At 38.9% G+C, this 71,570-nt stretch overlaps 5 protein-coding genes across 7 annotated transcripts in view; 3 read left to right on the plus strand and 2 right to left on the minus strand.

Annotated features, from left to right (window-relative positions):
• Positions 1-846: 846 nt before the first annotated feature.
• Positions 847-7,869, minus strand: LOC134501055 (uncharacterized). The gene is made up of 3 exons (XM_063308615.1): positions 7,632-7,869; positions 3,749-3,940; positions 847-2,120 (listed from the first exon to the last, which is right to left on the minus strand). The coding sequence occupies exons 1-3, from the start codon at positions 7,759-7,761 to the stop codon at positions 1,804-1,806; spliced, it is 639 nt and encodes a 212-aa protein (XP_063164685.1). The 5' UTR covers positions 7,762-7,869; the 3' UTR covers positions 847-1,803.
• Positions 7,870-27,820: 19,951 nt separating this feature from the next.
• On the minus strand, positions 27,821-32,835 carry CENPM (centromere protein M). Of its 2 annotated transcripts, XM_063308596.1 has the most exons (6): positions 32,693-32,835; positions 31,895-31,974; positions 31,119-31,217; positions 30,531-30,610; positions 30,054-30,145; positions 27,821-28,924 (listed from the first exon to the last, which is right to left on the minus strand). In XM_063308596.1, exons 1-6 carry the CDS (start codon positions 32,747-32,749, stop codon positions 28,784-28,786), a joined length of 549 nt encoding a protein of 182 aa, XP_063164666.1. In that variant the 5' UTR covers positions 32,750-32,835; the 3' UTR covers positions 27,821-28,783. The 2 variants fall into 2 exon arrangements, with proteins under 2 accessions (XP_063164666.1, XP_063164667.1); XM_063308597.1 differs by lacking the exon at positions 31,119-31,217.
• Positions 32,836-43,288: 10,453 nt separating this feature from the next.
• On the plus strand, positions 43,289-43,645 carry SMIM45 (small integral membrane protein 45). The gene has a single exon (XM_063309568.1). It carries the CDS (start codon positions 43,290-43,292, stop codon positions 43,494-43,496), a length of 207 nt encoding a protein of 68 aa, XP_063165638.1. The 5' UTR covers position 43,289; the 3' UTR covers positions 43,497-43,645.
• A 9,337-nt stretch (positions 43,646-52,982) lies between these two features.
• On the plus strand, positions 52,983-58,135 carry LOC134501483 (uncharacterized). Its single transcript, XM_063309325.1, has 3 exons — positions 52,983-53,135; positions 55,441-56,368; positions 57,996-58,135. Exons 2-3 carry the CDS (start codon positions 55,465-55,467, stop codon positions 58,133-58,135), a joined length of 1,044 nt encoding a protein of 347 aa, XP_063165395.1. The 5' UTR covers positions 52,983-53,135; positions 55,441-55,464.
• Positions 58,136-59,358: 1,223 nt separating this feature from the next.
• The window catches only part of SEPTIN3 (septin 3), a 15,630-nt gene continuing 3,418 nt past the window's right edge, over positions 59,359-71,570 (plus strand). For both annotated transcript variants that reach the window (XM_063308652.1, XM_063308653.1), the window contains exons 1-5: positions 59,359-59,606; positions 64,951-65,142; positions 67,657-67,785; positions 69,503-69,584; positions 70,724-70,861. In XM_063308652.1, the coding sequence (XP_063164722.1) occupies positions 59,597-59,606; positions 64,951-65,142; positions 67,657-67,785; positions 69,503-69,584; positions 70,724-70,861 (551 nt within the window). In that variant the 5' untranslated portion in view covers positions 59,359-59,596. The remainder of the gene's footprint in view (positions 59,607-64,950; positions 65,143-67,656; positions 67,786-69,502; positions 69,585-70,723; positions 70,862-71,570) is intronic.

Genomic DNA, 71,570 nt, shown 5'->3' on the forward strand with positions numbered 1-71,570 from the left:
TCCAGGTACTTTAAGTACACACCAACAACTATATATCTGCACACCTGGAATTTCACTGTCTGTAGTTCTTTTCCAGATTCATTTAGAGATGGGAAGAAAACTATTACAAGAGATGAGAGAATATATTTGATAATGCACACCTATGGGGCTGATACTGGCTGATTCCTGGTCAGAGTTGTACAAGATTTTTAAAGACAAATTAAAGGTAAGTTTATTAAAGTTAAAGGTAAGTTTAAAAAATTATTAAAGTTAAAAGTAAGTTTATTGTCTTAAAAAAAATTTTTGCATATCTTGTAATAAACTTCCCCTTTGGGGGTACCATGTTTTCTCACAGGATATGTATTTATACATTTTTTTAAAGAAGCGCAATGCAACTCTCTCCTGTATCTGATCACGTCATCTGCTTCCTGTTAAATTTTGCTGTGAAAAACACTCGTTTCACTTGGTAAAATAACAGCTTTGCACTGCAGATACAATTATAAACCATTGGTCCTGATGACTATAATTCCAGGTGATCAAGCCTAATGATTTTCATCCCCATACTCTGAATTCTACCTATCGTGTGCCTCCCACTCTGTTGGTGTTCCAGAAGGCCTCAAGGACCTGGTTGTTCTCCCAGCACTTGGGTTAGGGTTGATGGAGCCCCTTGTTGGATGTGTTCTTGCATATGCTTTTGTATTGAGCAACCAGATCCCATCTTGTTTATTTGTTTTGTACAATATTATGTTTTATTGTTCACTATATTGTGAGCTGCTCAAGAGTTGGTTTGGAATCAGGCAGATCTTAAATTGAGTAAAATAAATAATACTTATCAATAGTTCCATGAACAGCGAGATCCAAAATACATTGAAAATTACAGGACATCTATTTATTGGTCTGCACACTTGGCCAGGTGAATACATTATTTAATTGGTAAGAATACATTATTACAATATGAGGGACACCTTAGAATAATTTAAAAACATAATCACAATGAGATACGATGGTTTAGACAGTAGTTTTAAAAGAGGTTCATCCTGACCAATTTATCAAGTGCTTCAGAACAAGTTTACTTACCACTTGCCATTAACATTGTTTGTTTGGTTGTGTTGTGCCTTTAAGTCAGTTTGACTCCTGGTGACTGCCTGGACTGGTTCTGCAGTTTTCTTGGCAAGGTTTTTCAGAGGTGGTTTGCCATTGCCTCCTTTCTAGGGCTGAGAGAAAGTGACTAGCCCAAAGTCACTCAGCTGGCTTTGTGCCTAAAGCCGGAGTAGAACTCACAATCTTCCAGGTTCTAGCCTGATCCCTTAACCACCACACCAAACTGGCTTTCTCATATGTTACACCTAAAAAATGCAATAACTTAAATGTGTCTCTTAGTGATTAAAATTGTTTCACTTAAACTTTTACTCTATTTTTTTTCTTATTTCATTTATAAGTTTTCATTCTTAACTATAGCACATATAGTAGCTTATAAGCATCTTACTGGGTGCATTTCAGGATGCAGAAATTAAGGCAAGATTATTCTACTCCCTTGAAAGTAACTGAAGTTAAGAAAATAACTGAACCTCTTTCGTAGGTTCTCTGATCTGGATGTATTGGATGTGATATGCCCTAATATGTCCTCTTGTTTCACCATAGTCATAGCTGGACTTTTTGGAAACTGAAATGATGACTTCATTAGAAGTAAAGCTTGTTATTTTCCAAACTATAGTTACAATAAAACAAACTTCTACACCAAGGTGAATTGGCCTGCCTCCAATCATGAGCCATATAATGATTGAGAGATAGCATCTACTAGCCCAAGCCCCTTTAAAGCAATTATTATGGCAGCTCCTCACTGAGGATGTTCTCCTGGATTGTCTTAGTAGTCACCAGCACAGTTGCTCCAAGTTCAGTTGCTGGCAGTGGAAATGGGGAGTTGCGTTTTTCATCATGGGGACACAAGGGAATCACTTCAAAGTCCTGACTTCTTGTGAAAGCAACGCAGGGCATATTCTCCTTTAAGACATCATCTTGGGGAGTCTTTGTAACGCCATTTAAATGTGGGCATCGAAGCTGTCCAGGGTCATAGTCTTCTGGTCTGCAGTCGTGGCTTGTATGAGCTTCATTGGCAAGAAGACTAGTGCAGTTCCCATTTTCTAATAATAATAACAAAATATAATATTAAAGGAAAATCAAATTAAAATTTGCTGGAAAACTGAAATTCTTAAAAACAAACTGAAGGAATAATGATAGCACAAGAACAGCTATGCAAATGAACATAATCAAAACCAAAACCAAACATATTTCAAATGATAACAAATGCTGATTTATGTAAGATCAAAAATGAAACTGTTGATCACCTTATTACTGGCTGTAGCAAAATTGCCCAACTGAATTTAAGCAATGCCATGTTAGGAATTTATGTAAAAAATTTGGCTTTACTCTTAACAAAAAATACTGAGACCACATGCTTGAAAAAGTCTTTAAAAATGAGGTCAAGATCATGTGAGATTTTAAAATTTAAACCAACAGACACAGCACATCAGAATTACTATTATTGAAAATAAAAAAGTGTGGTTCATAGATGTAGAAATGCCAGGAGATAGTAGCATTGATGAAAAACAAAGAGAAAAAGTAACAAAACATTGAGATTTGCACATTGAAGTTCAAAGATCTGGAAGACTCTAATACCAATAGTAATTGGAGCACTTGGAGCCATACCAAAGGAATTCACCAAATATTTGGAAGTTTTAAATTCCCTGGACTTGACACCACCAACCAGCTTGCTTGGAACTTCCTACATACCACAATGACACCTCCATAATTCCTAGATGAGATTAGAACCCAAACAATAAAAAATGCCTAATCTAAAGATTGATACTTGTTGGATGAATAGACAATAATAATATTAATTAGTAAATCGCAAACATGAATATAAATTTTAAAAAGAGATGTAAGACAGAAACAGGCAGAAAAAAACCCCATAATCTTCTGCTAATTTGGTAGATAACTTGTAGTAGATCAATAAGGGTTTTTATTTCCCACTGTTTACAGTGATAACATTTTTATGGTCCCTGTGGCAATAGCTAAAACATCCCCAATATAACTGTTAAACAAGAATGCAGGGGAAAAGAAGAGTAGATTTTATATAAAAAGGCATATAATCTTAGTTCTGTACCTGAACATATATGTGAGGATGTGCTGAAGTTCACCTTAGCCCCTCTTTTGAAGTTGGCTCCAACGGGTGGATTGTAGGCTTCCCCAGGAAGGGGACAAAAGGGGGAAAGTGATGAAGCATACATTGTGATGTGTGACACAATGCCTGCCCTTTACATACTTGTGTGTAATATAATGACAGAAGTACGAAAGGGTGGAGCTTGCATCATGATGTCATGACTCATATTTCATCATATTGGTGTAAGTGTGGTTAGGAAAAGATTCCTGTATAGTGAATCTCAGCAGTCTACTTAAAAAAAATTCTTGCAGACCTGAAATTTACCAATGTAGTTCAGCATCTCCAGAGAGGGATCTCTCTGGATCCCTCTTCTTTTTCATTTAGAACATGTGTAAAGCAAGAGCAAGAAAACAGTCATTTGGTTCACACGTTGCTTAATTGTGTATGAGACTAGACTAGATCAACCTTTCTCAACATGGTGCATTTAAGATGTGATAGACTGAAGTTCCCATAATCCAACCGATCTGGAGTATACCAGCTTGGAAAGAGTTCGGCTAGATGAGATTAAGTGGATTCAAACCTATTATCTGAAGTGTTGTTAATACCTACCTTTGGAATTTTTGATTCCAGTTTTTCTCATTCTCTTCCTTCTTTGTTTCAAGATTACAAGCCATAACATTGCCATGATGATTACAAGCCCCACAAAAGCACAGAAACCAAATATTAAAGCTGAACAATTCTGGTTTGCAATATGAAATTGCGTTGGTTGGGTTGGAATGGAGGTTGTTCCAAGCATAGTAGCTGTGGAGGGAAACAACAGCTGTAAATGGGTCATCTTAACAGAGATGTTTCTTCTTTTGAAGTGAAGAAAATGGTTCCATTTTGGTTGGTGGCATGCCAAGCTCAGTAAAAGGGGCAATGAAGTAAGACATGTGCTAATGATTCAATTGTGCTATCAAAACAGAGCTGAAATGTTTCGTATCTCCCCTCTGTTAAAGCATTAAACCTCAAAAACAGTACTTTTCTATGTGCAGCAGATGTAATCCTTCAAAGATGGTGGTCATGGAAGGGCTATAAAGGAGGTCCTGGAAACAATGTGATGGAATGTTAAACCTGTTGTTCTGTATATCCAGATCAAGGATTCTCTACTTAACTATTTCCATGGATTTATCAATTCCAAGAGATATTAGGAATGAAAGATGCAGAAGGACAAATCATTGGCTGTGGTTTTCTTCCAGTTAAAAATAAACTTATCAGCAAAAGTGAACTAGGCCAGTGATTCACCCCAGAAAGCCTGTTTTAGTTAATATATCATGCCATAGATTTGCATTTTGGCTGCTACAGAGGAGTATTTGGAGTTGAGTAGGACACTCATAATGTTTCTGATGAACTTAGACTGATTTACTTAAAAACACAATAGATTGAATAAGGTCATAAATAAACAAATAAATCAAAAAGCAAGCTCAGCACCTTAAGATTAAAGATGTGGGTGGCTGCAAGTAGTCATACAGTATGTTCTTGTTGCAGCTAGCAAATCTTACAATTGCACTCATAACTTTTTGAGCTCAGGCTGTGACCCCTCAAATTTGCTGTCCAGGAAATAGAAGACTAAAAATAAATGCCTAAATATTTAAATACCATTACTTGCTAGATAGAAAAACTATTAATTTTCCACTTATACAGGGAATGTCACCTGGTGAAAATTAAAACCTTTGTTTTAGAACATTTTATTCCCAGCCCTTCTATCTGGCAGTATTCAACAAATGCCCAACACCCATGCAGCACATCAAAAAGCAGGTAGAGCTTCAATCGCACCCTCGTGGACGCTATCTTGATTTTTTTTTAAACCACATCCTGCCGACTGCCTGTCTGGAGGGCAAGACTCCAAAAGCAGCTTCCTTGGAAATAAATGTGAAAGCCTAGGCCTAACTACTGCAAAATCTTTTGTGATTAATGTGTGGTACAATGTATAGTGTGAACCTAGGCAACTCACTGAACTACAGTTTAAGCAACTTAGGCCATATTGCATTTATGTATTAATTTTAATTGGAAGCACTGTGTTTTAGGTGAAGAAAGTGATAGGGGGGAAAAAAGAAAGATGGCCCTTTGTTTCAAAGAGATAAAACATTAAGGGCTATGTATAGAATATATATTTTACTACTAAAATTATAATTCTGAACAAGAAGAGAGTTAAATTAGATATATTTGCATGATTTCTTCCTCTTTATTGAAGGGAAGAGGAACGAACTAAAAGGATGCTAAAACTCTGCTCTGTTAGCATCAGCTGCCTTCTAAAATTAACCTGAGAGTTCATTACAAATACTTGCACACATATCTTCACTAATGAAAGAGGGATAAACTGCCTTTGCTAAAAATGAAAGAGGAAGTTGTCAACTTGCTGAATTTTGTACCACCCCAAATTATTTTCTGCACTCCCAGAGAGTGACCATAAACCAAACTCCTGAAATGGAAGCCTATAAAATGCAGCAAACACATGACAGCTAGGGTGAGAGGGAAACACATGTTTGCCCTTTTATGTACAATTCAAAATGGAAGGAAACCCACACACTGTAGAAGGGAAACAGATTTTAAACAAATCTGAACCGGGATTTGCACCATTTGCATCTATTCTAGTAAAACAGCAAGCAGATGCTGCAAACCTGAAGTCTACCCACCATTGCTTATAGATTCTTTTACTGGAGTTACATAATATGTTTAAGCCTAATCCCAGGTTAACCAAACACAACTTCTGCATTCCTCTAACAGTTTGCATCCCCTCCCCCCCCCAAGATAAACCATATTATGATTTCATATTATGGCCTAAGTCACACAATACACTAGGACAATGACTGAGTTTTCTACAACCTGCTAATTCACAACTGCACAATTCTATTCTAGCTTAGTCAGGCCTGTGGTGAGAATCCAACATATGAGTCTCAAGTGCATTCACTAATAATCCACTATCACACCCTTGACTCTTGCAGAACTTTCCCCACTAACTGTTTCCATTTCATGGGGTTGCTGGGGATTAGGCTCTGCCACTACATGATGGTACTCTTCTTGGAATGCTGGAAACCAGAGCACATAAAGGAATGGGCTCCTGTACAATCCCAGCTGAAGACTCCTCCAGCAACTCCCTTCCATCCTGCCTCAAGGAGGAGTCTGCTGTAGAGCAAGATAGACTAGCCAGCTCAGTATTATCTATACCCCAGTCTGCTTTTTCTCGTGTTGGCCAGTAGATGATGTGCCAATTGGGGAAGGCTGCTTTTTGCTGCTGGCATTAGATTACAGGAGGGGTCTTTGACAACCCTACCTTGAGGTATTGGAGCCTGGGGCCATAACAGGATATGCCCAATGATACTGATGTTATTTTTAGGTCTTTTAAACAAAATCATCCTCATCCTTATCATCTAAACACTGGCCATAAATATTATCTATGCTTCAATGTTTCTGGGCACTACATAAATCCCAGAGGCATTCTTAAGCAAGCAGGAGGGGGCAAAGAGACACAAAAAAGACCTGAGGTGGTAGCTTCCTAAGAGGCTAAGAAGGCAATGAAGCATAACTTCAGTATGTCTTCTAGTAAATCGATATGTTATGATTGGCCATGTCCACGTTCAATAACCATCTTTTGTGAAAGTGCCCATGATATTCTCCCAAATTTCAAATGCATCCTCCCGCCCAAGAAGTAGAGGCCTTAAAAAAAGAACATGTCATTAACCCATTCAGCTTATATAAGACTTGGAAGAAGCAGTATACCTATTTATTGCAATTCTGATCTCTTAAACAATGCATGGTGCTGGCCTGAGAACCTCCATAGCATATAATTCCTCTAAGACAGAGTCCATGTTCAGGAGCTATACATTTTTATGAATCCTTGTAGATGAGTTATACATGTAAAGCAAATCATGTCGAGTAAATATCCATGTGCATCTGACCCTATTACTCTCATAGCTTTTGAACAATAACCTCAGGCTGTAAACCTTCACTTGACTGTTTTACTAGAAGAGGTGGCACCTGCCCTACGAAAATACCTCTCCTCTGAGGTATGCAGTGCCCCACTGCTGACATGTTTTAGGCATATTTCAAAAATTCATCTCTTTTTGTCAGCTTTCCCCAGCCATTAATTCCTCCTCCTGTTTAACTTTTCATGGATTGTTTTTATCCTGACATTTATACCTCCATTTTTTAATTCCATTTTTATTTTAAAATATTTTCAGAGTTTGTAAACTATCTGAGGATTCTTTGTAACAAGAAGTTCAATCAATCAAATACTTCTCTGTTTTGCAAATGAGTTTATACTTAATAGACTAATAAGGTGAGAATTGCCTTCTTAGGAGCAGAACTGGGCTCTTGCCTTTTTTTCCCATCCTCGTACATCATTCTCTACCAGTGGACTCTCTTCTTGCTGACACAGAATCCAATCCAGCCGACCTTCAGACCCCCACTTCCACCCCGCACTTTCAAGCCTGGGGTTTTATATTTTCCTTACTTGTCTCCTTCCTGGTGCCTCTTTTCATGTGTTTGCAGCTCAAGCATTGTTTGATCAGCCGGTCGTAGCAGAGGCTGGGATGATGGCAGGTGGTGTTGGGATGGGGGCGCCTGCTTTGGTCCATTAACATTGGTGAATTGGACGATCCTAGTAGAGGCCTGGGTGAGAACTGGCAGTGTCGTAACAGCTTCTGTTCTTCATCACAGTTGAGCAACAAAAGGAAGAGAGAGGCAGTGGGTGTTTAACCAGAGAATAGTGATTCAAATGCTGCTTCAGTGAGAAATCAGTGAACCATGGAGCTCAGTAGTTTTTTTTCAGTGCTCCCTAGAGCTTTCATTTCCTTCAGGAAGTCTTGCCCAAGAATATTTTTAAGAAATGTATGCATCATTATGGTATAGGACAGCCTTTCTCAAACTTTTGACTCTGGAGGAACCTTTGAAATATTTTTCAGGCCTTGGGGAACTCCTGCACATTCAGGCTCAAATATAGGCCACAAGTTACAAAAGTATTATATTTGTTCCGTGTGTAGGCCTGTCTATATGCATTAACAGTGTTCTTAAAGTAAAAATAAAGAATGAAACTTACCTCTTTAATGTCAACTTGCCTGAATTTGAAATAATTTTTAAAATAAATCGTGATCTCCCAGGGAACCCCTAGTGACCTCTCATGGAAACCTAGGGTTCCATGGAACCCTGCTAGAGAAACCCTGGTAGAGAAAGAGACAAAATAAATAAATTCAATTAAACCATGTTGATTCCACCATTTGGCCCCAATGCATTAGCAGCATCTAAAACTCCCGAATTGTTAGCAGTATTAAAAGGTGTTTTTGGATTATTCCAAATCTATAGAGCTTTTAATAGATGATTAAAGATTATTGTTGGAGGTCCCAATCAATGGCACTGACTCTGCAGCACATCATGAGCAACTGACTACAAAAGTTTTTTTTTCTTTCACACAACATGGTTTGCCAGAGAAGGAGAGAGGAAATTGAAATGGGCTGGCAGGAGGAGAGTTGTTGAGCTCAGAGAAGGAGGGACGATGGTTAGCAAGCAAAAATAGGATTAAGCAACTTCAGGTTACTGAAGAAATGCAGGTTCCTGGGTGATTCAAGATCACCCATGTTTAGTCAGCATAGAGGTTGCTATGTGGAGAGGAAGACAATGTAATATGGGATTTGCCTATCTGGCATAGATATCCAGAGAGGAAGAAGGGGATCCAAAGGCCCAACAAGATGATTGAAGTTCCCTAGCTAGCCATGAGAGGTTGTCAGCTAATTTTTAATTAAAGCCCTTGATTAACTCTTGGGGCAATTTAATAATAATCACAACACTAAAAATAGGCATACTAATATAGTAGCAGAAACATTATATCAGGCAGGGAGATAGTTAGTCTCCAAATGGTAAAGCAAATAGGCTGAAACTCAGTTGGCTTCATTCCATCCTCTTTTGAAGTCAGAAGCAGGAAGCTGGAAGGATTAGTCAGTATGTTTTAGCTCAGAGGATTTCAAACTTTTTCAAGCTGCAGAATCTGTCAGGTTAAAACTTAAATTCCCCCAGAGCCCCTGATCCACAAAATGGGGTGTGTCATGTTTTTGTGGGAGAACGAACTCTGCCCTTTCTGCTGTACCTTAGAAAAATCGTGACAGGTGACCCTGGCGTCTGCATTCAAGGGATTTTTTTTTTATCCTTAGCCTCTTGTGGAACCCTAGAGTTCCACTGAAGACAGGTTGAAAAACCCTGCTTTAGCTGAATCCTGTTTGCGTAGTTAGTCTCGCATGGCTGAAAGAAAACTAAACCTTTTCTATCATTGAGATGTTACAAATAAAGAAAAACTTCGAACTGATTCACAAGATCATTGTGTGCTGTCTTTTATCTGTTCCATCCTTAGAATCCATGACATTTCCTCTCTTTAAAAATTATTTTTATTTATGCATTTTATTTAATCTATTTATACTGTTTGTCACATTTAAAAATAGCTTGAAGCCGTTTATGAAAGAGCTCTTTGTCTTTGGTTTTAGGAAAAAAATGTATATTAAGTGTACTCTTAACTATTTATGCATTGTTCTTCAGAGTACTAAGAAGTTCCAGTGTCGTTAAAGTCATGTGACATATATCTCAGAGCTCTCTGCTCTGAGCAGATCATTCTCTCTGGGGTTCCTAAGATACCCCAGGAAGCAATAGAAACATCTGAACACTCTGTGGGAACATGATTAGAGTAGCAGTGTTCTCACCGTCTTACTAAAATTCCCATTTAATTTTTGGATGGCGCATGAATGAAGTTTTTCCCACAGAGAGTAGCCAATTGCACATAGATGGGAAACAAACAACTGGACATGGCTACATTGTCCCATTTGAATAAATAGGTTCAAGTTAAGAGACAAAGGCTTCTGCTGGATCTGTATTTCAGAATACTGCTAATAACAGCCCAGCTTTGGTTACTTGCTGTTCCAGATTACTGAGCCAACCTGATTAGCTACCCTCCATCTTCTCTCTAGTCATATCCTTTAACCTATGCAACACAGTCCTGTTAACTGTATTATCTTACATTATTTCTTTATATAGCTCCATCTCTGCACATAATTTTTACAGGTAAAGACAGGTCCCCACTTACAATTTAAAAGAGGCCAAAACAATCTAAGAGGAAAGGGAGAAATGGCACAATGGGGAAATGGGGGGAAAGTGTGTAATTTCTTCAATTACACGTAGCTTTCATTACAAGAGCAGATGCCAAGGCAGTGTGTTGGCCTAGGCCATCATAATGATTACTATTTTTGAGGTGATGCTGTTCACTATAGAACATGCTAGTCCTTCGTTATTGTGCTCCTAAAGAACTTGCTGTTTGGAAGGGCACAATAAGTCAGATCAGCTGGCAGTGCCATCCTATAATGATAAACCTTTCCTTTCCTTTCCTTTCCTTTCCTTTCCTTTCCTTTCCTTTCCTTTCCTTTTCCAGAAGATTATCAAAACATGCCTGTGCCATGGGGGTAGAAGGCATGTTGGGGTAAGACTGTCATGTCTCAGTGGCAAAAATCCAAACAACCTTTAGAACTACATTCCAGGAGTTAATTTTTTTAAAAAAAATTCTGCTGCCATGTAGTGGTTATCTGGATTTTTGCAGCTCAGATATGGTGGACTTAATCACATAGTTGTATGTATACTTTCATAGATAAGTTTTCCAACACTTTTCTAACTTTTCCCATTCTAACTTAATCCTGATTGTTAAAATTCAAGAAGGCACATGATGAATAGCCCCCTGGCTCACTGCCACCATACTTTTATAATCTCCATGCTTCCATGTGTCCAAATTTAACTATTCCACAGAACCTGTTCACATGTCTTCCATGGACCTCAGATGTATCACCACTTCCAAATGATTTCTTAAGATGTTGCCTGAAGTGGCTCCTAGTTTTATACAAGATTAGAAAGCAAAGCAATTGGGGGCAGGGAAGGGTAAGGATGGTAAAGTGAGACACTTTGAGTAGGGACAAATGAGTTTCTATTTTTAAATATCTTGCCTTTGGTTCTTTTAGGATCCAGTTTTTCCAGTCTGTAGATACTGCTAGGATAAGCATGGTCCTATTACACAGAACTGGGAGATAGCAGCAGAAAGTTGATGTGGTGGTGGTGATTGTTCTACTATTTTGCCAAAGGGAAGTCAGAATACTGCAGTTCCTTTAAATTACATCTTTATATAATTAGGGAAGTAAGGAGAAAGTATACGGGTAGTCCTCATTTAGTTACTGCCTTGTTTAGCAACCGTTTGCAGTTATGATGGTGATGAAAAAGTAATTTTATGACCAATCCTCATATTTACAACCTTTGCAGATCTGTAAAGCAAAGAAAAGCTGAAGAAGGATCATACTGTAAGTACAGTTGTGCTTTCACTTAGTGACCACTTTGCTTAATGACCAAGTTGCCAGTCCCAATTGTGGTTGTTAAACAAAGACTGCCTTATAGACTCCCATGAATACATACACATACACCAGCCTATTTAGGCTGGTAGGCACATTTGGACAGCAAGTTATGGGCAGGTTCCTAGAATAAGTCATTGTAAGTATAGCCAATCATAAAATTCCAATTAAGCAACAGGGCAAATAAAATATTAGATTGAATTTTATTTTCTAAGAATGTCTCCAGGGTGCAATGTGAGTAGGAATGGCATAGTAGGAAATATAGGTTATGTTAGAGGATGGTGCTTTGCTTTGCAATGTGGTAGCTTTCCATTCATTTTTTTTTTAGTTAAAAGAATGTTTAACAAGAAAATTAAGTAAAGCAGGGAACTTAAATGCCAGGGAATGTATTGGCAAGCACACTGTCAGCCTTGAACGCCACACTGGGTACAATGGGACACACAGAAGTCATGAATGCCTTTAACCTGACTATTTGTTCAGTCAGGCTTGTACTATTGAGCTAGTACTGAACAACAGCAGTTCCTAACCTTTTTGGCACCAGGGACCAGTTTCATGGAAGACAATTTTTCCAGAGACCGGGGGGCAGGGGGATGGTTTTGGGATGATTCAAGCGCTTCCTCTTTTTCCTGACCTATTACTTATTATTTAGTTTATCTGTATGCAGGATCCCCTTCCCTTAACCTTACTCACTGTGCCGTAAGCAATATGAAGGCAAGGAAATGTGGAACTCCTAAATAGCTGCTGGGTTGATAGACAAATTATCCCTAAGCTGTAGCTGATGCAGGGGCATAGGAGTGAGCCTGAGGGAAGGAATGGCCCTGGGGTACATCAGTCTGTGCAGAATAGAATCCTCCATGTTTACAGGAAGAGACAACCCAGGAATACCAGGATGCTGTACTTTGTACTGAGCAGGTACAAAGCCTCATTTTCCAGGAGAATTTCAACTTCTCTGAGTTCATAGGAAAAGCCTGTCAACCTGTTGAACAAACAGTTTAAGGAATTCTTTTTCATACTGAAAATAAGGCCTGCTCTTCTTTTCTTTGATTTTGTGCTAATTTAAGTTAGTAGCAGATGTGAAGAGCTTCTATTTCCTCTTGTTTCACTATAGCACAGGCGGTGGAGCATTTACCTTCCTTCCTCTTGTAAAGTCCAGGGATAATGCATACCTTTTGCATCTCTCTGTGGGGTTGGGGCTACTAGCCTTGGATATTAGTAAGTTTAGACTTCCACCCGTGGCCTTAATAATAAGCCCCATAGAATAACCTGTCGGGGCCCTCAGTCCCTTAAGCTAATCTGCTGAGAGACAATTGCTGGTAGGGATGGAGCTTTGGATGGTAGCAGATGGTATGGTACATCAAGGTGTTATTAGTTGTTCCTCATCATTGAATAGGAGCTGTTCTGACTATTAATTTAGTGGCAAATGCATCCTACTGAACTGAAGTCAAGTCACCAAACAGTGACTGTTTTATGGCAATTCTGTTCTTGGAAGAGTTCTGTAATATGCTGCCCTCATTTTTGTCAGAGCATCTGTGCTTTGAGCAAAGACTTTCTGCATAATATTCTCAATGAAAGCCCCAAAATGCATGATGAATGGCTTATGTATTCATGAAGCCTTTGCTGGAGACAGAATGATGTTTAGATGGTTCTTCAGTCTTAGTCAGCAATGTGGTTCTTTTCTTCACATAATTTCCAAGGACCTAGATGAATCCAATTGCCTAACTTCCTGAGTGGGCAAAGTAAAGTGCAAACATGCATCTTTAACAGTAATGATAACCAAGGAACCTCAGTCTTGGGAATTATGATTACCACAGATCGAATCAAAAGCCTGGCACAGTCCATAACCAAACTTGCACTTCTCATCTTGATACAGACATGAAAACCCCAGGAACTCTGGGGTCTAGTTAACCAAGTGAATTTTATTAAATGTATAAAACAGCAAGAATATAAAAGTAGCAATTAAAAATGTGGTATACTACTCATGCTGGAGAAATGCCTCAAAATAATTATCCCAAGTATTTGCTTTCATAAATAAAAATGGCTTTTCACAATTGTATTTGCACCCCAGTGTGCCTCATTCCTGAAAGAAAATAGAAGAGTAATTGAAAGGGAAGACTTGCCCTTTATGCAAAATACACAAACACCATGCAAGTATATGTGCTTGATAGGCCAGAGCAAGAACTTAAGTAGTTTAATAAACAGAAAGTTGGACTAACCTAGATCAGAAAAGTTTATTTGTAGCTGTAAGAACAAAAGCATCAAATCAAAAGATTTAGGCATGAAATAGTCCAGTCTCACCTTCTGAAGACACCAAGACTATTAAGGTAGAATAATTATTTAATAGCACATCTTAGAGAGATAGAGATAGAGGTAGATGCAGCCAGTATCTTCAAACTGTAAAATGTGAACTTCTTACTGTTCTGTGGACCAGCATGCCATCAGTATGCCATATATGCCTACTTCCTCATATAAAAATCTTGCATGCACACGTGAGCATTGGGCTTGCGCATATTCTACCACCATCCACGTGTGCTATGAGTACTGCTCTCTCTGTGTGTTTCTGTATATGAGTTGATCCAATCCCAGAGGGTGCAAAGTGGGCAAATGCCAGCATCCTGAGATTAACACATGGCCACTGAATCAGTTGAAAAGAGGTGGAAGGAAGCTGCTATTTCCTTTGCCTGTTATTATTTGGTATACTGTCAAGCTGAACTCACTTAAATTGACCACACTCAGGGCACTACTTCCATTTCAGGAGTCACATTGTGCCTTTAAAGCATGGCTTTAAACATCCACTGCTATGTTTTGAATTTTTTCCCCACTATGGAGTTTGGGGCGGGTTTTTTTTTTATAACATCTGTTGGAAGAAAAACGTGAAAACTTGCATATACTTCTGTATTAATAAAAATATCATCTGGCTATGCTTCTGTATGGATTTTGCTTTTGTTTTCTCATGAATGAATATAGTCATGATTGTTTCTTAATTTCAAAGAAACTCCAAAACCTCCAAATTTCAAAGTTCTCCACAGTTTTTTCTTCCTCTTCCTCTTCTTCATCATTGTGTGCTCATAATTGGGTTACTGAGCTGGGAGTTCAGTAAAGACTATGGACTCAAGAACTTATTCTGAAGATTTCATCTTGTTTAGCCAAAGGTAATTGATGGCTAGGATAACCAAGTAAATGAACTTTAAATCTACATACTATTTGACTTGCTTTATTAAACCTGCTCAACAGAAAATTAAGCAGGTGAATATTGACGTTCATATACTATTCATCATAATGGGTAGCTTGAACGTCCAAATTGAGACATAGAATGACCTGGTTCGCATACCAGTAATCTTATTTGTTGGGTTTTGGCTTAGCAGTTTGTGTCAATCGAACTACTGTTATTTTTAAACACTATTTATTATGGCTTTGTGTGAAGCCAACTAATTGTGTTTTTTTTCCAAGAAATCATGTAAACAATGGCTTGGCACAATGGGTAAACCTAGTCTATGCTTCTGAATACGGGTTGCTGGGGTTCAACAAAAGAGAGCACTTTTGCTTCCCTGCTCTACTTAGCCCATAGCCATGGTTACTCTCTGTAGGAAATAAAAGTGCTGGATTAGACTGAAATTTGGCCTTATCCAGAAAAGCTCTTCATGTAGCAATCAGCTATTCTCTTATTCTTGTTCCCAGCAGATAGTTGTGACTCAGTAGCTGAAAACTGCTTAGTTCTATTGCATAATCCCCAATTCGATATCTTCTGGATGTGTTAAAGAACAACTTCCATTATCTCCTGCTAGCATGAGGACTGTAGCCAATCCAAAGAACAGCAATTTGAGAAAAGCAGGCATACACCACTGTTGATAGTGTCAAACCAAGAAGGGACTGACAAGCTAATTTAAGCACCTTGCTTTACAACCCACAATCCTTCATGAGAACCTCAGTCAGCCTTCCCCATCTTGGTGTCTTCCAGTTGTGCTGGAATAGGAAAGACCACCAAGATTAAAAACCATACAGCCAAACATTTAACCAAATCACTTTGCATTTCACAAAATAAGTATTTGCAAGATCTTTTCCCACAGCTAAACAACAGGCCGAGGATTATTCATGGAACATGTTTGAATTATTCTGAATAATGAATGAATCTGAAAATGTGACAAAGTTCATAAAGATCATAATTCCCCAAAAGAAAACAAAGCGAGATCTCTTTCTGTTTCTCTCTTCTTGCATATTCATCTGTATGCATTTTTATGGAATAGAGTCAAGCTCATGCCAGACTCTTTTGCAGAAATTAAAGAAAAAACATTCTTAACTTTGGCTTGGTTTTTCCCTACTGTTTACAAAAAGAATGGGAAAAAATAAACTGCTTGAAGTTATCTGTTGATAGCTCCAGGGGGAGCTATAGAATCAGTTGTGTTGGGAGTGGCCTATAAGCTGCCCTTAGAGAGGCTATAATACTGATACAATTTAGGATGATCCATCCTTTTCTCTCATACTGTCTGGGAACACAGGGATGAGATGAAGGCAACGTTGTGGGGACACAACAGAAAAAAGATGTTCCCAGGGTGTGCTTGCACCATAATTAGGTGCAAGTGGGGATATAAATACACTGAATTGAATTCAGCCCCTAACCAAACCCAGCTTGGGAAGTTTTGTGCATTAACATAGGCCCCTGCTATTCTCAACTGGGACCCTCATCATGTCAGATGGAAGAACAAAATAGGCCACTATTAGTAATTCATATTTGTTGCACATTTTTCCATTTAAGATACGCTAGTTCAGCCTCAAAAAATAATAGTTCCCAAATTACTAGCTTGTTTACCAGAATGTCGGTACCTAGAAGAAGATAGTCATGAACGCTATTACTGTTTTGGATACAAGAACAGTGTTTTTCATTTTACCTTTCCAAGGTTTCTATTCTGGATGTAGAGGATAGAGAGAATATTTTTTCCATTATCTGTCAGGCTGCCCACATAACTATATGAAATTTCAAGCACTCACCTGCATGTAATTAATAATTAGCCATGGCTATCAGACTTGATTGATTGTTTGATTACTTGATTGATATGATTTGTGTACTACTTGAATAATTGAGTCATTGGAATTTGAGCAGCTCCTAAATCAGATATAACAACACCTGACAGTTGTGCAATATATTTTCTACTTTTGTGACAAGTCTGTTCATCATTGCAATATTTTAAATTATGAAGTTGCATTGCTTCTCTTAATAATCTGGTGAATAGTAAATCTGCTGTAATCCACATTTATTATTTTGCCCAAGTTCCTAGTTTCTTTTTTCAACCTGTAGTTCTTGTGTACCTGCAGGGGTGCAAGAAAGATCTCTGCTTACTGAGTCATAAAAAGTTATTCTTGGTCCTTCTAACTGACAAGGTCAAAGTCAGTTCTGAATATCCTATAGCACTGGAAGTATTAAGTATCTGTTCTGTGGTGGCTTAAGGATATGCAGATATCATATTAATTCAACAGGGGGAAAGGCTGGAGAGAACACTGTTATGATGCCTGAAATTGTGCTGGGGCAGATGTAATATATGTTGTTTCTATTTTGGCTAGAGCTCTCTTGCCTCCTACTCTGCCTCCTACATTCTGAAATTTAGACAATACCAGTAGTATATCTTGGCAGGTTAATAAAGCATCTTTGATGTAAATCCAGCTGTAGGTTCCTTGCCATATACACCCCAAAGCTAATCCATACAGTTTCAACAGGGCCTGTCTTGCAAGGGTGACTAGCTGCTGCTTTGCTTTTTCAGTTGAAAAAAAGAAGAGCTTTTGATTATAAAAGAAATCATTCTTAGTTGTGTGAGTTCTCATCTTAATGGCAACTTACCTGAATACTCTACCCAGTAGCAAATCACTCTAGAAGAAAATTATTTTGTGCATTGTACATAAGATAATTTGAGAATCTAATGTTACATTAAAAAATGTTTGAAATGTTTCACAAATGTTTTGTTCGACTATCAATCTTAATGGGTTAATATTACCAGAATGAATTATTTCAGTTTTATACTTTAGATTTTATTTATTTATTTATTTATTTATTTATTTATTTATTATTTAGCCTATTTATATAGCCACCCAGACGTGACTCTGGGCAGCATACAAACATAGCAACAGTTAAAAACTACATAACAATGTAATGACAGTCAAACATAAATAAACATAAAAAAACCAAGATTGCAGGAGAACAGCAGGCACCTGACCTCATACTTGGTGCTTTTGAGTCAGTGTTGACACTTGATGACTGCCTAGACAAGTCCCTGAAGTTTTCTTGGCAAGATTTCAGAGTTAGCAAGGAGAGAAAGGGAAAAAATGGCAAGAATGCTTCCCAATGCCCACCTGCTTTTGTATACTTGCCAAAGAAATGCAGGAAGGTATTGAATAATGTTGCTCACAAACTGCTGGAGAGATCCCACAGATACCTTTCCAGTGAGATCTGATTGATGCTCCTTTCATTTGATGATTCTCTGGGCTCATCATCTTAATCAGATGATTAAGGCAATTTGAGTTCCTCCCTCTGGTTATAATACTCTTTCTTACTCTCTTCTCTTTTCACAATCATTCTGAGGTTCTACTGTCCTTTGTGACAACCCTATTATTGCCTCTCGGTCATGAGATTGAGCTTCCTTTTATTATAGCTTATTTTTATTATTGTCTCTGGTTTTTATTCACCACTCCCATTTCTGTAGGAATATCTCTACTTGCCAATGTTTAACTGATTGTATGGTTTTTATCCCGATTACTCATTGAGGGAGTTGTCCGCTGCTCAGAGCAGCCTATAAGCCCTGTAAATTTTGTAACAAACTACCCTATTGGTATCTTCATTGGGACTGACTAGGCAGTCCAATCACAAAAGCAGGAGTGGTTCCAGATTATTGTGCAATTGCTCTGTTTGTGTGAAAGACATTATGGAGATTCAGTATCTTCCACTGGTAAACCTCCCACTGTTTTCTCTTGCTGCTACTGTCATTTCTCACTCAACACACACCCATATTTGTAAGGAGAAAAGACTGAGATGACAAGTCACACTAGGAACCATCCAGGTAAACAGGCTGCACAAGTTGCATCAGCTGAAGAAGCCTGATAGTCATTTCATGGCATGTTGAGGACCACATTCCAAAACTAGCCATGGTCACTTCCGATTGTTTTTCTTTAATATTTTTCCTTTCCCCAACACATTACTTCTATTTCTTTCTTTTTAAAAGGCAATATTTATTTGTAGTTTATTTGGCTATCACTAAAAGGTTGGGGAAGAAAGGCCCCCACTGACCCTGCTGGACACTAGGCTGGGCTGCATGAATTTCCTACTGAATTTATGTATCCTATATTAACTAATATGAGAGCCAGTTTGGTGTAGTGGTTAAGGCATCAGGCTAGGAACTGGGAGACGGGGAGTTCTAGTCCCACCTTAGCCACAAAGACAGCTGGGTGGCCTTGGGCCAGTTGTTCTCTCTCAGCCCTAGGAAGGAGGCAATGGCAAACCACTTCTGAAAAACCTTGCCAGGAAAACTGGGACTTGTCCAGGCAGTCACCAGGAGTCAAAAACTGACTTGAAGGCACACACACATATATTAATTAATAGAAAGGAGGTTTGGTTTCCCAGCTTCACTATCTTGAACCCACTTCTGCTTCTAATATCAACCTGGTTGTGGCTACCATTGTTTTTTCTGTATGGATATGCTTATTTAGGAAAAGTAAGCAAACCAACAGTACCCTTTTGTACCAGTGCTATACCTTATCATTGGGATGTACTGTATGTAGTCACTCTAAAATTCCATTTCAGCCCCTCCTCAGGAAATACAGATGCTTTGTATATGGGGCACTCTATGTGCGCAAGGGGAAAACTAGTATGAATTAGTCTCTTACAAGATTTCCACACAATTTGGAAAAGTGTCCTTGTCTGGCTCCTAGTTACTTTGTTCCTGCTTCTATCTGAAATTTGGCATGTAAAATCTAAAAGAACAAAACATTTGGAATTGGCTTTCATCCTCTAGCACATTCAACATGGACAACATTGCCAGCCATCAAGCTTTTCCCCCCTTCTTCAAAACACAGCATGGACATTGACTAATTAACCTTCCCTGTACTCTTGGAAAGGCAGTTACTAACTACTCTGCACTGTTATGTTCGGCAGCATAAAAATCAAAGTAATTAAGATACGAGAAGACACCTCTGGAAGTACAGGCACCATGTATTTCTTATGCGCAATTGCCTTTGACTAATGTGCATTATTCATTACATGTTGTTCTCTAAAGCTCATGTCAAATGTTTAACAGATTTAGTAATACAGTTTCTACCTGTTCCCCTAAAATGGTCTTTCCCAGCCAGCTTTATATCTCTGTAGGAAAAATGCTGTCAGCTGTTATGCTTAGCTTTTGCTAATTATTAGTCCTCTACAACCAAGTGCGCAGGGTATCATAGACCCCACCAATCCCCTTGCTTTGACAAAGTGGCCAAAGAAAGACCAGTTGTATAGGCTGCCTGCAGGGATATTCCATTAGAAAATGAATCTGGTTGGGGGTAAATTCAGTTCAGCTTTATAGCTTCTTGTTACTGGCACTAGTAGTATGACAACTGATAAATCTAAGTTAACTAGTATAGCTTTATTCTTTCAAGAGAGAGCAGAAAAACAAAGGAAAAGGTGTAAGACGAGGTAGGCAGTGAAGAAATACGATAAATAACTTTGAAGAAGTTATTTTTATAGAAATAGTACAGATAGAATGGGTATTAAACAATCTATTAAGGTATTTTATATGTTTAAATAATTTACATCTTACTTCTGGATTAGACACTCCACTCATGGAATGGTATTAGCATGTACAGTGTATAAGAAACTTAGCCTGAAATCTTTAAATTTAATTATACATATTTAATAAGTCTCCTGTCACCATCTTGTGGTTATAGTGAAAATTGCAGGAGCTCAAAATGGCATGTCCTTACTCATCCCCATTTTATCCTCACCAAAATAAACTAGTTAAGTTGAACGTGGATAGTCTTAGCCTAATACAATACTATGGAGCCTTGAATACCAGAGTGCCATGGGCATCTTCTTGGCCTCCAAAGCCCCATGCCAATTTGAAAAAAAACAAAAATCTTTATTTTGTAATGGACCAGAATAGGCATGGGGAAGGAATACAGTCAATAAAAGAAGAAATGAGTGCAAAAGGTATTGAAAGTCCTAGGGAGGCGTAAATGGCTATATAACAGACACAAAATATACAGAATGGAAATAGGAAAAATTAAGAGACTGCATAAACTGCTAGACTGTGCAATGTTCTGTGGTGGTAGATGAATGCCTACCCAAATTTCTGTTGCAGAATGCTGGGAAAGCCTTTAGCCCAGGAGAGGTCAAAAAAGTCACACACCAAGCATTTCTATAAAACTAATTTATTTACAGAAAACAAAAACAAAAGCAAAACATTTAAAGTACTTAGCTCCGTTTGGAGCAAGCCTTGCTGAGCTACATTTCCAGCAGAGAGAAAAAGAAGAAGTGAAGAACAAGTCCGGGCAGGTCCTCCCCCCAGGCTATTTTGCATGAAGCACGTGAGAGGAGACAATCACTTGCAACCTTTCACCCGGCCAAATGATTAGGTATAATAGTAGCTTAATCTATTAGTAGGAAAACCTCAACACTCCCCTTTTTACACTACAGATTAAGATGCATACCAATCTTCTCTGACTTTATATGTCTTTCCATTCACATTACCATTATCTCCCCTTTGGTTTAACAGAAAGTTACCATTTTTCTTCCTGTGTTTTTCCAAACCTAGGTAATTGGTCACAACTCCAAGGCTTTTTAATATGAAATGGCTTTTCATGCAGGCTTCAAAATCAAGCCTTTGTTTTTCTGTTGATGTGAATAGCAGCAAATCATCAACATAAATGCACAGATACATACAGCCTTGTTTGTCCTTCTTCATATATACACAGGGATCTGCTTTTCCTTTTTCAAAACCAAAATTCTGCAGTTTTTCATCTACTTTTTGGTTCCAGGATCTAGCAGCTTGTTTTAACCCATAGATTGACTTCTGCAGTTCACAGACTAGATTCTCCCCTTTTTTCATAGCCAGGGGGTTGCTGCATGTATAATCTGTGGTCTAAATCACCATAGAGAAATGCAGTTTGAATGTCATAGTGGTTAACTGACATTCCCTTGAGTGCAGCAACTTTTAACAGTAATCTAATTGATTCACCTTTAGTAACTGGTGCAAAAGTCTTGTCAAAGTCTAAATCTTGTGAACCCTTTTGCAACCAACCTTGCTTTATATTTTTGGATTTTGCCATCAGCATCCCTTTTCAGTTTGAAAACCCACCTACAACCCAGACAGCGTTCATTGGGAGGTAGATTTACCAGTTTCCATGTTTTATTTTCTTTCAAGGATGCTAATTCCTGTTGCATGGCAGAATGCCAATTTTGTGCAATCTCAGGTGGTAAAGCATTCACTTGTTCTAAAGACTCAGGTTCTGTGAATATGTGAAAAGCCTTTACTGTTTCAGCCTGAAAACGTGATGGAGGAACGCCTTTATTACTCCTCTGAGATCTGCGAGGTAATACAGGGCTTAAATTTTGACTCCTATCACTTTCCTGAGAAGCATCTGTCTCATCAGACAGATCTTCAGTTTGCTTTTCTGGTTTAATGTCCTCATCAGGCAAAAGATCACCATCAGCAAGTCCTTGCTGTTCTCTTGTGGTGGTCAGTTCAACTGGAGAGCTAGAATTTAATCTCCCCCAGTTTTGTTCAGCAAAAGAAGCGCTTTTGCTAATTATTAATTTCTCTCCCATTATGAACCTGTAGCTCCTCTGGCTTTGTTCATAGCCAACAAAGATGGCTTTCTTTGTTGTGGGGCCTCCTTTCCTTCTCTGCTGTTTTGGAATGTGAACCCATGCAGTGCTACCAAACACTCTAAGATGGCTTACCTTTGGTTTCACACCATAAAACAAATGGAATGGAGTGTCCTGAATCATAGAGTTATACAACCTGTTCTGAACATAACAAGCAGTCGATAAAGCTTCTCCCCAGAACGTAAAACATAATTGTGAATCTTTTAACATGCATTCCATCGCATTTTGCAAGGTTCTGCCCTTTCTTTCAGCAACACCATTTTGCTGAGGGGTGTACGGGTTAGAAAGAATTTGTTCTATCCCTTTTTCCACTAGGAACCTTCTGAATTTGTGAGAAAGGTATTCTCCTCCTCTATCACATTGGAGTGCAGATACAGGCCTAGGGAATTTTCCATTTGCCCATGTCACAAAACTTTTAAATTTCTCAAATGCCTCATCTTTATGTTTTAAGATGTAGATAAATGTGTATCTTGAGAAACCATCAATGATGGTCATTGCATACCTTGCTTGTCCAAGACTTGGAGCAAAAGGACCAATAATGTCAGAGTGTACAATTTCCAAAGGTCTAGTTGTAACTCTGTCACTGTGCTTACTCACAGGAGCTTTTAGTGTTTTGCATTCTTTGCAAACTACACAATCTAAGTATTTATCACAGGGTTTTATCTTTAGGTCAGCACACAGCTGTGGCATTTGTGCTATATACTTGTAATTAGCATGACCAAGTCTCCTGTGCATCAGGTGTACACATTGGTCATGATATGGTGTGTTGCCAACTGCAGCCTTGCAGCTTGGCTTCCTTGCATTTTGCACAATGTACAAGGAGTCTTTTAACATACCAGTAGCACACAATTTCCCATTTTTACGTATCTCACAACCATTTTTCTTAAATGTTATGATATACCCTGTTGCAGCCAATTGTGCCACAGATAAAAGGTTTGATTGTAAATTTGGCACATACAACACACCTTTTACAGTTTCTCCTAAGCAGGATAAATACAAGTCACCTTGTCCCATAATTTTGGTGACAGACCCATCAGCCAAAGATACACTTTGTCTTTCAGTTTTAGACAGTGACACAAAAGAGCTTTTACAATTACATAAATGACAACTGGCCCCAGAATCTAACACCCATACATCAGAATTACCCTTCTCAGCAACCTGTGCAATTTGGGTTGTCTGAAGAGCCTTCTTCTGTGTTGCCCTTGTGTTCTTCTGCTCTGTCTTTCTACTCTTGGGTCTCATGGCACAGTCTCTTTGCAAATGTCCAGCTGAACCACAAGTGAAGCATCGCTGGCTTGCTAGCGCTGTGGCCTCAGGTTCCTTTCCCTTCTTTTCCCTCATTTTCTGGTCTTGCAGCTTTCCAGAAGAGATGGGGGGGGATCTTTCCTCTCTCTTCTCCCATTCAGCGAGTAAGCGCTGTGTAACATACGATGGGGTGAGGTCTGTTTCAGGCATAGCCTCCAGGGTACAAATCAGTGTGTCCCACGTTGCATTCAGTGAGGACAGGAGGATATAGGATTTTGTGAGAGGTGTAAATTCCATTCCTCTCTCCTGCAACTCAACAAACAGCTGCTGAATATAATGCAGGTGCTCAGGAAGGCTTTCTCCTTCTGCAAGGTAGGCTCTGTACAGCTTTTTCATCAGAGTAACTTTACTCCCTGCTGTTGCCTTTACATTTAAGTCTCTCAAAGCGTCCCAAAGTTGCTTTGCAGACTGCATGCCTCGCACGTGGACTAGCTGATTGTCCTCAACTCCCAAGATAATGGTGGCTCTAGCCCGCTCATCCTTTCTCAGCCATTCAGCACTGGGATTTTGGGGGGTTTGCTCACCAATTTGCAGCCAAAGATCCTCTCTGCGAAGATACATTTCCATCTTCAGGGCCCAATTCAAATAGTTGGTCTCTGATAGGCGCTCCAGAGGCATCGCTGAGGGCTGGGAGGCAGCCATGGCTTCTTCCTTCTTTTGCAAGTCACCTCAGCTAGCTTCTAAGTCCTGCAGACCGGCAGTTGCTGGAAAATCTCCAGGTGGCTCCAAAGAAAATCTTCACAGGTCTTTGCTACCTGCCTTTAAATTGTGCACGAGGTGTGGAGCTGACCTCTCTTTTCTCTCTGGGTTTTACTGCATTGCTCATTTACTGGGCACATAACCTGTTGCAGAATGCTGGGAAAGCCTTTAGCCCAGGAGAGGTCAAAAAAGTCACACACCAAGCATTTCTATAAAACTAATTTATTTACAGAAAACAAAAACAAAAGCAAAACATTTAAAGTACTTAGCTCCGTTTGGAGCAAGCCTTGCTGAGCTACATTTCCAGCAGAGAGAAAAAGAAGAAGTGAAGAACAAGTCCGGGCAGGTCCTCCCCCCAGGCTATTTTGCATGAAGCACGTGAGAGGAGACAATCACTTGCAACCTTTCACCCGGCCAAATGATTAGGTATAATAGTAGCTTAATCTATTAGTAGGAAAACCTCAACAATTTCCAACCAGACTCACACAAGAAGCTTATGGATATCTGATTTATTACTGGATAGTATGCAAGTTCAAGAGCAAAGCTGAGAATGGCAAAAGTGCGGGTCTTTCAAACAATTAAATCTTAGACAGTTCCAATCCCTCCCCCCAGAGTCAGAAAGAATCCACTCCCTGCAGCCTGCAGGTGTTCCTAACGGTTCCTGCTGGTCTTTGGGAAAGTGTCCTTGAACAGGCGAGATAACCCAAATAGACATTCCAAGGTCTCTACATCAGTGCCTGGTACAAAGAACAAGAGCAGTGCCCTCCTGAACAGTAACACGTGTCAGCACCAGCATGGCATGGGAACTGGTTACGATGTTCACAGGAACCTTGGAACAGGAACCATGACACTAAGGGCATGCACACTGAGACTAAGCTAGAAGTCATCATCCAGCATATTTTGTGCACTATTGTACAGAACCTGGCAACACTGTATGTTGTGGTAAAGTTGATGCCCAAAAGTAGCAGACAAATGTACAGTTGTTGCATGTGCCCTGGATACTTGTGTAGGATGAGGTTGGTGTGAGTATCTCTTTAATATGAGCACTGGGGGAGAACATGCTCTATGCCCTTGGTTCCAAGGGCATTACCATTCTGTGAATGGAGCATTCCTGCATTGTGCCTCATGCACAGCTGAAGGAGAGTGTGACATCATGAAAAAATAAAGGCCCTTCTGTGCGTTGGGACTTCCAGTTGTATTAGGTTTGCCATGGGGGAGGCAGGATATCTGGGATCTTCACTGATGAAGAAGTTTTGGATCCTGGTTAAGTTAGATTGGCACTCTATACCTGTTATGCACTGTTTGATGATAGCTTTGGCCTGATCATAATCCGTATCAAGGAGAAGAGATACAAATAGGCCAAAGGATGAAATTTAGTTACAATAACCTGTTTCTAGTGGGATTGGAAATCATCACTCATGGTTGTGGATGGCAAGATCAGGGGGGAAGAGGGATAATCTAAGGTGTTAGCTAAGTATGACCAACCACAATCTAGCCCCCACTTTCATGAGGTTTCTCTCCAGTTACTGGGTGCAACGGAGACACATTTAGGAGTAAGAATGTATAGATAAGAAAATTCTGAAGAATTTTGATTGTACAAGCTCTAATGGGGCAAAATTATAAAAGGGGCCCAGCTAAGCACCATAAAGAAGCTGGCTTGGCTTCAAACAATTGAATTGCTGCAGGCATATAACGGCCACCTTTTGTCCTAAGTCACTTGAGGGTGGCAGATGAGCTCTTCTACAATCCTCATCACTGCATTGATTGCATATAATCAGTGAAAGTCTGGGCTGTTGAGCTGGACTACTGTAGAATTAACATAAAATTTGAAAAGGCTTAGGGCCAGTATATAGCCTTGGTGGACATCTTTCCAGCTTTCAGTAGCACTAGTAAAATAGCTCTGGGGGTTGCAATTTACTTTGAGTGATATGCTTTCATGTAGCATCTATAAAAGGTATAACAAGTCCCAATCAATCGAGGGAGCTTCCAGCTTCTCCCACAATTCAACTCATGAGATGGAATTTAATGCTGCTTTAAAATCTATGATGCCACCTTGTGGGAAGAGTATTTTTCAATGAGTTACTGGAATATTAGACACTGATTAGTCATGAATTGGCCTTCCCTGGAGCCAGCCTGTTCATCTGCAGGTAGGTTTTCCTGCTTCAACCAATCCTGGAATTTCCACACTAGGTATCTCACCTTGAGCTTGCTAACTGTGCTGAGCTGCCTGATAGTCTGTAATTTTCAGTGTTGACATTTCTACCCTTTTAATACATAGGAACAATGCTCACTAGCCCCCACTCCTTTGGAATTTGACCATAGGTGAAGGTAAAGAGCAAAGCTAAAGTGGATTCATAACACACTTTCAAAATTGCACCCATCAATCCAGAAATATTAGATTCACTTGCTGTAAACATTGTACCAGTTTTTATAGTTCATGCCTATTTAGCACTATCATTTCTGGTTTTCTCTATACCTGCATATGTGCATGTCAGACCTCATATTCAAAAACTATTGCGCTGCAATAATTTTGGCAGAAGATATTCACCTCCCCCTCTTCCTCCCTCAGTTATTGATTTGGTTTCTTCCACAAGGTTTTCTGGGCAAGGTGGTGGTACTAATTAAAGTTATATAGCTATGTCTGTATTATAGCTATAAGCTAGAAACAGAATTTAGCCAATATTGATTCTGGCCAATCTGATGGGTTCATTCTTTCCATCCATTTCCAGCTACCCATATAAGAGCTAATTATAGGGACATTTAACATACTGTTGACACTTCGAGTTCAGTATTTCTTTAGCTTCACAGAAATGGGTTTGGAAGAAGCAAATCATGTCAAGATGCTTGTATATCAAGTCAGATGTTTGTGTATGCAGCAACTTAATCCTATGATTTCTACTCTTCATTTTCCAGATTAACATTTTATGACAGGATAGTGGTTGCTTCAATACTCTAAAAGTAATGGGACTGGCAATATTCTGATAAGTTTTTGCAAATTCCTGCTCAGCAAGCAGCCTCACATGTTGTTGTTCAGTCATTAAGTTGTGTCCGACTCTTCGTGAGCCCATGGACCATAGCATGCCAGCCCTTCCTGTCCTCCACTGTCTCCTGGAGTTTACTCAGATACATGTTCATTGCATCAGTGATGCTAGCTAACCATCTCATCTTCTGCAGTCACCTTCTCCATTTGCCTTCAGTCTTTCCTAGCATCAGGGTATTTTCCAGTGAGTCCTCTCTTCGCATTAGGTGGTCAAAGTATTTGAGCTTCAGCTTCAGTATCTGTCCTTCCAGTGAGCAGTCAGGGTTGATTTCCTGTAGGATTGACTGATTTGACCTCCTTGCAGTCCAAGGGACTCTTAAAATTCTTCTCCAGCACCACAGTTCGAAAGCAAGCCCCACATATGAAAGAAAATAAGGCAGGGTCAAATGTAAACATAAGGTATACAATCTGTTTATTTGGTCACATGGTATTATTACAATGTTTCCACATTCAGATGTGCAGGATTACAGGCTAGAAGGTTGACCCTTTAATACACAACAGACTATGTTACAAGTAGAATATCTTGTTTTAATAACAAACGCAAGACATTTAACACAACTAAGGCCAAATACTTCTAAAGCTATCTACAATTACAGATCCAGTAATTAATTTCAAGAATAGAAAAGCTAAACTCTTCTGAAAAAAACTTGTTTTCCATACAAAAAAATGTGCTATCTGCAGCCCTTTTCCAACGAAAGTTCATCTTGATGCTAAATCCTCTGATTTTCCGATACTCTTTTGCTATTATGAAAATATAGTTTAGTTTGATTGGATATGTATCTCTAATTATCCTAAAGGCCAGCTGCTCTTTTTTTGCCCAATGTCATTGAGGTTCTGCTTTATAGAATAATGCATATTGATAAAGATTGCAGGGCTTCCATTTTGCTTGATGTACAAACCTGTGAGAAAGACTCTTTTCTTCATGAAGATCCTGAAGACACTGGAGATATTTATCAGTACCTAGCTGGAATTAAGAAACTTGCTCTAGCAATTCATTCTGGAAACACAACAGTTTGCATTGCATTTTATACCTGGGCCTATATGCCAACCATTTTAACGACTTCCTTAATTCCTGAGAACTAGGTTCTGAGAATGGGATATCATAGCACTTCAATTAGGCCAAACTTATATTGGAACGTAAGATGCCCAACTAAGACAACCCCAACTCCAAATTAGCCTGACAACTCCAGGGCAATTTGGCTTCTTTAAGATATCTAAGGTCTATTTCACCAGCTCCTGTCCCACATGAAAAATAGTACATAAGATTTATTTCTGACAGAGTGATGTTTATGATAAAAAAGAACAATTCAGTACACTCAGAAATCACAGATAATAAAACTGGAAAATAAAATAATGTTTTATGCCATACAATTTGAGTCATCAATGGAGATTTTCATTAAAGAACTGAAAGAGAGGGAAGACATTCCCGATACATGACCAGCGCATATTTGTAACATCCGGAGAAGTCTCTGAGCTGTGACAGTTCTGACCTTTTCACACTGAAAAAAGGAAAAGAAGAGATCAAACGGCCTTTTTAAAAGTTACACAGAACTGTTACCTGATGTAAAGACAGCAAGAACAGTCAAATATATTCTTGCTCTGCAGAACTGGGTAAGTCCAAAAGGCCACTTATACTTAATTACTGCACCTAGTTTCATCACCAGCCAGAGAAAGTGCACTGCCAGTTACACATAGAGCAAATCTGTACAATGCTTTATGCAAGCAAGCCAAATTTCAACCATTCCTCTGCAGCAAGTGCAGAGTTCCAAACCTGAATTCAGCTTGCATGAGCAAGGAAGAACCCTAACATCCCAACTGAAAATGTGGACTGCAAATATGCTTATCTTTTCATTACCGCTAGTCAATTATAGTCAAAAGTAGGATTAGAGATTTGTTTGCTGTGACAGATGTGCTGCCACCCTTTGGTGAGCAACAGGCCTTAGTCATCTGAGCAGTTGCACTATGATCTCTTTTTCTTCCCAAGCTCAAGATTTTGGAATTATTTGACTGTTACATTAATTGTGATTATTCCAGATCATCCTCTTCTACTGGGAAAAGCCACAGCAAGTTCTCCCCTAGATACTGAGCAAGGAAAAAGCAATTCTTGTCAACCACAGTATCTTAGCTTTATGAATAAGCACAAGAATTACAACTTTTAGTGAAATCAAGAATTGGCCATAAGCTTTCCTCACTCTTGGTTACTTTTATAGTTCAAGGATAAGAACTTGCAGATCAAGGGCCATATGAGCCCTTGGCCCATTTTTTTTGTGGACCAATCAGCTGTGCTTTCTTTTAGAAGGTAACTTCTTCAAGCAACCCACTGGGCAAGGTAGAAAAAGTTGAAGCCTACTGACCACTAGCATGCAGCTTCTCATAGACTGACAATGATGAAAAAAAACATAAAATAACCTTGCTCTACCTTTGCCAGATTGTTAAACGAACATTGAGATGGATAACAAACAGGGACAGTGATCCAATAATTGGAAACAGAAACAAGAAGGATGTTAACCTATATAAGATACAAGGCTGATTAGTTACATACTAGCATAATTGGTATTAGACTGAAAAATGAATTTGTTGCCCAAAACGATACAAGTATATATAATTTTAAAAAACAAGGGGTCTTACTTCAAGCTCACAGAACAAGACAGGGCTACAGTAATGATCTGCTAGCTTCCAGACAGCATCCATATCCACACTGATTTGATTCATTCTACCTACTATTTTTTTTAAAAAGACAAGAAAGGAAGACATTTTCAGTATTTTTTTTTCCAGATATGATATTATTTTGTTTGCTTTTATTTAACATCATTAATAATAAATTACTGGTAAAAACAGTAACCATATATATTTAAGCCCTAATTAAAAAGGAACATTTTCTAAGTCTGACTATCTTATAGCACATTTTAAAATTACTTATCTGGACATTAAGCACAGCTGCTCCTGGTATAACAAATTACTTTCATACAGTACAAAGAAATGGTTACAGTTGATTAAGTAGCAATCTGCTACATTTGAGTAAAGTACTGGTTGCTGAGTAAAATTGACTTTAACACATTAAAGACTTGGATTATGTTTTAAACAGCAAATATATCTCATACATACCACCAGTAACCAGAAGGCACACTTTTCCAAGGAAAAAGTTTGCATCTACATGTCTCAGGGAAGCTTCTATATCCTCAAAACTGGCAGAAAAACAAATAAAAGGAAACAAAATGCAAGGGTTTTTTTACAAATGCAAAAGAAACCCCTGTATTCATGATATAGTGGAAACGGCTTTTAATAAATCGTAAGAAAAAGAAAGAAAGGCCCTGTTAGTAAACAGATGCAATCAAATGCTTATGTTTCAAAGGCTCTTTTCTACATTTTGAATAGAAAGTAATTGCTTTCAGTTTCTACATAACCTGTTTCACTGAATTCCTAGAGGAGCCAATTTTTTAGATATTATTCCAATTTAGAAGAAATAAAAGCTATTATTTTAGTAAGATACTAACAATACATTACATGGGATTTCATTCTAACTTTACATAATTGAGCAAGATATTTGAAAATGAAAACTTATAACATGCAAACCTATTCAATGCAAATATGTAAACTTATGTTCCCCCCTTGTGTTTACTACACTTTGCCCAAATTAACAATTAAACAAACAAACATATCTCCTTCTGTCAAACTTATTCTTTCTGTTCATACCTGTATTTGCTTTGCACGTTAATCATAAAGACAATCAAATCAATCCTTGGTCGAATGTGGTCTCTCTCCACAGGTAGAGGAAGAGAGGCTGCCAAATGGCTGAAAAAAACACTGCACTTTTAGTCAACAGTACCAAACCAAGTTTGTTCTAAAGAAGCTTTATAGGAAAAGAAAATATTAACACTTTAGTATTAAACTAAATTACAGCACTTCAGAAAGAAAAATTAGTAGCAAATGTAACATAGTATGGTTACACCTAGGTACTAGTTTTAAACGATTGTATCTGAAGATTAGCTGCTTCTGCTAGGAATTGTCCAAGTGTGCTGGACTACAATCCCATTATAATAAGCCAGAAGGTGACATAAAACTGGAATGTATCAGATAGTGGCAGGATATATTATTTCTATACTTGCTGAACAATATAACAGCTCCATTAAATAGTCAAGTCTCTTTATATCAGTCATCAACCAGCAAACTATTAATTATTATCTATTTAGTTAGGATAATTACCCCTTCTTTTTTTACAGAAAACAGAATTTATTAGTGTGCAGTCCAAATCATTCCCAGAAATTGACAACATAATCAAAAGCAAGAGCTCTGCGGGTGAGGATTGAACATTTATAAGATTTCCTCATTTTTGAGCACAGCACTTTACCATAAACCACAATAGTCATCACTTTAGAATAGAAGAGCTCTATAAAATTCCACAAAATGTATGTGAGAACTAAAGTTCAGGCAATGATTTTTTTAAGTGGACTCTTTTTTCCATCACTTACATATTTATTTTCAAATCTTGTTTTTCCTTAAGAATAGTTTCTGCTAGTTGTTGCTGGAAAACATCATTTGTTCCCACCAACTATTAATGAGAAAAAAAAAAGGTTAGTCCAAATAGCTGCAAGAAGAACAGTGATCAGTTCTAATCAGCTATACTTTCTCTGTCCACATTCTTCTATTACCAGATCCAATCTGTTTGTTGAATCTTATCAGATTCAGTAGAAAAAACAACCAATAACTGGGAGGAATTTAATAGATACAGTCTCTCTTCAGAGTAACAGGTCAAAAAAGCTTCCAATATGCTTTTTCAACTTCCCAATCTAGCCTATACATCTGGAACTTCCAGATGTTCTCTCACCAAAGTATTAGCCAGGTCCAAGCCTTGGGAGCTTTTGCGATGGGCTAAGGAGCTGCTGTCAACTGCCGAGGCCTGGCATGCTTAAAGTAATATCTACAGAGGCTCATGCTGGCAAAGGCTCATTTGCCCTTGCAGGATTCTCCTTCGTATCGAGGCGTCTGGCCTATTCCATAAGGAAGCGAAACCGTTCCGCAGGATGTCGCTCCTTGGAAAAACAGGCTTTTAGCGCAAGTCTCGCGTCAAGCCGAAATCATCCAATTAGAAGCAACTGGTGGGCGGGCTACGAAGAGACAAGCCTCGCGACCACTGACTGAGCGACGGATTCACTTTTCCTACCCGTTTTCAACTCCACCGAGGACCTCAGGAACGCTAACCGGAGAAGGGACGGCAGCGCAGACGTCACCCGCATGAACTATTATTTTATAGATTTTACGATACGTACCAAAATGGTCGTAGAATTAAGCGTCGGGAGTTTGCCAAAAGCACTCAACATCGACATTATCACAACTGAGAAAAGCGCGTTCTCTTTTTCAAACTACCGCCAACTAACTTCACCGTAGCGTCTGTAATATCGTCACTACGGGCGGTGGGAGGGCGGGGCTGGGAGACACATTCAGGAACTAGAACTTCTCTTTACTGCGCATGTGCATGTCGACGGTTCCGAGGGAGATATTGTGCGCAGGCGCGTTGAGAATATTTGGTGTTCTTGGTGCTCTTTGCCCCAGAACCGGATGCGTTCTGGAGCACGTGCGTGTTAGTGCCCCAGTTTTCGCCTGGGCGCTTCTTCCGAGGACATGGGCGACTATCTGCTACCACTGGTGAAACTGCAAGCATGAGCCTCTGTGTTACCGTAAACTCAGTGACCCCGAAAGAGGACAAGACTTTTATACATTTTGAATAAAAGAGGGAATTTTGGCACAGGTTTAATTTTCCTTATCCCTCTTTTCTAAATTGCTAAGTCGGCGTGGATAGCCTATCCTCCAAAGGCACCATGCAGCCCAGAATCTCCGTGTTGCTTTTATCGGGTAACAATAAACTGACAACTGATGGCTTGGAAACGCCGCATGAATGAAAACTGTAGCATAACCCCTCAAGCAGGCACATCACATTAAAAAGGAAATAAAGCGAAATATCAGCATCATATTATAGACCTCACACCTCCATGTAACAAGCTTGTCTCTTGGCTACCAAAAGTTGCCTATCTCTGGACTAGGCAGTTTAGTGGCTCATCAAACAGCACCGCCTAGTTTTAACTCCGTTATTCTCTTGTCAGGGTAAGCTAAAATTAGAGCTGCTCGTGAAAGCTAGACTCCCAAGAGCATAACACTGCTGCTACCTTCATGACCTACTTAGTTTTATTTGGCTTCTCAAGGGGGAAAACTGAACGGGCTCATGTGCACCTGCCTTGTTCAGAGGCTTGTAAAATCCCTCTGCTCTTATCCGACATTGGTCTATATTGACAGAAAATTGCTATCCCTTGTTTGAAATTCCCAGATTCAGTTCTTGATAAGAATTAGGTACTTTGAACACTGAATTGGCTAAGAGGAGATAGAAAGAATAATGAAAAAGGAAACATAAGTAATTGTAATTCTCATACTGAATTTTCTCTTATTTTGTTTTCTTTGTATTTAAGGGGGCAGAGTTGTTAGCCCTAAGTACTGTTTATGTAGCAGTAAAAACAACAACAAAAGGTGTGTTTTATTGTAACCTGCTTCAAGGTGTTTTTTTTAAATGGGTCGTGATTTACAAATATTTTAATAAAATGAAGGTTTATTGTATTTTTAAAACTTAATTTTGTATATTTGTAAAAATAAATATGAACATTTCAGTGTATTGATTTTAAAGGAATTTCTTCTCTTTAAAAAGTATTTGCTTATTCCCTGATTATTTATAACATTAATATACCTCTTACTTACTGAACTCTGGGTGATTCACAGTAACACTATATTTAATCATATAAAGCCACTTGTTAAAATAATAAATCAAAGGCAATATTCAAAATAGAACCGTTAAGCATCAACTCTGTGCACATGGGAGTGTCCTGCTCCAAAACTTTGTTGGAAAAGCCACGTCTTTACCCCATTCTAGAATGGCTTCCAGGAAGACTCTTTTGGGTTGTATCCTTTAAATGTTTGTTAGTACAGCTCAATAGAGCAGCAATTTGACTTTGGAGGATATAGCACCACAGACTTTGAACATCATAGAAGGAAGCTCAAAACCCTGGAAACTCTGGAAGAAGACAGAAAACAGAAAGAAAACTGCACTGACCCGTCAAAAATGGCTTTTGTTTTTGTACTGGAAAACAATTGTCTTAATTTTTCCATTATACTTTTGCAGCCTTATTTTTTTAAAGTTTGTTTATGGTCAAAGACCAAGATTTCAAAAATGCTTACAAAGCAAGTAAATAAGCTAAAAACACGTGGAAACAATTGAAGTATGTAAATGCATAAATCCAAATTATTAAATAGTGATTCTCGATAAGGCAGTAACTGAGACTGGAAAACTACAATTTTTGTCTACTAACTGACAGCCAGCTGATCTAGGTTTGGGTGAATTTAAGGCCTTTGACTTTTGATGGCAATTGCAATAAAGCAGAACCTAGAAATTTCTATGGAAATAGCTGCTAGTAAGAACAGTACAATTATGGACTCAGTTTAATACCTGCACCTAGTAAGGACCTGAAGAGAGCATTTGATGGAGGAAACAAGCTGTAACTTTGAGTGGTTGCCACTTTCTCCAATTGAGCATAGTACTTTGCAGCCTTGGATTTTGGGATTACTGAGGATTTTTTTCTTTCCAAGGATATAATATACTTATCTGTTCTCCCAGGTTTAGTGAATTTTTCTTAAAAAGAATTCTGTATTCGTCTGTGCAAGTTTATTGACTCCTAATCAAAAAGCATCAGGTCAATCCAGAAATAAGCTTCCTTGCAATCAGTGTAGAAAGTTAAAACAGTGTTCCAAACATAAAATTCAAGGCAGTAAGAATGAGTCACTATTTTTTGAAAAATAGGCAGGAAACTGAAGTGGATGAACTTAAGGAGACCAATATCTGGAGTCAAGCTTATACATGTTTATTCAAATGTAAATCAAGTGCTATGGAGCTGCAATTTTAGTCCCAAACCCAGAGCTCTTTTCTGGATAACAGAAAACAACAAAGGCAGATGTATTTCTTTAAGAAGTTGTTCAAAATGCAGGAACAGCCTTCTGCCCTCTGCTGCTGTTATTTGGCTAACCCCTGGAGAAATTCATGCTAGTGCTGCCCAGCTCTGCTTGGAAACCTGAGGGGGGATGGAGAGTACCAGGGAAGAAGGATATGGAGATGAGTGTGATTAGGTTCTCTTTTCCCCCCTTTCCCTTAATGTTCTAGTGTTAATTGATTCAGGTAGGAGTCATCCAGCTCCACCTGGGACTGCATGTCTGTGATCAAAAAGTTGAAACATGCCAGCATAAGGATTGAATGGGTTGAATCTCTGAGTGACAGCAGAGAACAGTGGATAGGAAGAAGAGCAGGAAGACTGGGAGTAAGCCAAAGCTTTTCTCAACAATACCTTCTTCCTAGACTTGGTTTCACATTAAAAACAAAAGATTTGCTCTAGTGCATTAGTATAGCTATTAGCAGCAGTGGCCAATCAGATGGCTATGGGAAGACTGCATACAAGACGTGGGGGGTGTGGGGCAAGAGTGTTTCTTTGAGGTTTATCTCTGAATGAGAATGACAAAATAGTAGTAGTCCAGTAACTATAAAGATTTCATGCCTGGAAGGTAGTTGTTCACTGGGCATTTAGCCTTGAAGGTTATTCCGAACTTTTTGCCATTTTGGGGACATGATGCAAAATATTAAGACCTGCAGAGTCCTTGGTGCTCTCTGAGCCTTGTCGTTTTCTTGGAGATGTTTCATTGCCAGACTAGGCAACATCTTTAGTGCAAGAAGGGAGTGGGGTTTGCTCTCTGTTTATGTCCAGTGGCTTGCCCTGCTTGTGTTGGTGGGGGTGTTGTTCTCTCCTTGGTAGTTCCTTGGTTAGGCTGTTGTTTGCTGCTTGGTTGATTGACTGAGTTAATAGTTCCTTGATTAGGGTATTGTTTACTGTTTGTCTGGAGTTAATCTTTGCATATCTGAGTGTTGATTGCTGGTCAGGAGGCTGACTTGTCTGAGTGCCAGGCTTCAAGGAATTCCCTAGAGTTTTTGGATTTGTCTTGGTCTAGGATACTCACAGTTTCCCAGTTGAAAGTATGGTTGAGTCTGTCCATGTGTTGTGAGATTAAGGAGTTTTCATTATGTCTTCTGACTGCTAGTTGGTGTTTGTGGATGCACTCTGCTAGTCTTCTGCCTGTCCTACATAGTGGCTCTTACAGTCCTTACAATGTATGTTGTAGATGACTCCTGTTTTTTCTTCTTAGGCTACTGGGTCTTTTGGTTTGTTTAAGATGTTCTGGAGGGCTTTGGTTGGTTTGTGTGCCATGTAGTTATAACAGTCTGTTGGTAGTTTCTGACATGTTTCTGATGTATGGTAGTGTTATCCTTTCCATAGATTGTATTGGTTGTGCTGTAGTGGGTTGAGTGGTCAGGCGCTTTTTGATAAAGCTGTGTGGGTATCCATTTTGCTGGAGGATGCTGTATATGTGGTCTGTTTCCTTTTCCTGGTGTTCTGGGTTGCTGCAGTGCGTTTGTGCTCATCTGAATAATGTTCTTACACAGCTCCTCTTATGGGAGGTTGAGTTGTTGCCTTGGGTAATGGAGCACTTGGTTAGTTAAGACCTTTTAAGACCTATTAAGACCTATTTTAAGCAAAGATAAATCTCAAATATGCTTTTGCAATATTGCTGTTTGAATGTTGTTAGGTTGCTTTTTATTGTATACTGTGGGATTTTTTGGCTAACCAATGGGACATAAAGAAGATAAATTTTACAGTAGCTTCTCAAAAACTACTTCCCCAAAGAGCAACAATACCTCCATAATTATAACTACTACTCCAGAATTTGAAGCTGTGAAACCAATCACTTTGAGACGCTGAATCTCACAAACCATTATAATTAGTTTGCTTCTCTTTAAAAAACAAGCAAAAGTGCAATCCATGGTGGTCACCCCAGAAATTAATGAGAGTTTAATAGGATAAAAGTAATATTTTAAAATGTTTAACTGATTTTGTAACGAACTTTTACAAGTTCAGATGGACAGAGTTTCTGGCTATCTAGCCTATGTCCTCAAAAACATTTGGAAAAATGAACAAAATTCATGTTCATGTTGATAATTATAAGTATTGGTGGAAGATAGTTTTTCACTGTGTAATCATGCATGTTTAGGAGGGCTGTGTAGGGTGTTAGAGGCAATCTCCAAACAGCATTTCCAAGTGTGGATGTAGCCCCTCCTTGCAATACCCTTAAGCAACAGTAGTCCCTGCATTAAAAGGCTGCCCTCAAGAGCTTTCATGCAATCCTTGCCCAGGGGAAGACTGTTGCTGCCTTGGGGAAAAGCCTTGGCAATGGCCTGAATGTGGTGCTTAGGGCAGGAGGGAGGGTGATGTGTTATATTTTAGCAATGTTGCTCCATTTGAAAGCATATGTTAAATTGAAAATTGGCTTCCAAAGCTTATAGCATCTCTCAACCCCTTTCTTCTCCCTTATCCTTTAAATCACATGTAGAGAAGAGCTCTTGTTGCTATGACAACAGTTGATCGTCCTCATTTGCTTTGGCATTTTGATTGGTTGGGGACAAAGTTGCCTCTTTTGTGATGGTGAAAGGGAGGAGGCCCCACTAGAATGTGAGCAGGATGGAAAGATGCCAAACTGGTCCAGAGCATAACATACATCTACGGCGGGGTGGGGGTGTGAGGGGGGAGAAGGGGGAGTGTCCTCTGACAACAGCAGATGATCAGGCAGTGAGCTGGAGTGTATGATTCACAACCGCATGCACCAGCATGCTGCATGCAGAGCAAGTGCAGCTCCATCTGTCTCTGATCTGGACCAATCTCCTCTGGCACTTCGAGGAGGGCTGCCTTGGACAAAGAAACACTTTGCCTTGTCATCTGACTGCACAGCAGAGAGCGACTGGACATCAAAAGCTGCCTGGTACCAAAATAGCTTGCTTGGCAGCAGTGATCTCCTGAAGTATGCACGCGGATCAAGGTAGGCGATGCATCTTTTGTGGCATTGCTGTGTGGATATGTGTACACAGGTTTTATTTGGTAGCCCTTAACAAATCTTAAGTCATGTTTTTAAAAATCTTTGTGAGTTCTGTGCCGGGATAATTCTGAACCTACTTCTGCAATGCATAATGATGGCATAATTAATGAAATGGAGTATCTCATTATCTCATGACACACAGCTTCTTGTGTTTTAGAACTTCCTTTGAGCTTCTACTCTGCAGATGTTACATTCCTTAGATACACCATCAGTTTGAGACATCAAAAATGAATGTAGACGCAGGTATCCATAGCAGAGTATGGATTAGAATGATTTTATGATTTTATCCATTTATGAATGGATTATCTTGTACCTGTATGTCTGTGGAAGTGCAACACAAACATGCAAGTGGAGGTTTACTTTCAGATCCTTAAGAGCCATTTAAACATCACCAGCCATTTCATAAACCAGCCCAAAAAAACCTGACAGTGCAGACATGTTCAAATCAGACATCATATTGGGTGGAGGGATAGAGATGAGTAGGATTATGCAAGAGGCTGAAGAGAAAAGACAGCTGAAATATGTAAATTGCTAAATCAATTGCTCTTTCAAACATATTTAATGATAATAATCCCTACATAGTTTTGCTTTGTTTTCTTCTACAGTGAGCGTTTACTTTGAAGAAAATCTCTATTCCCAGGTAAGTGAGTATAGAACTGAGGTCTTAATAACTTAGTTGCAACCTAACCACATGTTTTTGGGAGTGAATGCTGTTTACTCAATAATATTGTGAGTACTATATAGAGTCAGGATGATAATATTAACCTAGAAATGGATACAGATTTTGTATTGCAAAATGTAGATCTTTAAAATCATTAGATACAATGGAGAATACAATATTCTGCTTTGGTCTCAGATGTTGTTACCACCTGCTTCTTGCTATGGCTTGGATTATTTCCAGTGCCAGAGGATTATTTTAAAATACTTAGGGTCAAAAAGGTTGCAATTTGGCAAATGTGCTTCTTATGTGGAGGATTCCTTGGGTTGGTTCTGTTATTTTTGCTATGAGTTTAGTTGAGTCTGAGCCTTCCAGTGTTACCAGTTATGTTCAAGAACATGATTTGAGCTTTAGTTTACCTCCGTTAGGATCCATTCACTAAAGGATCTTCAAATAATAACCTATTATCAAATAATAACCTATTATCATGCATGCAACAGTCTCTTCCAATTAAATGTTTTTACTGACATACTGTATGTAAAACATATGGAGTCAAAACATACAAGTGATTGCTTGAGGGAATACTAAAATTAAAGTAAATTCTAATTAATTTAGCTGGGGAAAAATAGTTCAAAATGCAAAACAAACTGAAATGCAAAGTCAAAAATAGAAAAAAAGCAAAGGGATACATACTTCAAGGGCATTGGCATGAAAATATGAAGATATCTTCCTTGGAGATAGAAGAAAGGGTTCAAATGATTTTTTTTCATAAGGACCAGTCCTATTGGGTTGGTCTAAAGAGAGGACAGAGGTAGTTTATATCTAGACCACAAAATAATTTTTTAAAAAGATCAGAATGAACCACCACAATGCTGCAAAGCTCTAGAATTAGATTCCTTTTTCTGCTCTTCTTTTATAGCATGATTTTTTTAATTGTAGCCCCATATTTCTGTCCTATTGGGTTGTACAAAGAAGCCTTTTGGGACAGGATTTGGTTCTATCTGGGAAAATAGGGAAATTGCTTTCTAATCTCTCTACAGGAATCTTACGTCTCTGGGACAACCAAGGTTCCACAAAAACAGCAGTTTATAGGCATATAGCATCTCTATTTTTTTTCCCCTGAAATCATTGCAAGGGGAACACAGATCTCTGTGAATGGGCAAGGGGAAAATAAATAATAAAACTTGCATCACCATATGGCACAAACAACATGATTTATATACTTGCATCCAGGGCCAGGATACAAATACAAAAGGCCAGAGTTTGCATTGTGATATCACAGCAAATACTTTGTCATTTTCACATCATCATGGTTTGTACTGGACATTTCTGTAAGTGGAACAGGACAGAACTTTGGGTCTCTGGGATATTCAGTTCTGGTGGCTAAAAGTCTGGATCTTCCCAGGGTAGTTGGGTACTTGACCATAGCTTGACCATTAGCTAGGAAAACTACTTTTGACTGGACTTAACACATGATAAAATTCATCAAATGTGTCTCCTTGAAGATATTTTTAACACAGCAAGACATTTAGTAGTATACAGAGATTTAAATGAGATTCAAGTTCATTCTTTTCTTGTTCAAAATGGACGTTTCTACATTTCTTTAAAAACACAACATAGTGAGTCTTTTTACACAAAGTATAACTCTTGACTCCTAGGACTCTACAAATGTAGGCTTGTGTGTTATAGTTTTCTATTATCAAACTTACATATTTCTATTGTATTTTTCTCCCAAGATTCAAACAGTTATTTTTCTCCTCAAGCCACTTACATTGATTAAAATATTGATTTAACCACAGCATGAGTCTTGTGCCCAATTCTGGGCACTTTAAAAAAAAAATCAGACCAATTGGAACAGGTTCAGAGAAGAAGGTGTTCAGGGGACTAGAAACTGTGAAGAGAAATTAAATGAACTGAAAACATTTAGCCTTGAAAAGAGAAGTCTGAAAAAGCATACTTGAAAGGGTGCTACACAGAAAATCTGTTCTCGTTCCAGAATGCAGGATACCGAATAAAAGATTTAAGAAAGGCAGATTCCAACTGAATGTGAAAAACAACACCAACAACAAAAACCCTTCCTAATGGTACAAGCAGTTTAACAGCAAAATTTATTCTGAGAGGTAGTATGTTTCCCTTCACTGAATATATTTGGCCAGAGGCTAAATATCTGTTCGATAGGTTTTGATTTAGATCACTGCACTGAGACAAGCACTGGATCCAATGACTTAGAGCAGTGTTTTTCAACCTTAGCCATTTTAAGATGTGTGGACTTCAACTCCCGGAATGCCCAGCAATGGGGTAGATCCTTAGGGGATCCCTTCCAATTCTGTAATTTTATGATTCTAAAGAAAATACATAGGTCCTGCCCTCAGGCTTACAAACTAAAAAACAAGGCACAAAGTGGATGGAGGTCTTCAACCAATGGAGTGTTATGGTTTAAGTATTGGCTAGGACTGAGAGGCCAAGTCACCTTTAGTCAAGAAAGCTTATTAGGTGATTTTGGGCCAGTAGTATCTCTAAGTCCAGCCTATCTCTCAAGGTTATTGTGGTAGAGAAAAGTTGGTGGAGGAAGTGCTCTGTTCCTGGAAAAAAGCTGGCACGCAAGTAAAATGAATCATCACCATGTCCCTGTAATTATTGGAGCATTAGGAGCTATAGCAATGGATTTGTCAAAATAGCTGACAAAATTAGACTTACTTGATTTCAAAACATTGTTAAAAAAAATATATATATCTACAGAAAAAAACGTCATATAATATACTTACACAAATTAACCCAATGTTACCACTGATACCTAATACCAAATAAATTAGGTAATAAAATCCAGTTCCATATGGTGCACAATCACTCTAAAAAGGTTCTCCAGAAAGATATGGCTTTCACTGTCTTCCAGAATGCCATCACCAAGGAAGCCGGCTTTGCTTCAAGCTAATTTTTCATGACTGAAAAACAGCGCCTTCTGGCTTCAGTCTCCCTTACTTCATTGGGGGCAGCTTCTCCTGAGAGGATCTCCTCAAAAGGGTCAACCCTGATCAGAGAGGGGTCCTGGAGATACAGAGGTGCCAAGCCATACAGGGTTTATAAATCATACCCGGTGGAGGCCCCAAATAGCAGTAAATCCCAGTTGGACCAGGAAGTGATTTTGGCCAAAGCAGTGGGTTAGAAGTAATCCCCTCCATATTCAGATCATCACACAACTGCTCCAAGGTGAACGTAACATCTAATTATGACTGCCTGCAAGTGTTGGGCCAAAGATTACTTGGGCAAGCTCATGGTCACCTTGAGCTTCAAGTGGGAAGCACAGAGACTGAAGTCACCCAACACCAACATTATGCCAGATCAAGGAGGAGAAGCAGTTGTAGTTCCACACATCTGGAGCAGCAGACCGAGGAACACTGCTGTTGTAGTTGTATTTTTATTTTGGATATTGTAACAAGATTGAAAGGAGGAATTTAAAAGTTTGTTTTAAATGATCAATAAATCTATTTTGAAATATTGAAAATTGATAAGGGGCAAATATGCATATCTGTATAATTTACTCTGATATATTATTTTCCTACTCAGGAATAAGAAGAGTTCTAAACTAAGCCATCTTAGAGAAAAAAAGACCAGCTCTTCAAGGTAAGTTATTGCTTGGGTTTGATAGACAACAGATTATTTTATGACAAATTTAATTTCATCGCATTACAGAACACAAAAAAAATCTTAAAATGTAATGTAATGTAGATTGAAGGAGAAAGGGGAAAAAAGGAAATTAGGAGCTGCTGTAATGAATGAATCACAGCTGAACATTCTGAGCAAATTCCTTCCTTTCTTCTGAAAGGTTGTTATCTCTGCTAGTTGAGAAAGAATGTTGCAGAGAGAGAATGAGACTATGGGGATAAAGGAGAGATAAATGCTGTATGTTGTTCAAGTTGATACAATAAATTTGTGAAAGGAAATCATGTTCATGGCTGCTGCTCTTTCAGCTGACCTCTAGATGTTGATCAAACCTTTCTGTGCATTCTGTGTAAATGAAAGTTTTACATTTTGGTCTGAGCGACATTTAACTCATTTTCGTAATAATATTTGATGAACTAAAGCTAAAACTGAAACTGTGCAAGATCGCTTAGCTTACTGTTTTACACATTTGATTGTACTTTTTCTATTCATCAACCAATACCAGCTCTTTATATTTACTTTCCCTTTATCTAGTGGTTATGCCTCATTTCTTGGATTGGTTTGTGCCAATGTATCTGATGATCTCAATTCTCATATTGGTGGGCTTTGGAGCTTGTATATACTATTTTGAGCCAGGACTTCAGGAAGCACACAAGTGGAGAACACAAAGACCAATCATGGAGCCAGACCTCCGGAAAACATTGATGATACGAGACAATCTAGCATTTGGAGTGCCTGAAGTCTAGTATTCTGCTCACCAAGACAAATGAAAGTTTTTAGAAGGTATAAGGTCAAGTGTTGTTTGCTCAGGACAATTTCTTGCTACAAGTTATGTGGTCAGGTCGTAGCGTCATTTTTTGCTGATGTGGGTCTCCTTTAATGAAGCATTCTTTGTTATTTTCTCTAAAACACAACAAGGTGACAAATAAGGTCACCTTGGAGCTTCTGGTTTTACTCTAAATAATTAAGGTCTGTACATCTCACCATCATTTGGAATTTTTGGATCCTCCATAAATAAGTCTTTGTTAATCTGCTAGAAACTGTTACACCAAAAGAGGAACTAGATGGTTATATTTTACTCCAAGGGCAACCAGCATAGTTTCTGAATGCTCTAAAAACACTTCTGACATTATGTCATTATTTTCTTTATCACCTGGGTACAGCAAAAAACAAACAAAACCAATCCTGATTGATTACATGCTTTTTTCACTTCCAGCACTGAGCTCAGTTATGCTGAAGGACATACTCTGTGAGGGTTAAGGATGGAGAAAAAAATAACCTTCTAAGTTCTTTATTTACCATGGGATCTTTCACACTTTCTTATCATTGTGAAATCTAGAATTTTGTTATGAGAAATGCTGTACTTTTCCAGTTCTTTCCTGGTGTGTTTGTTGAAGTGGACAAGACTCAAATGCCCCGTCTAGCACTATTCTTTCTATACTGGCATTTGAACTTAAAACTATAAAATGCATTACACAGTCTATCTATGTACTTCTTAGATAAGAGCTACTGAACTACAGACCATGATTGTGTAGTTCCAGTGCAGTTCTCTAGAACTTCATTGTATATAATATGGGTTAGTATCCATGTTCAATGTTTGCACATTGTCCACATTTTCTTTAAAGCTGGTCTATTAGTAAAGTACTGTATGCAAACATAACTATATGGACAAAAGAGATTATTAGTAATGTCTGCTTCTAGGAAGATTACATAATAACAACCTCTAGAGCCCCTTGACATTATAAATATCCCCATGATGTTACTATGTCCTGTTTTCTCTGAATTGCATTAGGGCATCACTGATTGCAGAGTGAGTTTTATTCCCCTGGTTACACAGTGTCTCAAGTTGTACTAACTTAATACATAATTTAAATTTATATCTTTATTACATCTTTGTGAAGTATTATGCTGTAATCACCAGCTCTTCTTGTACACATTCCATGCTAGGAACACGTGCCTCTGCTTCTTCAGTGTGCTCACATGTACACATTCCAAGTTAAGAATGTATTAACATTGTTACTATAGTATCTGTATACTCTACTTCATGGTTCCTCAAATATCAGACATCTTTCTCTACCTTAGATGCTTCATTGGAATTCACGATGTAGCAAACAGATCTTTTCTACATCTGTAATCTCCTCCACGGCTACCTCTCCTACACTTCATTACATTCTACATCTTCCATTGTCTAATGCAGTGCCATAGACCCTGACAACTACATAGCACAGAAGGACTTTGTTCAATTCCTTCCTCTTGTTTTTCTGACCAGTTCAAAATGAATTGTCATGGGTTCAAATCACATCGCCAGTCATTGCTCTTACTTGAAAACAGATGACCAGTTTTTCAGCAGTGACTGAATTTAAGTGTAGTACACTGCAATTTGTGATACTATATGTGCTACTGAGGATACTATTAGTATTATTGAAGACCAGTATTGTTTTTGTACAGAATGGAACTTGTCTCAAAGCCCTTTTGCTACGTTAATGCAAATATCATTCCAGGTCTCATTACTTAAAGCAACATTTGCATGGGACTTCTTTAGCTTCAAATACACAGAACAGGTAAGATAATTTCCATTTCTGAAAATGGCTGAAACAGCAAAATGGATTTCTGGCATGGATTCATGTGCTGTGTGTGTCATTTTAAGTATCTGAAGTGTCTGATAAATTTTCTAATGTGGTTAAATTGATGTTAAGTGCTCCTAGTTCAGAGATTCTTGCACATGCAACAAAAGGGCCAGACTTTCTATTACGATTGCAACTTTTTGATGATATCAAAGGGTGGCAAATTGTCATGTATTTACAGTAGGGTGGGGGAAGGGGCAAGGAAGCATGCATTTGTGCAAGACCAGTAACTGCACCATCCTTTGACTGAGCCAGAAAGGTTATACCAATACAAGCCTGCTTCTGCACTTATATCGCCTTTGTTGTATTGGGATACTAATCCTATTTTTATAAGGAGACAATGAAACAGCAGCAGCATAAAGTTCCTAAGATAATGTCCTCCTCTTCACGTCACTGTATATAAATAGCCATTTTTCTCTGTCTGTGACCTATCCGTTAGTACTGCTGCTAGCTACAGCCATAGTCTCTGAGTGATACTTAGAGACTTCTTTTCTGGGCCTTGATTCTCTTTTGTGGCAACTAGACTACCAGTGCAGATGAACAACCCCCAGGCAGAGCAATGGGGTAGCAATAAGTATCTTATTAACAAATGTGAAAGAGGTGTCAGTATTCCTTCATAGCTAATGTACAGTGGCGTTATATGGGCATAGGGTCACTATGGCACTGATTTGCACTAAACCGTCACAACCTTTCTCCTGTTCCAAGTTTTTTTCCCTCAGGGCTGTATCACTTGATATAAAAATGGGATGCATTTGCAGCATGTCCAATATCCATCATGAGTCAATGGTGAGCATGCTTTCATATTGCACTTGAGTATAACATTATCCAGAGTGTCAAAGAAACCATTAAGGAGTGATTAAGCAATTATGTCAGTTTTCTATAGGTGCTTTGATTTCAGTGGAAATCCAAATAATTGGCATGGATATGTGGTGCAAGTAACTAATGCTTTTTATCCTACTCTCCAGCTAAAATGGGGGATGAACCCAGCCATTCAGATCAGTGTGTCTAGTAATCTTAATTTTGACCTTGACACCTATGAGGCTCATCAATTCTCTTGCAGCATTTCCATCCCCTAAAGGCCCTTCATGATCAAATATTGAATGAGAGATTTGTTACCATTTGAGAGATCTCTGTTCTGTTTCTATACTTTCTATTGTAAGGGGAAAATGAAGAAACTCCATTTTCACATAGGCAACCAGTATGAAATCCACAATATGTTTTAAATTTCACCTCTATTAACTATTATCAGAAAAATTAAATAGACAAAACTGCAATGTGACTAAGTTGTGTGGCAAAATGGTTTTTTTAACTACTCCTTAAAGAAGAAACAATAAATCCTGTTTTTTCAAAAGCTACTGAGAATTAGTTTAGAAGAGAGAGATTGGAACACGGCTGGCCTTTCAGATACTATTGAATTTTCACAATCCCTGCCCATACCCAATGGACATTCAACTCCGACAACACTTTGAAGGCCAGTAGCTGCACCATCTCAAGCCTTGGCTGCTTTTCCTGTTTCGTGCGCCAAATCCTAAATATTTAACTGTTGCCAAGTTTTGTATTGTCCATAAAGTGCCAGCTTCCTTATGAACACTTCATGTGTAAATATGAAGAGTTCATCTCTTACACATGAGAACGTCATGTGTAAATATAACACTCGTATTAGCTCTGAGCTCATACTTACAGCACATATGAAATAGACAGCCATGTACTCCACATGATGCAACTTTTGTGAGAAAAAACACATATTTTGTGATTGAAATAACAGGTAGGTCTTTGGATCTGATTTTGAAATAAACATCCTTAAAATCATTCATTAATTAAAAAATTTAAAACATTGATACTTCAGGTTAAAAAAACTGTAATCCTAACTGCATTTAACTAGGAAGCAAATTCTATAGAAAACATTACGCATTAATTCTGCATAAACAGACATTGGAGTGCATGTATTTTTATACAAAATTAGGTCAATTTGACATACAGTATGTGGTACTTATTTCTGGATGCCAGATCTGTTCTAGTTCTAGCTATTTTATTATCAGCAAAGAAACACTTTGCAAAGAAAAACATAAATGCCTCAAACTCAAAAGCAATGTATTTAGTTTAAAAAATGGGCGATGGGAGCATCATGAGTTGTATTTCTTTGGACTACTGGGAATCTTTCAAATATTTGCCCTAAACCAAAGTCTGCTTAGGAAGAAGTGTGCATTGTTTTTTCTCAATGAGAGTTAAATCTGCTACTTGACAGTGTAACTTCAACAGCTCTGAAGTATCCCATTTTTGTGTCCCCTGAGTTGATTAATGCTGTGAACAATGCTGATCTACTGTTGGGAGTATGGAAGTTGGATGGGTCCTGCAACTGAATCCAGCTGTCCTGACTTCTTAGAATTGTTAAAAAGGCATTTCATTCTCTGGACTAGATTATTTGCTGGTGAACTGCACTGTGCTCATGATTCTCTGCCTTAGAGCTGTTATAATTATGTTCATGTAGTAAGATATAATTACACCTTACAAAGTTAGGTGAATACATCCAGTTGGTCCTGATTCAGAGAACAGCCATGTAGCTGTGCTTGCCATGTGATGTTCACAGGGTGATTGGAGCTTCTCACTAAGTAAGCCTTGTACAGTTTTAACAACTGACCAGGAGGGTAAAGCACAAGGTGAGTGCACCTTATGCTCCTTCTCAGTCATGATTATTTGCCTGTTAGGGAGAGTATAGATAGGTAGTGCCATACAGCTCACTTCCAAGGAGAAAGTGCTGAGGGCTATAGGTTGTGGTGGTCAGAAGGAGGCTCCCTATAGAACTATATTCAGAATTTTGTCTATTTGTCAGATTTCTAGGCCACCACAATCATACAAAATGGCTAATGACACTAACTTCTAACAGTGTCAGACTATTAAACTCTATAGAATTGGTCCAGGTATAGAAACAGTTCAGATGGCTATCTTAAACCAAAGCTTCAAACTTCGATCCAGTTTTTTCCTATGTCCTTGTCACTCTAAGAGCAGATAAAATCTATGAAATATTCTTACAGAATATTATATATTAAGGGAATTCTGAAATTTAATAATTAAGAGATAGATTGAATGAAGCTTTTGAGAATACTTTGCAGGGGACACAGATCAGCAGAAAGCTTAATAAACTGTGACCATAGCTTCCACGATGATAGTCTGTATTACCATTTAATCCCACTGTCAAATAATCTAGTACTGTGAATTTAACTCATTTGCTTCAGAAACTAAAATAAAATCTAAAATAGCACCTTCTATGTGGTATTTTGCAAAGTAGATTACCACCTTGACTTGTTTGCTGGTATAAACTGTTCTGATGAAATGTATTGTAATGTTAATGGTTGTGCTTTATAATGGTATGCTTATTTTGAACAGGCTTAGAATTCTAATAAACAATCCACAATCAATCAAATACAGTATCTTAGTGTTTTGTTCCTTTCACAATATACAAGTTTACATAAGCACAATGTAGCCTACTGTCCTGTTTGGGAGAAAGAGCTTCCTCTTTTTGATGTACATGAGCAACTATATGAATTGCAGGACCAATCCATTAAGCCCAAGAGGCATAGTGTCTAGGGCCCATGAAAATGTGTTAATTTCTTTTTAAATCAGAAAGAATAAAAATGAAGTAGAACTTATTTATTTTCATGCCTTGCCTTTCAGCCCTGAAAATATACACAATAAATACAGTAGAATACCAACACATAAAAGACAGATAAAATATACATACAGTTCACATTAAAAGCTCAGTCATGTATTAAATGCCACAAGATAATTTAACAATTCTCTCAGGAGCATGTTATATTAAATTATAAGAACTTAGAAAAGTAAATAACCATTACATTCAGACAGCAACATTACCATGTACTGTATGAATGCAAATTTAAATTCTGATGCAATTTAATTTGGAAAATGACTGTTCTCTTTCTATATTAGTATCAACAATTGATAAGTAAAGTCTTAATGCAATATTTACATTTGGAAAACTTGTAACTAGACTTTGTTATTTACATAATCCTTAATCTAAATAAATATAGGCTAACTCACTGATGAAATTACTTATACATACCTTTTTAAGTAATCAGAAAACACTTTGATATTATGTACTATTATTTTTAGTATAGTCAGAAGTGTGCAGCGGTATGGCTAATGAAGACTCAGCCATAGAGGCCAACTGAATGAAGGTGAATAGGAGGCCTATACACACACATAGGAATACATACAAAATCAAGGCATATGCCTGCTTTTCTCCTATTTAAGTTGTATGATGGTAGTATGTATAGTTTGGCCCCATGTACTTTTATGAATATAGTCAACATTTGTGTGAATTCATAGCCATTTAGGATGGGACTTCTTGAAAAACGTAACATCCAAATTCACAAATATCTGCAGTAGTAGAGAATATATGTAGCTCAGAATATATGTGGCTTACCCCAAAACAAGGTTGGTAGGACAAACTACCATATATAAATAGCCAGCAAACTTTACTCTCCCTTGCACTAATGATGTTACCTGGTCTGGTAATGAAATGTCTGCAAGAAGAAAAGCAAGCTCAGAGAACACCAAGAACCCAACATCACAAAAACCTTAACAAGTTGCAATACTTGCAACCAATAATTAATCATGTATTCTAAGATCCCATGCAAGTTATACTGACCTAATATGAATGCCCATATAGGCTAATTTGTGATATATTATTACTTGAAAGGAACTGAAATGACCACCATCTTGTCTCATTTTTCAAATGGTGAACCTCTTGCCTCTTTTTAAAACTAGATTTATAACCTCATATTCCATTGTTAAATAAAAGAGAGGATGCAATATAAGGAACAAAATTTTTGCTCTCCGCTTTCTATCAGTTGAGAGTAAAGATATATTGAATGATGCTATGGAGATAAACCAGGGCTTATTTCTGTATCTTTCTGCCATCATCCGGTATTATCCAGATTTTGCAGCCCAGATCTGGTTTTCCAGTGTTACCATTTAAATAAAATTATATTCTGGCATTAATATTATAAATGCTGCTCAGATAAATTTTTATATAGCATGATTCTAATACCTAAAAGTAAGGAAACCATACATCATTGGCTTATAGTAGTTATTTAGACTTTTCCAGTGGTTAAAGAGTTAGGTTAGCAAGTGTGTGGGAGATTCAAAGGTCTGGAATGGAAGTAATGCTAGGATTCTAAGCCCTTCAAATATTACACAAAAAGCATATTGTTCTACCCGTTCCTGCTCTTGTGCCTGTAAACAATACTGGATGGATGGAAATGGGCATGACTTGGTAGATACATTCTTTCCATATGAAACTGGATAGATCTACTATGTAAGTCAAAGGCTCTAGGTCACTTTCCCCCCAAATTTCTGCCCAGGTACCTTGAATTTCAGTTCTCATATTCCTCAGTCAAGTTAATGAACGCTGCTATAGATGATTCAAAACACCCAAAGAATGCCTCAGAACTAAACCTAAATCAGGCAGAAGCCAAAATCCAAGACAAATAGGCGAAGACACTATAGAGCTAAAGACTGTTTTAATAGGATTATATGCATTCATAAATTATTAGTGAGAAACAACAGGAAATACTCATCACCACTTTTCAAGTGCAACTTAACCCTGTGTACATTACTTGTTTTATTTGTCCTCTTGGGCTAGGAATAACTGATCAGGGAAGCATTCATTGAACAGCTGCAGAACTTTTCTTTCAAACATGCCAATATACTTTAAAAAACTAAAATGCTGCTTTTGAAGACTGTTCCTTTCAGGCCTCTATTGGAGAAGCAGGTGTATTATAAAAATGTCGGGATCTATAATATCTAAACGTGACATGGTGTTTTCTAAGTTGTAGAGAAATATGTATTCTTCATGTTCTACCAATTTCAACTCTTCTTCACATGGACATGATACCCTTATGTAGAGATTACAGTCTGTCCAATATCAAATAGTAATCTGTTTATGACACAGGAGCGATACTACAATCATCAAATCTCCATCCATTCATTTAGCAATAAAAATAATCCAATGTACGTCTGCTCTGCTGCACGGGAAGAGATAATAACTGAGGCTATTATTCCCTCATGCTTCAGCCCACATCCCCTTGTTCATGTGCAACCAGTATACATGGGTTTAGCATTCTTCTAGGAGACAACTAGACATAAGTTAAATAGGTCCAGCACCCTTTCAGAAGGGCAGTAGATCTGTGTTTAGAAATAACCCAAGCTGACAGGTCAGTAGCATGGCTTGCTTCTTTGTTAGCTAGGTATCTCTCAGGTAACTTTTTATAACTCATGTTATCTCCCATATAGACTACTGCAATGCACTCTACATGGGGCTACCCTTGAAGAGTATCCGGAAGCTACAGCTGGTGCAAAATGCAGCCGCGTGAGCTATCTTGGGTTTCCCAAGATCAGCACATGTCACCTCTGCTCCGCGAGTTGCATTGGTTGCCAGTATGCTTCCGGGTCCAATTCAAGGTGTTGCTTATCACCTTTAAAGCCCTACATGGCATGGGTCCAGGTTACCTAAGGGACCGTCTCCTCCCCATCATATCAACCTGTCCCTCCCAGTCATGCAGAGAGGGCATGCTATGGACCCCGTCTGTAAAAGAATTCCATCTGGCAGGGTCCAGGAGGCGGGCCTTCTCTGCAACAGCCCCTGCCCTTTGGAATATCCTTCCCCAGAAGGTGAGATTGATTCCCTCCCTCCTGGACTTTAGGAAACAACTAAAGACCTGGTTCTGTAATTGTGCCTGGGGCGGGAGAGAGAGTAGTCATTCCTGGGGATGGTTAGTTTCTTAGAAGGACCCTGCTCTGCTTGCAAATCACAGAGAACTTCCAGCCATCAGGGTTTTTATCATATTTATTTTATTGTGTATTATAGTGTTTTACAATTTTATATTTTTTTATTTATGTTTTATTGTAAACCTCCCAGAGTACCTTTTGGGAGATGGGCAGCAATAAATTTGATTAATAAATAAATAACTTAAAAGGGGTTAAAAGCTTCATCCCAGGCATCTGCTTACAATTGCCCAAGCCCACCTGCCACATGTTAAGGACAGCAATTGGTGGTTGTTTTTCCTATTGTCAGGTAATGCTGGTAGGAGGGAAAATGCAGCCAGGGAACTCCAGCAATTGCTGCCTTTAAAGGGTTTATTATTGAAATTGTATGGACAGCATCAGTCACCAGCATTGTCATTGAAGCTATTGGTGCAACACTATTTGGCTGGCATACTTTTTTGCCAACTCAGGGACTAGAAGAATGCATGTTATGCAGCAGTGAGGAAGAATTCTATAATACAGTGCCTTTTCCTATATTTATTGTCTGTACAATGCTTTAAAAGAATGTTATACGCTGTTTACGTGTACTGAGATCTCTAAAATCTACTTCTTCCCTTTTTACAATTTCCAATTCAAAGCTGTCCATGAGTGCTCTCATTCAATGCCTGTGCCCACTCCGTGCCTCTGCATCCAGCAGAGTGCTGTTCCAAGCTCCCCAGATCCTCTTTCTCCCACTTAAAGAGGATGAGGAAACACTCCACAGTTAAAAGAGAAAGGCAGAGAAAGAAAAGGGCAAAATATCTGAAAAAAGGACAAATGTATTCTTCATAGTATCCAGGAGGTTTGGATATCTTAGAGTTGATATGCCTTATTAAAGCTCATGTAAACATTTTACTGGGATCCTTTGCAATCTGTGGAAGACTCTTCTGGGATGTTCACTGATGAGCATTCAGCTGTTTCCCACCTTTACATTTCCAGGTAAGCACTTATCGTTCTTTTTCAGTGTAAGAATCCTTTGAGAAAATAAGAGATGAAGGATCAGAATAGCCAAGCTATATCTTGGACCCAAGAGCTTTTAAGAGGCCTTAGAGATTATCAAATTAGTCTCAGTCATGTCAGATAATACTTGTCCCTCTTCCATAGCATCTTTTAAACACAGTCTATCTATAGAGGCAGACACTCTTAAAATTAACTTCTGGGTCCATTGTTCAAAAATATCCTTCAATAAGTCCAACATTAAAATATTTTGCTTCATTCTGTATTAGTGAGTGTTCTTCTCCTTTAATTGTAATCTTTAGTTGCTTCTAGTTCCCTCTAGTGTCCAATTTTTAAAGTCTTATTTTTTTTTAAGAATTCAAACAAGATTCTTTATAAGTAATCCCAAAATATTATTTCAAATTTATCTGGACTCTTAGTCCAGTTTGAAATGAAAGTTTCAATCACCGTTTTGCTATTTATTCCAGAAAAAAAAATTAAGTTCTTAAACTTATAGTTAAAACTTCTTTTGCTAAGGATTGAACGAAACTCAGCAAAGGTTGCTAATAGCTGAAAAACAGTTAAGAAGCAATTTCTGAAGGTGATTAGAAAAGGAAGTAGGCGAACCCAGAGTCCTTAAAGGCGCAGACCCCAGTTTGAGCAAGATGGCTATTCCCTCCTCTCCTGGAGCAATAAACCCACCAGAGACTGCTGTCATGCAGTCTCCTTGTGAGGAACAGCTGTCTGGAGCACTTGTGGGTGAACTCAAGTCCTCTCTTTGTCCAGAGAAAAATTAGGAAGAGCCAGCTTACTCATCAGCTCTTTACTCCACCATGGTCATCAGCTCTGCTTTTCAGTTTATGGTTTCCCCAGTTTATGGTTTTCTTCCAGTCATAGGCTTTATATTAAAACGGACAACTGAACTTACAACAAGTTCTTTAATATATTGTGTCTAGCAGGGAAAATGAAGAACTGTATGTGTCTATTAAGAGTACTAAAATTCTTTACTAATATTCAATAGCACTGCAGGGAAAATATCAGCAATTCAGTACAGATGATCCTTACGTATTTAAAAGTATTTTTGTTTTTCATCAGTTAGGATATAGCTAACAAAAATAGCTTTCTATCTGTTGGCAGATCCTTGGGTGGTTTTCAGGGAAAGCAGTGAGGTGTTCCCAACTGTTTAACAATATTAGCAAAACAATGTTTGTTGAAGTAAAGAATGATTGGCATAACAAGGGGTAAATTTTTCTATGGAAGGACTATGAGCTTTGTTCAGTTTGGTACCCCCAAATTCCTAAACTCAGAATTATTTGAGATATGCATCTTTTGTGATGGATTCCAGCTGCTAGAACTCAAGGGTTCAGCAAAAACAAATGCTGAAAACCTGATTGCCCACCTCTGCACTAAGACAATTCTGATTATTCTGGTCTTAGAACCAAGCATCGTATTATGAGAGTGCTCCCAAATTATTATCTTTTTTTGCAGGAGCAGCAACAGTAACTGCAGGCTGCTCCAGTATGAACTGAGGTGAGGCCTGGTCACTCCTCCAGAAAGAACTTTCTGAGGCTAAGGGTAACTGGGTGAGAAAGAGACCTGGAAAGGAACATCAGGTAGGAGAAAGGATTAGACCCCTTTCCTGCATACCAGGTGAAATTCTTGTACAAGGAAGTTAATTATATTAAACATTCCACATAAGTATTACAACTGTAATATGTGTTTTGGCTGATTATAATTAAAGGTCAAAGGGGTGTTGCAATTAAACTTGAACTGAGAGGTGGGCAGAGGATTAAATTTCTGTTCTCAACCATCTGACCCCTGTACTTGCTACTTGTAATGGTGGAACTGGAGCTTTTCCTCTGATCAAAACTTTCTTCCAATAGAAATAGCTGATCTGTGAGAACAATGTTCTCTGGGACTCAAAATCCTTAGTCCTCACTCCCTACTGTGACTGAAAGAAATTTTTTCATACAATTAGCAGTCACACTACAGTAATGGCTTTCCCAAAGGGGAAAAAAGCAGATGTGGAAGCTGTATCCTTATCACCTTCTGCTATTTAGAAGCCATTCCTGTCATTGCTGTGGTTAGGTATAGAGCATAAAGGACTATATCTACCACTTCAAAAAAAAAAAAGCTTCTTGGGTTTATTCCTGCATATGCAATGTCCCAATTTCTCTGAAAGTACAACGGCCAGGGTGAGTAAGAGTACCTCAACTGGCAGAACAAAAGACATGGGTCGGGGCTGTGTCGAGTTGTCTCTTTTTGATGCTGTTGTTCTTTAATCTTTCACTTGATTTTATTTCATTAGGAAGAACAAAGGCAATCATCAGTCATGATGGATAAAGGTTGTGCTCCCTCTCCATGCAGGATCCGAAGGTGTATCCCAGCCTTAGGTGCCTCATCTCATTGCAGCCGCATCCCAGGATGTTCAGTTCGCTCACCTGGGACTGGGGGTTTAGGATCTGTTGGCCCTAGCTTGAAAAAAGACTCCTTATTCATGCAGGGTTCCCCCAAACAGACTCTTTTGGCAAAGGGCAAAGGAATACCCAGACCTGCTTCCAGGCTTATTCCTCCCAAATCTCCACGGAGCCATGACGTTCTGGTATCATGTCCTCTTCCCGCCAGATCCCAGTCACTTCAGCAGACAGCAGCCAATGGTTTGGAAACGCGGAAACTCAGCTCCATCTCTTTTACCTTTCATCAAAGCAACAGCACTCCTCCAACCACCCGGCAACTCATTTGGCATCCCATGGCAAGAAGAGAATTCCAGAAGGTATCCCTGAGAAAGGAAAGCCCAGGGAGGTTCAGAAACCAGCCTTTGCCATGTTCTCAGCTGCTATCTGGACCACAAACCTTGCCAGAGAGTACAGAGGAGTACATTCCTGATTCACAAACCAACTCCTGCCTTGAAGATGCAATCCAGAGTTCAGAGAAAGAAACACCACATTCAGAGAAAAAAATAGGCTTTGATAGCTTTCCATCACATCTTCCTCAGGCACATACCAAAACCATGGGAAAGGATCCTATGAGTTCTATCCTGGCAGAAGCTGTACATGAAGCCCTGGTTTCCCTGGACAGAAATGGCATTCCAAGAGTCACACTCCAGGGCTTAACAGGATCTGTAAAGATACTCTCTTCCTTTCCTCAGGAGGGTCCTGAAGAGCAAACTGGTATGGACCACTGTTTTATGGCAAATTCCACAACCATTCCTGTGGTAAATGCAACTGAGTCGGAATGTAAGTCCCAAAGGGGTAAGTGCTGCTATATATTGTTGTACATATATGGGATCATTGATAGTAGCCTCTCATTTAATAATGGCATAGCATGGATTGCATGTTCCACGATACTGTATTCTGGCTAAATATTGTTTTACTATCTCAGACCAGGGGCTCTGCAGAAATATAAAATTAGACCCCATTCTCACATGAGTTGTCTGTGTTATTGTTTTTTCTCTCTCTCATATTATTCTGTCTATACATAAAACCACCCAGAACAAGTAACTTGCAGGGTGGAGGGGTGCATCTAAAAAAAAAAAAATCAAAGAGGCGGCATGATGGTGATACAATGGCATCAATGAACATTTTTTTCTTTTTTCTTCATGGGATGGAGAATTAAAGAGGTAGACAAGGCTTAATACAATTAATTAAGCTTCTTGTTTAATAAAATCTCTGTAATCAAACATGGCAAGAGTTGCCTTTAAATTTCAGTGGTGCAGTTTGGAGGCCTCCAGGGACCCAAAATTGGGACTTGGGACACATGAGGCCTCCAGGTTGTTCATCACTGATCCTCTTCACCAGTTTGGTTCCTCCTTCAGCAGTTTAGTATTCTTAAACTTCAACTCTTAGAATTTTTAACTAGCATGGTCTTTGGCGCTATCTGGGAAAAGCATCTGGAGGGCAGCTGCTTGGGGACAATTAACATTACAGTAGACACATTAAGTTGCTTTAAACCAATTATTGGTCTATATGGCTCTGTATTCTTTGCCTTGACTATATGTCACCCTTAGAGATCTCTTCTGTTCTGCTAGCAGGACTGGTAGTCAAGAGGCAAGTAACTGGTCCAGCAAGGATAGACCACCTACAAGCAGCTTCAAACACTTCCAGATTGAAATTCAAGGGTAGTGCCATCATCTTTATAAAGTAGATATGATTTTAATAGTTTGTTTGTTTAAAAGATTTGTAATTATCTTCTTTCCAAATATCATTCAAGAGTCCATGGAAATACAAACCACAATAGAGAAAAGGACAGACAATATAAGAACATAGCATTATGGAACAGAGAAAGCAAGACAAAAATAATTTTAAAAATAAGCATTAAATAGTGTAGCTTGTAAACTAGCATTCCCCAACTTTGTGCCCTCCAGCTTTGTTGAATTGCAGCTCCCAGAATTTCAGTAAACATAGAAAGGCTATTCAAATCCAAAGGCGACCAAACAAAGCAGTTAATCACATTGCAGTAAATCAATCATTTAACTACTACACTCATGTCAGACTGGTTCTTTGTCTCACCTGATACTTTTATGCTACTCAATATCATTTCAACTGAAGATGGCTTTAGTGACTATACTGTATACTATATGTGTTGTCCTGTTAAGTGACAAGAGCCATTTCTGAGAGACCTGTGATTAGGAGCAGAATAGTCATTTTTCCAATTGTCTGTGAACACAAGTGGCTGGTTCACATATGAGAGCCTGAGCCAAGTGAAGGAAGGATAATGATACATCTGTGAATATTTGTTCCTGTTCCTAGTTAGACAGTGTAGCGCAGCTAGTAGAACCTGCCTGATATTAAAAAAATGGTCCATCTAACTCAGTCTTGTCTATAGTAGCTTTGTTCTACTTGTTCTTCTCCATATATATTCCAGATTTCTCAGATAATATGGAGAACATTATCAAGGAATACCACAAGTTGTATCTGGTGGAACTTGTTGAAAAATTTTTTGCTATGCTGATTGGTAGTTGTTTTTCAACACCACGGTCTCCAGGAGGTCTCTTTCCATTCTAGGTAGGAATTCCAACAGCTGGACCAGAGAGTGCTGACTTGCACACTACTTAACAGTTGTATGCACAGTTTCTCTGTAGCCAAGCATTCCTGTTCAATGCACATAATATCCACAGTCCTGACTCCAAATTATATCTATCTCCATTCTGAACCCTTGTTCTCCAAATATTAAATGAGGAAATAATGAATTCAGTGAATATGGTTCATTTCAGCTAAACGGGGAATTACTCTGTAGACATCTTGTCCAGTTATACTGCTTCCTAGTCTTTCTTTTAGCACCCAGAATATTTTGTATATTAGTAAGTATTGCCCACGGGCATCAGACATCATATGTGAGAATTGCAAATATACATATTTGGAAAGAAGACATATTAGCATATTTACCATAAGGTCATGCCTGTTCAGCCTGGTACCTGCAGTGAAATTCACACATATATAAACATACCATGAAGCAGTATATATTGTTTGTGTTCTGTAGAATTTATCTGGGATAACAATGTTTCCCACTGCAAATTGTGTGTGTCTCTGCATGTCTGTCAAAGCAAGTGCAGATGCCAGATGTCTTGGAGAATTAGAGAGATGGAAATGTCCTTTTCCAAGGCACTTATGCTTATCATAACAAATGTGCAGACACACATACAGGATGTAGGTGCCTATAGGCACATGGAGACACATCAGTGTGCACTATTCCAATTGACACAAAGGCAGATTTCTCCATGCTTGCAAGATTGTTGACATGTTGATCATTGCTGACAGATACTCCATGCCTCGCCATACAGTATCTTATTACTTCTTGTTGTTGCCAGAACCTTGTGATGTTGTAGGTTTAAATGGAAGCAAAATGACAGAAGATTTATCATAACCAGTTTGAAAGCAAGTGCCAAGACCAAAATCCCTGAATACTTTATGTGTGAGTGCTGTGATTGATGAAGGGGTTAATGATCCTCTTACATTAACTAGTGTCTGCCTCCAGAGATGCTCAGCAAACAAAGCCATATGAATGCTGCCTGGGAACAGAGAGAAGGAAGGAGGGTGGTGAGACCAGGCAGAGAAGGAAGCGTTTATATATGCAGTGGGGAGGGGACATGTTCCAGACTCCTTCTACCCCTTGTATCCCAGTAGCACCTCCCTTCAGGAGCCAGCACACAATTTATTGCCCATCCATCCAGTCAAGGTCTCCCAGATGCTTGAATGATAGAGCTCTGGATCCTGGGAAGAGAGGGAGGCAGAGCGTGGGGGAGATTTTGCAGCGATGTTTAATATTCAGATCACGTGATCGTGGTAGCAGCAGTAGCAGCAGCATCTCTGCTTATCTGAAATATTCATTGGAGAAGAAAAGAAAGGGGGGTACAGGCACTGACGGAAAAACAAAGACAACCAGAATCTCATAGGCAGCCTGTGGGGCAGGAAAAAGTCAGGAGAAACCCCACCCGAAGGTTCACCTCCAGAGACAAAGGAAGATTCATGTTCAAAGGTAGGTGGTTCCTGCAGGGGTTTGCATGTGTTTTCTGGATCTGGCTGAGCTCAGAGATGCAGGAAGGGATGCTGTGCTCTTGCATTCAGCTCAACTATGCATTTGGGTTTGGAATGGAGACTGGCCGCTGCTTTAATCCAAGGCTCCCAGGGGAAGCCTGCCAAAAGGAGAAGCCACACTTCCTATTCATCTTTTCCATCTGGTATCAAGAGGGAAGCAGGAGCACCCTGCTGCTGCTGCTGCTGCTGGGCATCAGACACTGAGGCTTTTGTGAAGGAGGACATTCATCCCAGCTGGCCCAGGGGTGTGTGCCACCCATTTGCAACCAAGCTAATATTTGCACCCAGATAAGAATTCTCAGGCACTGAGCCTGGAACAGGGGTTGTGGGATGAACAGGGAATCTTGAGCATGGCAAAACGTTTTAGTCTATGGCTCTTCAGTGGGTAATTGTGGATGGCAGATTTATTGGGACTGGTGTGACTTAGAATGATGGGCAGTGGAAACAACTCTGGACCAGAGGAAAGGAAAAGAAGGGGTGTGATGGTGTCAGGGTTGGATAGCAGGAACAGAAGGTCTATAAATTAGCAGAGGAGAAAGAATGGGAGAGATGATAGATGAACAAAATACAAAGGAAATGTATAAAGAACTGTCAGACTATGGCAGTTTTTCCAAAACTAAAGCCATCCAAGTCAGTTGAACTAACACTTCCCATCCTCCCCTTTCATTGTGGTTCTTCTGGCCAGGAATGATGAAAGTTGTAGCACTGTATATCTGGAGAATACACCAGGTTAGGGAAGGCTGAAGAAAGAAATATGACTGGTATTGATAAGCAGTTGCAGATATTTTGTGGTAATTTGAAAGATGGTAGGAAAAAAGCACGCTTTTGATTTATACCATCATAGGCAGTCCAAGGAAATGTATCCTGTTGTCTTTCATGGGAACACAGTAAACTGTCCTACATTAATCAGCAAGTTGACCCTAGTCAGTGCATTGAGCTCACTGTGTACTGGTATATGCCCATATATTGGTATACACCAATCATATACCAGTAAGAGCTCTCCAGAGTACCTAGCAAGGAGGGATTTTTCCCGTTTATGTGGAAATGCAGAGAACGAACCATGCAAATTGCGGCATACAAAGCATTCATTCACAGAACTATGATACAAGTATTTTCTTATATTTCAAGATAGCTTCAATATAATATGGAAAAAGATTGGAGAGTAACTGTTGGCAGAATCAGCTCCAGCTCCAGAAGCTGGAACAGGGTAAGACAGAGGCTGCCATCTGTTACCCCATATCTCTGGGAGTGAACCCACTGTATTTCACAGGACTTACTTTTGCAATGGCATATATAAGACTGCCCAGTAATTTCTTTAAAATTTAAAAATGTAAGTCAGGGTTCAGATCCCCCTAGAAGCCACTTGAAGGGATTACCCAGAACGTAAAAGATACTGCAAATCTCAGGAACCCTTCTTCAATGTGTCTTTTTATGATCCAAGGATGAGGCAAACATGGCTTTGAAGCCCTAGTCCTGAGCATCTGGGATTTCATGGAGTCTTAAATTTATCAGTTTCTTTTACATCTCCACAAAAATGAGACTATGACCTACTTGAGAAGAGTTTCTTCTAAAAGCTACATGTTTTTTGCATTGCACATAAAGAAAAAAAATTTCAGTTCTGGACTGCTTCTAGATTAGACTTTTTGTTATAGAATTGGCTTACCCTGGTGTGAGTATTTTCTTCCCTCAGACATGAAATATACTTTTAGAAGGGAAAGGAGAGAGGGGAAGATGGAAGTGGGAACGAGGAGAAAGAGAGAATAACTTCATAATATGCTTTGATTGGTAACAATGGGAGCTGTTTGGAAGCACTTTTGGAAACCTCTGTTATCTTGTGACTCTTTAATTGCCTAGGATAGAGTTTTTAAAGACTAAAAATTAGAAAACGACAGGGAAACAATTTCAGTAACAAAAGCCTGGTTCCCAGAATATGTTCAATTTCCTTTTGAGTTCCCTTATGTGAAGATTTCCACACACTTCAAGAAAGATGGCATATCGTCTATGCTCTATCATCTGGAGCTACTCAGGCAAAAGCCAAGGGGGACAGAAGAATGCTTCTCATGTATGTGTGAGACAATAGATGATAGAGGGAGAGATGATACATAGAGCTTAATATGTAGCAAAACAAACAAACAAACCAAAAGCTATGGCAAATACATAGGATAACCATAAATATATGTTCTGTTGTCATATTAGGGTATAATAGTAGTTTTTTATAATTAACTACAATTTTGATGTCAACTAATTTAGCACTTAGATCACAGATTTCATCAATATACTTGGAAATGTTTTATGAAGACTTAAACTTATAGCTGTTGTCCTCCTACATTTTTAAAATTTGTTGAGTGCCTGAAGCTGTAGTTCCAAGAACTGAGTTGTGGGGGAAGGGGGGAGGGAGTCAAAAAGCAAGATGGCAGCCATGACTACCAGCATGGTCAACCAAAGTTGCCATCAATTTTTTGATACTATCCCACCCACCCCCACCATGTGGATGCCCCACAACCAGGATGGTGTTCTGGTTAAAAAAGTAAGAGATAGGTTTTTAATTTTTTTCAGATTCTGGAAAAGAAAGAAAAGAAAGAAGCAACAGAAGCCCCAGAGGATACTCTGGCAACACAAAAATTACACCACAAACTGGTTGTGAAATGGTAAAAACAGACTGCCAGTTATGTTTGGCTAGCTCAGTTTGGCTCCCACATCTTCAGTTAAGAGTCTGCAGATTCCATTCTATAGAAAAGCAAAGTCTGACTTAGATCTTAAGCAGCAGTTCCCATCTACTGAAGCAAGGCTGGAGATTCAATGGAAACAGTACTTGGAAATATTAGGAAAAATAATTATTTGAAGGTGGAGGGGGATGTTCTGTCAATGAAAGATAAATTAAGTTTAGATCATGCTTTGGATCTCTGTCAGTCCCTCAGATACATTGGACTGCAACTCCCATAATTCCCAGCATGGAATAACGCATTGGGAAATAGCATGGCCATTTTAATCCAAATAGTCTGTGGGGACCAAGAAGAGGTAAGTGATCAATCCAAAGAACTCTTTTTAATAGTAGTAGAGGTAGTAGTAGTAGTAGCAGTGAACAAACAATGCTTTCACACGTTCCACGTTGTCTTCAGACTTCAGATGTGGCAGGACTGTTTTGAAGGGGGCCTCAAGACAGAGCTTTCAGCTGGGCCCCTTCCTATGTTGTTGGCCCCCACATGCCTATGGTTGATGTGTTTACCTGGTGAGAAGTACAAAAAGGTTTAATACCATGACTGATGCTTCATGAATTTTTTTATTTATTACAAGTGCTTTTAAGCCCTTCCACTCAAGCAAATCTTAGTGACTTTTAAAGAACTTGACTGATCATGCTATATTCTGGCCTCCAACCTCCATCTCTGTTTTTGCAGTTTTTGTTTAAGTAACTGCTCCACTCTACAGAAGAGAGTGGAGATGCTGTGCTAACATTTTGTTTCAAGTGTGAAAATGCCTAAAACTGACATTGTGTCTGTTTCATTACAGAGTGCTCTTGCCACTGTGGTATTTGGAACTGATATGTCTTTCTTTTTATAAAGCATGTTTCATACTATTTTGTTCTTTTCACTAAATGGTACTTGACCATGATGCTATATGTAGTGAAGTTCAAATAGCATCCTTGCTAGGGCTAGATTTGCTGTACCACTTATTCACTAGTCCATGCCTTCATCAGTCCCACTATCTGGATGGAGCCTGACAGTTGGTGTTTTTCATTCTGCTACATGACAGGCCAGCCAGAGGTATCCATTGCCCCCAAATATTAAAAAAAAAAGAACTGAGGTATGTGTGTTGTGTGAACTAGCCCTTAATCTGAACTATTTTCCCACTTAGAAGAGCCCAAGAAGAGTCCATCTGATAAAGAGAAAAGGGTCTTTGATGAGAGGAGTTATTCTATTCTACTACTAAACAGAAGCAGATTCAGTAATTTAATAGCAGTCATTGACAGGTGCCTGAACCAAACATAACACTTTTTCCCCAAGCATAAATCTCACAGAGATCTCACTGGCAAAATTTATTAAGTTGAAAATAGGTACATTAGAAACACTCCAGCAAGTGAGCTCTTTTCCCTTTCAAACAAACAAAAACTGCCTGTGTATATTGGGCTGGGGACTGATTCTTTTCTTTATACAGGACCCTTATGGTTTAATGAGGAGGAGGTTGATCTCCTTGGAGATTCAAGGGGTCTGCAGTTTTGGGTTGTTTAGTCACGTGAATCTTTATCGGCCTGAAAGCTTTTCCATACTGCAACCTTAAGTTTCTGGACTTCTGGCTAGAAAGGAAGCTAGTTTATGAAACCCCTTTTCCAGTTTTAACCGCTTCTTCTGGTTTGGCCATGGTGATGGCCTATTCTGTTTGGACCGCATTTGCCATGGCCCTTGAGTGGCAGATTCCCCTTCTTCTTTACCCTTCCTGGACCCCTCCTGGAAGGAAGATTGATTTTATCCTTTTTCCTAAGGTGGAAGGAGAAAGGGGCAGAACTCTTACCAATTTCACCTGGTTAAAAACAAAAGGGACGAGTCCTTCATTTCACAATTCCACTGTCCAGCAATGAACATCATGGAAGGGAAAAAAGGTTCATTGTTTTACTCTTCCATGAATGATTTGAAAAAAAAAGCCCCTCTTTTCACCATTCTACTAGTGAATGTACTAAAAAATAATGATGGTGGAGGGCAGCAATCAGTGACTGGAGGGAAGGGGGCGTACTTGCCACAGTGCACAGGAACTAATCAGAGTGAGGGTATTTGCCACAGTGAAATCAAGGGCAACAGGTGAACTGAACAGCACCATTTGAACTGGCACTTATTTTTATTTATTTATTTTCTATCCTGCCTTTATTATTTTTATAAATAACTCAAGGCGGTGAACATACCTAATACTCCTTCCTCCTCCTATTTTCCCCACAACAGCAGCAACCCTGTGAGGTGAGTTGGGCTGAGACAGAGTGACTGGCCCAAGGTCACCCAGCTGGCTTTCATGCGTAAGGCGGGACTAGAACTCACAGCCTCCTGGTTTCTAGCCCGTTGCCTTAACCACTAGACCAAACTGGCTCCCTTAATGCATAGCAGAAAAAAGACAGGTGGAGGTTGCCTTCCTGATGGTCTGGGGCAGACAGAGGACAATGTTGTATGTTTCTGCAAAAAATGGTCGGTGGCTCATACTTATGCCAGGGCAAACTGGTCACGAATATCACCTCCAAGAACCAACGCTTATATTCAGTTTGCTTTTGGCACATACTTTATTTTTTATTATCCTTCCATTTGCAGGCTCAGCAGATACCAAGTCTGAAGCAGTTATGTCTGAGCTTGTACCAGAGCCACGGCAAAAACCAGTAGTACCAATGAAGCCTGTCAGTATTAACTCCAACCTACTGGGTTACATTGGGATTGATACTATCATAGAGCAAATGCGGAAGAAGACCATGAAAACTGGATTTGACTTCAACATCATGGTTGTAGGTAGGAAAACTTGGGACAGGGGCTTGCAGTGGAAGAGACTTCATTCTCTGAGGTTGCCTTGCAGCATTTCCTACAAGCATGCCTTCATTTCTTTGAGACTCTGCTTCTGCTACTGATTACAAATAGGTATCTCATCCTAAATAGTTCTTTCTTTTGACCTAGCATTTTCTCACATGGCAATCAATAATCAAACTTAAACCAGCCTCTGCCTGGATGAATGTCCTCCACACAAGTTGACACTATGGCTGCTTCTACAGGACAGCTTTAAACTGCTTGTTTAAACTGCTTGTCAGCCCCCCTTGCTTTCTACCTGGGATTTCCAGATAGGTGCAGCTTGAGCAGACAAGACACACAGCCCTGGTCAACAGCCAGGATATAATTAGGGACACACACAAATCACTTCCAACTGAACACCAAGGCACAACAGATTCTTTGTAATACACAGAGACCCAGTGAATTTAAAGTAACAGTAAAACTTTACTGGTTGCAATGTACATTTGCTCTTTTTCACACGCGCGCACACACTAATCCACACTTACCCACCTCCTTCGCAATTAGGCTGCCAGGCACTAGCTAGAGGGATGGAAGCTTCCAAGTCTGGATCCAAAGACAACTCAAGGAGTAGGTGGGCTTTGGGACCCCTTTTATTCCCAAAAGTCCTTGCTTTGTTGATTCACAAGACTGGCAGCTCCTCTCGCTTTGTTAATTTACAAGTCTCGTAGCTGCTGATGGGATGGGTGGGTGGTTTCCATGTGCTCAGGCCCAACTTCCTTTATCTGGTTCAGGTGGCATTATTCCTTTGTTTCCTTAATGACTTGCTTCCTTCTTATCTACCTCCCTGAAGGGATCTTTTAGATAAAATTCCTGGCTTTTTGTCCTTTCTGCTTATGGTGCCTGCTTCATCTTTAGGTTATGGCAACTTCAGCCTAGTCTCACAACACCCTGATTGATGTATTCCCTTGCTTTTTTACCCCTGCTACCCATGCCAGGAAACAAACATATTTTCTTTTGGGGAACAAGTTTTTAAGGACATGAGGTTTTTGTATGAGCTGCCTCCATTGATTCCTTCTTGCACTTGGCACTTTCCCATCCAGCATGTCTACCAGTGGAGAGGGAAAAAAAGAAAAAGAAAATATCAGTTTTATTGTTCTTATTGACACTTGTGCCAGAAGAGGAACTGGCCGGAACGTTGGTCAATTTCACCTGGTTAAAGAAAAGAAAAAGACCTACCATTTCATGGATCCACTGATAAAACTGTAAACAAGAAAAACACAGAAACAGACTACCCCCAGCCTTTCTGTCCATTAGTTAACCTTTAAAAGGAAAAAAAAAAAAAGGTCCAGCATTTTACCAGTCCACCAGGGGAGATCCTTTCAGAATAGGGGACAGGCAGCCTAGCAGCCAGGCCAACATGGTCACAGATATCAGTGAGCATGAAAAGAATGTTCCTACCACAGCGCATAACGGTCAACTGGAGCAGAGGTATTTGCCTACAATGAAATGTCGTGCTGCAGGCAGACAGCTCAACACCACTTGTGGAGGCATAAGCAAGGAAACACAACTTTTGAGGTGTAGTTGCCTTCACAGTGGTCTGTGGGCTGGTTGAAGACAAAGTTATCCGTTTCTGTCATCGAGAAACGGGGGGGGGGGGGGTTCTCACACCAGAAAAGGAGGATGTGCAAATAAGCCTTACAACTCCCAAACTCCATAGCCAGCATGAGCAAAGGCAATTCTGATTCCAGCCTGTCTGGAAGGTACTAAGTTGAGAAAGGCTGCCACTATTTATTATATTTTTAATCCACCCAATGGTCCTTTTTTCACTAGTAGTTTATTATACCACTCAGCTTTTACTGTGACAGTTAAAGAGATACTGCCATAAAATGGGTTGTTTAGATTATGTACCCTCTTGTTGTTCTTAGTGCCTTGTAACCAAATTATTGTTTTCATGTATTTCAGACTGTAGTTGGTCAACATCTGATTAATGGTTGATATATCCAGTTGGCCAGTAACTTAAGTGAGGTGTGTAACTACATCTTTCCACATGCCCTGGATACACTCCAAATCATACACTGCAATAAGAGTCATTGCCATGAGATAGGCAGCTATATAAATTGTGTGTGTGTGCGTGCAAGTGTGGTCTCTTTATTTTTGTATTCTGAAAAGGGGTGGTGAAGCATGATAATTTCTTTCCTCTTGTTTTTGTTGTGGCATGACCTGACTGGCCTAAACAGGAAAAATCTGTTGTTTCAGGAAGGATTGGCATAAGATTATTACTATTTTAACTCAGGGCTGAGACAAGATATGGCCTACGTTGTATGATCAAGGGGGAACACTGGGATTGGTGGGATATTCTAGTGCCAATATAACATGCATGTGAAAAAAGGGCCATTAACAGAGAAATATCTGGGAGGATTTCTTAGTCAAAACAGTAGTAATGAACAATAAAATACATTAATAATTAACACTGCAGCTAATGGCCAATTTTATATTGTTTGTATGTTGTTTTTTTTCTAGGCCAAAGTGGACTTGGAAAATCAACACTTGTAAACACCCTGTTCAAATCCCAAGTAAGCCGCAAGTCTTCAGGCTGGAACCGTGAGGAGAAGATCCCTAAGACTGTGGAGATCAAAGCTATTGGGCATGGTAAAAGCCAGTCCTTCTTAGTATGCAGATAAACTGTGGCTTGTTGTGCCAGGCTTTTAAGCCATTTCTTTATTAACTACAAAAGAATTAGGGTCAGGGCAGCATGGCTTTCAAAAGAAGATGGTAGAAAGGAGGGACTGAAATAGAACCTTTTCTTCATCCAGTACTTTGGGCTCTTTCTCCCAAGAGAATGACAAGAAACTGAAAGAGTTCACTGTGCTGTTCCAGTCGTAGAGTGGGGCACTCAGCAATCAAGGTATTAATTTCTGTATTTTGGAACAGGTTATAGCACCTACCTTGTAATAATAGATGAAGGGTCAGTTGCAGGGGAAGTGCTAGGCTAGATAGACTCAAAGTTGGCTGGTAGTCCAAGAGACAAAAGAATAGTTTTGCTGGCATGGATATGCACCTGGAAGAACTGGAAAATGTGAAAAGCAACCCACCTACTTGCCAACAGGAGACCTCACTCCACTCACCTCCCTTGTCTGATTGCATGGAAGTACGTGTAAGACAACCATGCTTCCTGTGTTACTGACACAAAGGAACTATAAGAATGGAAGGGATAGTGGTGCTGTGCTACTGGCCTCACCTCTTGCACCCATTTCTTAAAAAAAACAGAAGGAGTGGTATATTACACTTGACTCCATTCTGTAGGCACAGGCTTGAGTATATGTGACTGCATCTGGAAAGATTATATATATGCAAAACTTTATAATCTGAGGGTCCACTCCATATCTCCCTCTTTTATGCTCTACTAACTTCACTATCCTTTCTGTTATTCTATGCAAAATGTTGTATGTCAAATGTGGTATTCCATAGGGTTAGTGATACGTCATTGTTTCATTTGTGAAGTGCCTATGCTATACATTAATCACAATGGTATAATTATTATATGCCAGAGAACTCTTGGGGTAGCAAAAATGGTCCAGGGCATTGTGGGAAATCAGGGCCAGGCTTATAGAAGCTTTGGAAGCACTGATATAGCTGAAAGACTTCATTTAGATGACTCTGAAGGGTTGATCCAGTCTAGTATACCATCCCTATTACTTATTCCACCCATCCTTGCAGGGTGAATATACATGTATATTCAGGTATAATCCTACATGAGTATGCCAAAATTCTGAAATCAGTTCCTAGATATTATCTTAGAAATCAGCTGTGTGGTTGTGGTTGTTGTTGTGGTTGTTTTGCCTAGCTTCATACAATTTTATACATACTGTGGTTGTACAGAGATGGACTGTTCCTGTATGGATGAATGGGAGTGGCATGGCTGAAGTATTTGAAGTATTGTTTTTATTTCTTGGTGCCAAGAACTAATGAAGTCTTACTTGGGCTAGTTTTGGAATCAGTATAGGTAATTACCTAGTGGAAGGACACATACCTTCTACTTCTTACCGATCAAGGATTACAAATATTGTAATACATTTCCCAAATCATACCATTTAAATTATTAATATGTGTCAAACACAAATAGGCTTCTCTGTGGATATGAATTTATTTGTTCCTCTCTCATTCACTAGGGACTGCAAACACTTCACTCATGATCCACTGTGCTGCTTTCACCAGTCACTAAGAATATATACCTAGCTAAAATAATTATTCCTAAAGTGTTATAAAACTCTGTAGCCTTCTTGTCCTCTAGAAAGGTCTTCATGCCCTAATTACAATATACATATATTAGTTTTGAAGGCGGGTAACAGCAACATTTTCCCCCCAGTTATTGAAGAAGGTGGTGTCAAAATGAAGCTGACAGTTATTGACACCCCTGGATTTGGTGACCAGATCAACAATGAAAATTGGTAAGTGTTTTGTTTTTTCACTGATTTTCAGTTTCAATCCAACTTTCTTTTCCTCCTGAATGACTGATATAAGCAGACAAAGGGACAGGCTTTAAATATGGCAGAATTCTCATTTGCAGGCTCTACTTAGTACACACAAACAAATATTTTCAGAAATAGCATCCAGAAATATAGTATGTGCCTTGCACTCCAAATTACTCCAAACTATAGGTTTGATGTTTGACATTTACTAAACAAATCCCAACAGGACTGTTTCAGTACTCCCACAGTGGGTAAGATACGCTATAAAAACTAATTTAGAGATCACAGGTAAGGTTCATTTCCCCCTAAGTGGTCAAACTAGTGGGCTTACAAAACCCTTCAGTGTGGATTACTACACTGCCAGGATGAACACCAGTTGCAAAACTGCTTCTATTCCAAAGCTGTACTGGGCTAGAGACTATTGGTATCTCTGAGGAAAAGTTCTACCAGCACAAGCATCCTTGGAAATTCTAGCATGGCTCCCTATTCTCTGGGAATATTGCATTGCTAAATGACAGATTGGACATGCTGTATAAAGGGACCCAAATTCAATGTGAAAAACATGTGTCATCCAGAACCCTAAGCTGTCAAAGCAATTCTGAATTTCCTCCTTAACATACATAAAGGTAGAAATGTGGTATTACAAATAAATTCAGAGGACATACTGAATAATTATACAATAATTCAGCATAAATACATTTTAGCCGTTTTAGCAATTTCTTATAGGTATATATTCCATGACCCTACAAAATCATCCAGCTGCTTTTCATGTTACATAATTTATTTTGTTGCTCATAAAACATGATCTAACTATATTTTGTTCCATAGGTGATACATACTTCACTAGTTTGCCATAATTGTGCAAATCTGGTGATTCCATTGCAAAATGCAGAGATTCTAAAATCTAAATCTAAAATCATATTAGCAGCATCAGTTTCATTTTGTAATATCAGTTAAACCAGAATGTCAGATTATTAGGCTATAGAATGGAACAACCCCAAAATGGTTTTGGTCTTGTAAAACTGTCTGTGGTTTGCTTCCTCCCAAAAACCTATTGCCCCATGTCAGAACATGAAATGAAGAGTTGTCTGTCTCCCTCTTCTCTCCTACTTGCTTAGCTGGGAGCCCATTGAAAAATACATCAATGAGCAATATGAGAAATTCTTGAAGGAGGAGGTGAATATTGCCAGAAAGAAACGAATCCCAGATACAAGAGTCCACTGTTGCCTCTACTTTATCTCTCCCACAGGCCACTCGTATGTATCTCTCACTAGTTTGGGGGCTGGTCCATAAGATGGGGGGGATGAGGCCTGGCACTGATAGGATGAGTTAATGGAGAAACTAATACCCTCTTATATATGGGGTGTTGGAATAAATTCCCCAGTAACTTTTGCAGCAGGCTAAAGTAATCACCAAGGTCAGCACAGATTTCACAGCAACTGTAATATTTCTTCCAAATGCCAAAGGAAGAGGGTGGTATGCTTCAGTCAAAACAAAATCTATGCTTGAGATATGTTATATCTCTCTGGCTAATCATGCATATAAAGACCTAAAAGAGCTATTCCTATTCATTATAATTATTGTCTGCAAGTTTCCATGACAGAATATTTTGAAGGCTGGTTCATATATGAAGTTTTCTAAATATGAGTGTACAGTACTGTAGGGGAATGCAATGCCTCTAGATACATGATATGCATAAATATATTCTTATGTGTGATCACACAGAAATTATTTTACCAGATCTATCTGTACTCCATAGTAACTGCTATCAGTTATGGTTGCCAGGAAGAGTGATACTTGGCAAAATAGGCACTTCTGTAATCTTCATACTTAGCACTTTACCTCAAGGTGCCAGATGTTTTTTCTTGCTTATTTTCTGTTCCTTGAAGTTTTTGTGCTTAGAATTTATTTCTTCTTTCTTTCTCTCCTAGTCAAAAGTGTGTTTCTGAGGCCATAAATTAATAG

The sequence above is a fragment of the Candoia aspera genome, chromosome 7 (assembly GCF_035149785.1).
Source record: "Candoia aspera isolate rCanAsp1 chromosome 7, rCanAsp1.hap2, whole genome shotgun sequence".
NCBI lineage: Eukaryota > Metazoa > Chordata > Lepidosauria > Squamata > Boidae > Candoia > Candoia aspera.

Bases quoted from the DNA above. Each gene is read 5' to 3' on its own strand.
- LOC134501055 (XM_063308615.1), bottom strand. From the start codon at position 7,761: ATGTTAATGGACCAAAGCAGGCGCCCCCATCCCAACACCACCTGCCAT. The intron at 3,941-7,631 runs GTAAGGAAAATA...TTCCCTCCACAG, and splicing joins AGGCACCAGGAAGGAGACAA to CTACTATGCTTGGAACAACC. The intron at 2,121-3,748 runs GTAGGTATTAAC...TATTATTATTAG, and splicing joins TGGAATCAAAAATTCCAAAG to AAAATGGGAACTGCACTAGT.
- CENPM (XM_063308596.1), bottom strand. From the start codon at position 32,749: ATGTCGATGTTGAGTGCTTTTGGCAAACTCCCGACGCTTAATTCTACG. The intron at 31,975-32,692 runs GTACGTATCGTA...TCTCATTAATAG, and splicing joins TTAATTCTACGACCATTTTG to TTGGTGGGAACAAATGATGT. The intron at 30,611-31,118 runs GTATGAACAGAA...TTTTTCTGCCAG, and splicing joins AACGTGCAAAGCAAATACAG to TTTTGAGGATATAGAAGCTT.
- SMIM45 (XM_063309568.1), top strand. From the start codon at position 43,290: ATGCCTCATTTCTTGGATTGGTTTGTGCCAATGTATCTGATGATCTCA.
- LOC134501483 (XM_063309325.1), top strand. From the start codon at position 55,465: ATGATGGATAAAGGTTGTGCTCCCTCTCCATGCAGGATCCGAAGGTGT. The intron at 56,369-57,995 runs GTAAGTCCCAAA...TATATATTCCAG, and splicing joins AAATGCAACTGAGTCGGAAT to ATTTCTCAGATAATATGGAG.